At 45.5% G+C, this 72,089-nt stretch overlaps 2 long non-coding RNA genes across 2 annotated transcripts; both read left to right on the top strand.

The window, feature by feature from the left end:
• The first annotated feature begins 47,535 nt into the window (after positions 1 to 47,535).
• Positions 47,536 to 49,092, top strand: LOC147596066 (uncharacterized). Its single transcript, XR_015261633.1, has 3 exons — positions 47,536 to 47,635; positions 47,737 to 47,838; positions 48,953 to 49,092. It is a non-coding gene; the product is annotated as an uncharacterized LOC147596066 (long non-coding RNA).
• Positions 49,093 to 65,084: 15,992 nt separating this feature from the next.
• On the top strand, positions 65,085 to 66,641 carry LOC147596065 (uncharacterized). Its single transcript, XR_015261634.1, has 3 exons — positions 65,085 to 65,184; positions 65,286 to 65,387; positions 66,502 to 66,641. It is a non-coding gene; the product is annotated as an uncharacterized LOC147596065 (long non-coding RNA).
• The last annotated feature ends 5,448 nt before the right edge of the window (positions 66,642 to 72,089 follow it).

Genomic DNA, 72,089 nt, shown 5'->3' with positions numbered 1-72,089 from the left:
CATCACACCACTTACCACCAATCTCTTCTATGGCACTCTCCTCCTCAAAAGCGCCGCAGTGCTCTGCTCACCGGCTCCACTCATTGCCAAGAAGTCCGACGCTGCAACTGCCGCTCGTGGTGCTTCAGATGCTGAGAGACGCAAAGCTCAACTTACTTTTTCTGGGGTGTAGGTAGAAAAAAAATAGGTGTCATACCAAGCTAACTAGAAAAGTATGTCATTACATGCAATGACAACATTATCAAAAACCACCTGCTTTAGCTTCCTACAAGAAAACAAATGCTCCAGGCTTCATTTCTAGCAAGACCATGCATGCTATCTAACTTCTACCACAGCTACGTTCTGGACAGGGCTGAATGACAAATGTAGCAGAACGTGGTGGCTCGCACACGTGGCCGACAGAGGCACGGAGCTCCTGGCACTGCGTCCTGGTGTCTGCTCTGTCAGGGAGGGCTCAGATGGACCAGCCACTCCTTGCTGGAGGCACCTGCCTGTGATTCACTCCTCAGTCCCCTCCAGCAGCCATGCCCAGGCGGCCCCCTTTACAGCTGGAGGCCCCTCATACAGCAGGGCCAGGGCCAGGGCCAGGGCCACCCTCAGCCTCACTGGACCCATCTGGGGCTGCCCCACCTCCAGCCCCAGCTGGAGCCCATCAGGAGCAGGGGCCCTTGCCAAAGCCCCACAGCACATCACCCCCTTCCCTGTGCCTGTCCTCAGCCATCAGCTCTGCACCCAGGGGCTGCAAACACATCCAGGGGCACAGAGGACGTCACAGACAGTGAGATACAGAACAGAAAAAAAAAAACAGTGACAGTACGCAAGACAAAGAGATAGAGAAAGAAAGATAAGAAAAGAAAGAGAGAGATAGAAAGGCAGAGGCACAGGGCAGGCATGCAGAGGCGCAAAGAAAAGCAGGCCAGAAAACAGGCTGGAGAAATTAGGTGGGGGGAGAAGACGGATGCAGATCAGGACAAAGAGATGGAAAAGGCAAAAACAGCAATGGGCCGCAGGACAGAGACAGAGGACAAACAAAGGAAGGAAAGGGAGCAGAACAAAAGTGCAGGGATACAAAACAAAAGGAAGCGGTAGAACAAGAGATTTAAAGGGAGAGAGAAAGGGGGAAGAGCATACAAGAACAGACAGAAGAGGAGAGGTAGAAGGAAACAGTAACAACAACAACAAATCACAGCAGCTTGGGAAAGGTAGGGGTCACGGGAGCGGCAGGGAAGGACAGGGACGCACAAGAGAGGAGGCAGAGCCCCAGGGGCCGGGGACTCACCACAGCTCTCACTCCCGGCACTGCTGGGAGAATCTGACAGGTCAGATGCTGCTTTCTGCTTCTCTCCTCTTCTGTAACTCCGACCACTTGGCTGTCCTCCACCTAAGAGAATACGTGGGTGTCCTACAGCTCTTAGACAAAAAGCTTCCTAGACACGTAGCCACCCACCCACGCTCGCTCGCTCGCGCGCTATGTGGCCGTACCGTGCTTCAGGTTCCACATACAGACTGTGCAGTGCGCACTGGCGGTCTGGCCTGCTGAAGAGTACAAAGAGGGATCCTTCCTCACCCGGAGAGGCAGGCTAGGCTCTCTCTGGCCTGCAGCGGGAGGCAGCTGCTGGCTGGCTGGCCTTTGGTTTCTTCTTCTTCTTTACCTTTCTGTGGCCTCTCCAGCTTCAGCTGCAGCAGCTCCTCTCCACAGGCAGTAAGCGCTCTGTTACATGACATAAATGTTGAAAATTAAATATCAGTATGAGGTGATTCTTGCTAACTGTAGAACTGTAGTCACATAGGTTAAGTTTTATACGAAATCTATTTGTCCTTAGAGGGAGTGGGACCCTAGAGATATTATAATACGCATTTGTTAGAAGCTAGCCTAGCATATCTTTAATACAATGGTAAGTCCCAAACACCCCCAAACACCACCTGCAGAAATAGGCCCTGAGCCATCACTTTGGAGCCAGGAAAATCAAGCAGCACCGCGACCTGTTCTCAAGACCAGATATGGAGATTTCAAGGAGGAGTTTGACCAGCGAATTTGAGGAGGGGGCGTTTTGACGACCACCAAGACCACCAAAAGACCCTCAACTCAAAAGACTGGGCATGCGCGAGTGGGTAGGGAAATGATGTAATGGTTTCTCAGAAAATTTATGTTTATGCATATTATTTCTTGGAATTTAATGAATATGTATAATTAATGTGTATTTAACCCGTGCTGTTGATCAAATGGGTGCGCACGCTAGGTGGAGCGATCCCCCGTGCGCCCAGCGCTGCAATGAAGAAGTGCCTGCTTCTTAACTTCTCATTGCTGTTAAGGAGTTTTATTCCGGATTTCGGTAACAGTTTTGGCGACCCAGATGGGACCTTGCGAGTGAGACTGAACGAGATCGAGTGTTGATTGAACTCCAGCCGGCACCGAGGTATTCTCGTGGAGACCCATCGCTCTCGACTCACAAAGCTCCTCGCAACGTTCCCTGGAGAAAAGGGTAAGGCACTTCTTCTTTGAAATCTGTCTGGTCTGGATAGCCTGCCCATAAGGCGCGGCGAAAGCTTCGCAGGGTTGGGGCTTAGAGGGTACCCGTTTGGTTTGGAAGCCTAGGCGTCTGCCCGTAAGTCATAAGCGAAAGCTATTGCTGGGTTGGATATTTGTGTATTTGGGACAATTGTCATTTGCATTTGTTTGGTTTTTGTATTTGGGACAATTGTCATTTGCATTTATCTGGTATTTGGCATTTAATCTAAATTGTTTAAGAGTAAGAGTATGGGGAGTATTGGTAAGATTTGTACATAGCTTGGAAAGGGGCCCCAGGGTGTTTTAGAAGTGATTTACAAGCTGGTAATTGTTGCTTCAGTGCGTTTTTGTTTTGTTTTGTTTTGTTTTTTTTAAGGCTGTATGCATGTGTTGCAGTGTACGGGACTTGAATGATATACAGTATTGCATTTGGGGTTTTAAACTTTTCTTGGTGACGGGATTGACTTTGTTTGTAGAACAGTGTTATTGTCTTTTTGGTACCAAAAACTCCTTTGTAAAATATGGGAAAACACATATCTTCTATGTCTACCTCAATGGTAGGGGAAATATTAATGAAGTCTCCACTGGGATGTGTTCTTAAACATTGGGAGGATATAAGGGGAGACCCAGTAACTAGAAAAAAAAATTGATACAATATTTTACAGTTGATGTTATCTTGTAGAAGGGAAGGAAAGTGAGATGTGGTCCCCGATGTTGATTTGTTCTTTACTTTGGGAAATCATCCCAAGTGGCAGAAAGATTGCAGATACGTCCCCAAGGATCCGATGGTTTTGGCATAAAAAAAAAAAACAAAAAAAAAAAAAAAAAGGAAAAAGGTTGAAAAGATCCTGGCTTGTAGTACAGAAAGTGATGTTTAAAATGTGGAACTGAAGAGGAAAACATAGAATTCATGTGTTAAATTTCTGTATTATCTTTATGTGTGGTCTGGAAGTGTTGATGCAGGTTTAACAAATGAAACAGTAGAAAAAGGGGCCAGAACACCGAACCCCCGGTGGGAGCTGTAGAGTGGGACAGTTGAATTATGAGGGTTTCAGTCCTATTGCAGGGAGAACTGGAAGCTGACAAGACCAGATAGAACAAGGAGCGGCTCAAGCCTTGCCCCCCCTACCACTTTGACAAGCAGTAGGGGAACAAACCGGGGATGAGGTCGGGGTGTGGTAGAGGAATGGATAAAATAACTGCAATAGGAGAGAGATTGGGAATATCAGTGTGCAAAGTGTGAAGCATGGTGGCACTGGAAAAATGCGTGTCCTTATTCTGAAAAAGAAACAAAAAACTGGCAGCACAGCAGATGCCTTTGTCAGAGGTGCAAAGAGGACTGGGGGAGAATTCCCCAGCAGAACCCCTGGTTACAATCCAGCTGGGGACCCAAACCATGGATTTTCTATTTTGATACTGGAGCTATTCATTTTAAGTACTGGTAGAAGAAAATTGAGTAAAAAGCATGTAGACAAAATTGGTGCCACAGGGAAAGCTGAAAATAAATTTTTCATTCAATCCTTAACTTTAAGGTGGGTAAAAATGGGGAACTGGCCAATTTTTATATATACCAGAGTGTCCTGTTGCCTTAGTGGGGAGAGATTTATTGAGCAAATTGAAAGCACAAATTAATTTTTAAAACTGTGACATTCAATTAAATATACCCTAATCAAAAGCCAGAGAGGCAAGAATTTTTATGTTGCAGACAACTTCAGAGCCATATGAAATCCCTCAAGAAGTGGACAATGCAGTAACCCTTTGGTGTGGGCTGGCGAAGTTCCCGGACATTCAAAAGCAGCAGAACCGGTAAAGATTTTTCTAAAGGAGAGCACCAAACTGGTAAGACAAAAACAGTACCCTTTAAAATTAGAAGCTAGAAGAGGCCTTGAGAAAATGATTGAAAATTTCTTAAAAAAATATCGACTATTAGTCGAATGTGAATCAGAATTCAATACTCCCATTTTACCTGTGAAAAAGCCAGAAAGTGAGGAATATAGGTTAGTACAAGATTTTAATAGCAATAAATTTAATAGTTCAAGATATTCACCCCTTAGTGGCAAACCTGTATCCTTGTTGACAGCTTTAAAAGAAAATCACAAGTGGTTCACTGTATTGAACTTATAGGATGCCTTTTTCTGTATTCTTCTTGACAAAAATAGTCAGGCATATTTTGCCTTTGAACTGCAAAATCCCACAACTGGGCAGAAGACTCAGCTCACCTGGGCAGTGCTACCTCAAGGATTTAAAAATAGCCCAATGATCTTTGGAAATCAATTGGCTAAGGAATTAGAAACATGCAAAATAATTTATCCTGAAAGACTGGTGTTGCAATATGTAGATGATATTTTAATAGCCACAGAAACCAGAGAAGAATATTTCAACTTGACTACTAACCTGCTAAATTTCTTGGGCCAAAGTGATAACAGATTTTCCAAGAAGAAAGCACAGATTGGAAAAGAGACTGTCATGTATTTGGGATTTGAAATCACACAGGGACAAAGACAACTTGGAAATGAGAGAAAAGAGGCAATTTGCCAAATGCCGGAGCCAAAAGGAGCTAAGGAGCTGCAAACGTTTCTGGGAATGGCTGGCTGGTGTCACCTGTGGATTAAAGGAATTGAAGGAGGGACCCCTTGTGTGAGAATCTGAAGCTCGAAAGGCATTCCAGAATGTAAAGGTAGCTCTGATGTTCACTCCTGCTCTAGGGTTGCCCGATTTAACCAAACCCTTTGAACTGTTTGTTCATGAAAGACAACATTCGGCCCTCAGAAGAATCCTTTCTCAGAAAAATGGAGAATGAAGAAGACCGGTTGGTTATTTCTCCAAACAATTGGACAATGTTAGCTAAGGATGACCAGGTTGTCTATGGGCTGTAGCAGCAACTGTCCTCCTGACTTAAGAAGCTTGTAAGCTGACAACGGGACACCCAAGAACAGCTTATGTACCGCATATGGTACTTTCTGTTCTGGAACAGAAAGGAGGACACTGGTTATCCCCAAGCAGGATGCTCAAACATCACATTGTCCTGTTGGAACAAGATGATGTCAAATCAAAAACAACTACAACAATAAATCCTGCCATCTTTTTAAGTTCAATAGAAGAAGAAGTTCTAAGTCATGACTGTCTACAGACCATCAAACAAGTTTATTCCAGCAGAAGTAACAGAAGAGTGAACATACCTGACCCAGAATTCGAGATATGTACTGATGGAAGCAGCCTCGTGAGAAATGGAAGAAGATTGGCTGGATATGCAATAACAATAACAAACTCTGTTATTGATGCAAAGCCGCTCTCAGTGAACACCTCAGCACAAAAGGCGGAATTGATAACTAGTCCTCATAAAAGCCCTGAAATGGACAGAACATAAAAAGTGAATATATGGACTGATTTAAAGTATGCTTTTGGAGTAGTACATGCCCATGGAGCCACATGGAAAGAAAGAGGAATGCTGACAGCACAAGGAACATCCATGAAACACCAAGAAGAAATTCTGCAATTGCTCCAAGTGGTGCAGAAACCCAAAGAAGTTGCAATAATGCACTGCAAAGCCCACCAATTTGGGAATTTCCCAGTGAATACTGGAAATAAATTAGTCAATAAAAAGGCAAAGAAGAGAGCAGAAAAAGGCATCATGACAATAATACTAGTTAAAGAAGTGAAATTTGAGCAACAAACCCCAAATTACAGTAAGGTTGATTTGGAATTAGCTAAATCAATTCAAATAAATATGAAAAATGATCATTAGTCCTAAAAATCAAGTTGTGGTCTCACCACAATCAAAGCTAAAAGCATAGAAAAATTCATTGGGAAACAGAGGCAATGATCAGTGATTTAAGAAGACAGGTGATTAGTGTTAGGATGATAAAGCTAATAAAATCAGTAACAAAAAGTGTGAAACTTGTTTAAAGAATAACCCGAGAAATATTAAATAACCACCCCCAGGAACCATATATATGGGAAACTTGCCTGAAAATTATTGGCAGATTGATTTTTCAGAATTGCCACAACAAAATGGATATAGATATCTATTGGTATTAGTAAATATGGCCAAAAGATTTTCTTTTCCTGTCACACCAATAGGCAAGAGAAGTGGCTAAAAATATGTTAAAAGAAATAATATCATGGTTTGGAATCCCCAAAAGAATATAATCAAATAGAGGTCCTCATTTTGTGTCTGAAATTATTCAAATATTGAGGAAAATTCTGGGAATCAAATTGAATTTACACACTCCTTGAAGGCCACAATCTAATAGACAAGTAAAATTTGTCAGAAAATATCTTTAAAATGGCCTCATGCTCTTCCTTAAGCACTTCCGAGAACCAAGATTCAATCCAGATCTAAGACTAAAATTAGTCCATATGTTAATGTATGGAAAATCTTATCAGACTCTAACCCTTGTTCAAAATGTGACTGCTACTGGGGATAATGAAATGGAATTGTATTTGATATCCCTTGGAAGAACTCTGATATGGATATGGAACTGCCACAGAGCCTCTTTCTTTAGATTCCCCAGTTCATCATTTTAACCAGGAGATTACGTGTACCTGAAAATTTGGGAATCAGAAACTCTTCAATAAGAATGGAAAGAACCATATCAGGTGCTTCTAGCAATATATACAGCCCCTAAATTTGAAGATATTGATTCTTGGATTCATTATTTGAGAGTCAAGAAGCACAGCCTCCAAAACAGAAACAATGGATTTCTAAAGAAATATGTCATTTAAAGTTAACAGTCTCTCATTTTTAATGAATTAGACAAAATCATATCAAAATAATGAAATCTATCAAAGGAATTTTAGTAGTAATGCTAATAATACTTTTTGTTTTACTGATTATGGAGATTAGTTATAAGTAAATGAGACTTATTGAAAAAAATTAAATAAGTCTCAAAGGGGGGAAATGTTACATGACATAAATGTTGAAAATTAAATATCAGTATGAGGTGATTCTTGCTAACTGTAGAACTGTAGTCACATAGGTTAAGTTTTATACGAAATCTATTTGTCCTTAGAGGGAGTGGGACCCTAGAGATATTATAATACGCATTTGTTAGAAGCTAGCCTAGCATATCTTTAATACAATGGTAAGTCCCAAACACCCCCAAACACCACCTGCAGAAATAGGCCCTGAGCCATCACTTTGGAGCCAGGAAAATCAAGCAGCACCGCGACCTGTTCTCAAGACCAGATATGGAGATTTCAAGGAGGAGTTTGACCAGCGAATTTGAGGAGGGGGCGTTTTGACGACCACCAAGACCACCAAAAGACCCTCGACTCAAAAGACTGGGCATGCGCGAGTGGGTAGGGAAATGATGTAATGGTTTCTCAGAAAATTTATGTTTATGCATATTATTTCTTGGAATTTAATGAATATGTATAATTAATGTGTATTTAACCCGTGCTGTTGATCAAATGGGTGCGCACGCTAGGTGGAGCGATCCCCCGTGCGCCCAGCGCTGCAATGAAGAAGTGCCTGCTTCTTAACTTCTCATTGCTGTTAAGGAGTTTTATTCCGGATTTCGGTAACAGTTTTGGCGACCCAGATGGGACCTTGCGAGTGAGACTGAACGAGATCGAGTGTTGATTGAACTCCAGCCGGCACAGAGGTATTCTCGGGGAGACCCATCGCTCTCGACTCACAAAGCTCCTCGCAACGTTCCCTGGAGAAAAGGGTAAGGCACTTCTTCTTTGAAATCTGTCTGGTCTGGATAGCCTGCCCATAAGGCGCGGCGAAAGCTTCGCAGGGTTGGGGCTTAGAGGGTACCCGTTTGGTTTGGAAGCCTAGGCGTCTGCCCGTAAGTCATAAGCGAAAGCTATTGCTGGGTTGGACATTTGTGTATTTGGGACAATTGTCATTTGCATTTGTTTGGTTTTTGTATTTGGGACAATTGTCATTTGCATTTGTTTGGTTTTTGTATTTGGGACAATTGTCATTTGCATTTATCTGGTATTTGGCATTTAATCTAAATTGTTTAAGAGTAAGAGTATGGGGAGTATTGGTAAGATTTGTACATAGCTTGGAAAGGGGCCCCAGGGTGTTTTAGAAGTGATTTACAAGCTGGTAATTGTTGCTTCAGTGCGTTTTTGTTTTGTTTTGTTTTGGTTTTTTTAAGGCTGTATGCATGTGTTGCAGTGTACGGGACTTGAATGATATACAGTATTGCATTTGGGGTTTTAAACTTTTCTTGGTGACGGGATTGACTTTGTTTGTAGAACAGTGTTATTGTCTTTTTGGTACCAAAAACTCCTTTGTAAAATATGGGAAAACACATATCTTCTATGTCTACCTCAATGGTAGGGGAAATATTAATGAAGTCTCCACTGGGATGTGTTCTTAAACATTGGGAGGATATAAGGGGAGACCCAGTAACTAGAAAAAAAAATTGATCCAATATTTTACAGTTGATGTTATCTTGTAGAAGGGAAGGAAAGTGAGATGTGGTCCCCGATGTTGATTTGTTCTTTACTTTGGGAAATCATCCCAAGTGGCAGAAAGATTGCAGATACGTCCCCAAGGATCCGATGGTTTTGGCATAAAAAAAAAAAACAAAAAAAAAAAAAAAAGGAAAAAGGTTGAAAAGATCCTGGCTTGTAGTACAGAAAGTGATGTTTAAAATGTGGAACTGAAGAGGAAAACATAGAATTCATGTGTTAAATTTCTGTGTTAAATTTCTGTATTATCTTTATGTGTGGTCTGGAAGTGTTGATGCAGGTTTAACAAATGAAACAGTAGAAAAAGGGGCCAGAACACCGAACCCCCGGTGGGAGCTGTAGAGTGGGACAGTTGAATTATGAGGGTTTCAGTCCTATTGCAGGGAGAACTGGAAGCTGACAAGACCAGATAGAACAAGGAGCGGCTCAAGCCTTGCCCCCCCTACCACTTTGACAAGCAGTAGGGGAACAAACCGGGGATGAGGTCGGGGTGTGGTAGAGGAATGGATAAAATAACTGCAATAGGAGAGAGATTGGGAATATCAGTGTGCAAAGTGTGAAGCATGGTGGCACTGGAAAAATGCGTGTCCTTATTCTGAAAAAGAAACAAAAAACTGGCAGCACAGCAGATGCCTTTGTCAGAGGTGCAAAGAGGACTGGGGGAGAATTCCCCAGCAGAACCCCTGGTTACAATCCAGCTGGGGACCCAAACCATGGATTTTCTATTTTGATACTGGAGCTATTCATTTTAAGTACTGGTAGAAGAAAATTGAGTAAAAAGCATGTAGACAAAATTGGTGCCACAGGGAAAGCTGAAAATAAATTTTTCATTCAATCCTTAACTTTAAGGTGGGTAAAAATGGGGAACTGGCCAATTTTTATACATGCCAGAGTGTCCTGTTGCCTTAGTGGGGAGAGATTTATTGAGCAAATTGAAAGCACAAATTAATTTTTAAAACTGTGACATTCAATTAAATATACCCTAATCAAAAGCCAGAGAGGCAAGAATTTTTATGTTGCAGACAACTTCAGAGCCATATGAAATCCCTCAAGAAGTGGACAATGCAGTAACCCTTTGGTGTGGGCTGGCGAAGTTCCCGGACATTCAAAAGCAGCAGAACCGGTAAAGATTTTTCTAAAGGAGAGCACCAAACTGGTAAGACAAAAACAGTACCCTTTAAAATTAGAAGCTAGAAGAGGCCTTGAGAAAATGATTGAAAATTTCTTAAAAAAATATCGACTATTAGTCGAATGTGAATCAGAATTCAATACTCCCATTTTACCTGTGAAAAAGCCAGAAAGTGAGGAATATAGGTTAGTACAAGATTTTAATAGCAATAAATTTAATAGTTCAAGATATTCACCCCTTAGTGGCAAACCTGTATCCTTGTTGACAGCTTTAAAAGAAAATCACAAGTGGTTCACTGTATTGAACTTATAGGATGCCTTTTTCTGTATTCTTCTTGACAAAAATAGTCAGGCATATTTTGCCTTTGAACTGCAAAATCCCACAACTGGGCAGAAGACTCAGCTCACCTGGGCAGTGCTACCTCAAGGATTTAAAAATAGCCCAATGATCTTTGGAAATCAATTGGCTAAGGAATTAGAAACATGCAAAATAATTTATCCTGAAAGACTGGTGTTGCAATATGTAGATGATATTTTAATAGCCACAGAAACCAGAGAAGAATATTTCAACTTGACTACTAACCTGCTAAATTTCTTGGGCCAAAGTGATAACAGATTTTCCAAGAAGAAAGCACAGATTGGAAAAGAGACTGTCATGTATTTGGGATTTGAAATCACACAGGGACAAAGACAACTTGGAAATGAGAGAAAAGAGGCAATTTGCCAAATGCCGGAGCCAAAAGGAGCTAAGGAGCTGCAAACGTTTCTGGGAATGGCTGGCTGGTGTCACCTGTGGATTAAAGGAATTGAAGGAGGGACCCCTTGTGTGAGAATCTGAAGCTCGAAAGGCATTCCAGAATGTAAAGGTAGCTCTGATGTTCACTCCTGCTCTAGGGTTGCCCGATTTAACCAAACCCTTTGAACTGTTTGTTCATGAAAGACAACATTCGGCCCTCAGAAGAATCCTTTCTCAGAAAAATGGAGAATGAAGAAGACCGGTTGGTTATTTCTCCAAACAATTGGACAATGTTAGCTAAGGATGACCAGGTTGTCTATGGGCTGTAGCAGCAACTGTCCTCCTGACTTAAGAAGCTTGTAAGCTGACAACGGGACACCCAAGAACAGCTTATGTACCGCATATGGTACTTTCTGTTCTGGAACAGAAAGGAGGACACTGGTTATCCCCAAGCAGGATGCTCAAACATCACATTGTCCTGTTGGAACAAGATGATGTCAAATCAAAAACAACTACAACAATAAATCCTGCCATCTTTTTAAGTTCAATAGAAGAAGAAGTTCTAAGTCATGACTGTCTACAGACCATCAAACAAGTTTATTCCAGCAGAAGTAACAGAAGAGTGAACATACCTGACCCAGAATTCGAGATATGTACTGATGGAAGCAGCCTCGTGAGAAATGGAAGAAGATTGGCTGGATATGCAATAACAATAACAAACTCTGTTATTGATGCAAAGCCGCTCTCAGTGAACACCTCAGCACAAAAGGCGGAATTGATAACTAGCCCTCATAAAAGCCCTAAAATGGACAGAACATAAAAAGTGAATATATGGACTGATTTAAAGTATGCTTTTGGAGTAGTACATGCCCATGGAGCCACATGGAAAGAAAGAGGAATGCTGACAGCACAAGGAACATCCATGAAACACCAAGAAGAAATTCTGCAATTGCTCCAAGTGGTGCAGAAACCCAAAGAAGTTGCAATAATGCACTGCAAAGCCCACCAATTTGGGAATTTCCCAGTGAATACTGGAAATAAATTAGTCAATAAAAAGGCAAAGAAGAGAGCAGAAAAAGGCATCATGACAATAATACTAGTTAAAGAAGTGAAATTTGAGCAACAAACCCCAAATTACAGTAAGGTTGATTTGGAATTAGCTAAATCAATTCAAATAAATATGAAAAATGATCATTAGTCCTAAAAATCAAGTTGTGGTCTCACCACAATCAAAGCTAAAAGCATAGAAAAATTCATTGGGAAACAGAGGCAATGATCAGTGATTTAAGAAGACAGGTGATTAGTGTTAGGATGATAAAGCTAATAAAATCAGTAACAAAAAGTGTGAAACTTGTTTAAAGAATAACCCGAGAAATATTAAATAACCACCCCCAGGAACCATATATATGGGAAACTTGCCTGAAAATTATTGGCAGATTGATTTTTCAGAATTGCCACAACAAAATGGATATAGATATCTATTGGTATTAGTAAATATGGCCAAAAGATTTTCTTTTCCTGTCACACCAATAGGCAAGAGAAGTGGCTAAAAATATGTTAAAAGAAATAATATCATGGTTTGGAATCCCCAAAAGAATATAATCAAATAGAGGTCCTCATTTTGTGTCTGAAATTATTCAAATATTGAGGAAAATTCTGGGAATCAAATTGAATTTACACACTCCTTGAAGGCCACAATCTAATAGACAAGTAAAATTTGTCAGAAAATATCTTTAAAATGGCCTCATGCTCTTCCTTAAGCACTTCCGAGAATCAAGATTCAATCCAGATCTAAGACTAAAATTAGTCCATATGTTAATGTATGGAAAATCTTATCAGACTCTAACCCTTGTTCAAAATGTGACTGCTACTGGGGATAATGAAATGGAATTGTATTTGATATCCCTTGGAAGAACTCTGATATGGATATGGAACTGCCACAGAGCCTCTTTCTTTAGATTCCCCAGTTCATCATTTTAACCAGGAGATTACGTGTACCTGAAAATTTGGGAATCAGAAACTCTTCAATAAGAATGGAAAGAACCATATCAGGTGCTTCTAGCAATATATACAGCCCCTAAATTTGAAGATATTGATTCTTGGATTCATTATTTGAGAGTCAAGAAGCACAGCCTCCAAAACAGAAACAATGGATTTCTAAAGAAATATGTCATTTAAAGTTAACAGTCTCTCATTTTTAATGAATTAGACAAAATCATATCAAAATAATGAAATCTATCAAAGGAATTTTAGTAGTAATGCTAATAATACTTTTTGTTTTACTGATTATGGAGATTAGTTATAAGTAAATGAGACTTATTGAAAAAAATTAAATAAGTCTCAAAGGGGGGAAATGTTACATGACATAAATGTTGAAAATTAAATATCAGTATGAGGTGATTCTTGCTAACTGTAGAACTGTAGTCACATAGGTTAAGTTTTATACGAAATCTATTTGTCCTTAGAGGGAGTGGGACCCTAGAGATCTTATAATACGCATTTGTTAGAAGCTAGCCTAGCATATCTTTAATACAATGGTAAGTCCCAAACACCCCCAAACACCACCTGCAGAAATAGGCCCTGAGCCATCACTTTGGAGCCAGGAAAATCAAGCAGCACCGCGACCTGTTCTCAAGACCAGATATGGAGATTTCAAGGAGGAGTTTGACCAGCGAATTCGAGGAGGGGGCGTTTTGACGACCACCAAGACCACCAAAAGACCCTCGACTCAAAAGACTGGGCATGCGCGAGTGGGTAGGGAAATGATGTAATGGTTTCTCAGAAAATTTATGTTTATGCATATTATTTCTTGGAATTTAATGAATATGTATAATTAATGTGTATTTAACCCGTGCTGCTGATCAAATGGGTGCGCACGCTAGGTGGAGCGATCCCCCGTGCGCCCAGCGCTGCAATGAAGAAGTGCCTGCTTCTTAACTTCTCATTGCTGTTAAGGAGTTTTATTCCGGATTTCGGTAACAGCTCCATCCGTTCATTTTCGCTCCCGCACCGCCAGGAGAGCGCGGCCGGGCAGAGACAGCCCACACAAGCCTGAGGCGAGTGCAGTCAACAGCGTTCCCAGGGGAGGAACGGACAGCCACGGCCTCTGGGAGAGGGAAAGAAGAAGCAGCGACCGTTATTACCGCACGCGGCCCCTGGCCGGAGCGCCTGCTGCCGCAGGGGATTCTCCAGATACACTGAGGTCCCCCCTCGCAGCCTTCAAGGCAGGGCGTGGCCCGGTGCTACGGGACAGGCTTCAGGGGACGCGCCGGAGCGGCGGGCAGCTGCACGGGGCCGGGGGAGGCTCGGGGGGAGCTCTGGCGAGCTGGGGAGGTGCCCGGCGTCTCCGCCCGGGAGGGGGGGCCCCCTCCTGCCCCTCTTCCCTTCTCTCTGCTCTCGGGTCACTCCCCGGGGCTGCCCTCGCCCGGCTCGGCTCCGAGCGGGCGGCTTGAGGCTCCCCGGGCGGGCAGGAGACAGCGCTGCAGCCACGAAAGGGGCTCGCTCACCTCACGGGTGCCCTCGGTACTCACCCGTCACCGCCGCCGGGACCCGCCGGCCGCACACCGCCATGCTGCTCCCGGCCGCATGCGCAGTCCGAAGGCCGAACACAGTGCCTGCCGGGAGAAGGGCAGAGCACTGCGCACGCGCGACTCCCGAGCTGCAGTTCCCGCTTTCCGTCACCAGGTGGCAGCAGCCCCCCACCGCTCCGGGCCTGGGTGTTCAGCCGGACGAGCCACGGCCGGTTCCTCCTGACGTGCGGAAAACGGACTCCACAATCCGTAAGATTGTAAAGTAGGTATGCTTATTCAGCGCTGGGCAGCACAGGGGGGTAGTCCCACCAAAACCGTGCGCGCCTTACGTGGCAACTCACTTTAAATTTATACAACCAAATGTTACATATACATCAAGTTTCACAATACGCCTAGACATATGCATGACCTATCCCCGCTTCGTATTAAAATTAGTCCCAAGGGGTCATTTTCATAAACTCCTCCTGTCTGGGCTTGCGCAGTGCCTCCTGCTGGTGGTCGTCGGGGGTCGTGGGGATGAAGGCAGGTGACTCCTCTTCGTCACCGCTAGTAACCTTTTGTTCTTGCGCAAACTCAGTTATCCCTTGGCTTTCATTCAAGCTGCAGGGTCGGTTTTAGCTGGTTCTTGAAGCGACCCCCCTAGTCCTTACCGGGAACTGTCTTTCGTGAAGAATTGCAAGACTTTCTGCTTCAAATAGTTTGCACAATGGTTAGCAAATTATTAAGCAAGTAGTTAACAAAACATTAAGCACTATTTATCAACTTGATTCCTTAGGATGCACAGCAATAATTAATCAATGCCATATCTATTAAGATTTCTTTAACTCCTTCTCTCAGTCCCCCCTTTTCTAGAAAATTAGTAAATTCTTTTACTGCCAGCTATGTTCATCGTTTGTAGATTTACCAGGATTACACAAACCTTAATCCACATTCTACCTTCTCAGTTTAAGCTTTAGGGGTCCCTGAACTTCAGAAGTCCAGAGTTTTTGTGGTGCCTTTTTTACCCTAGTGTGGTGTATCCAGGCATTCTGCTCTCTGATCTTGATTGCTGTAAAGGAGGTGAGGAGTACCTGGTATGGTCCTTCCCACTGTGGTTCCAAGGTTTTTTCTGCAAGAGACTTTACATATACATCATCTCCAGGTTGTATATCATGCACAGGTTCATCTAGACCTCTTCCCCGGGTCCCAATTACATGCTTTCCAATTTTATTGAGCTGTTTGCCCAATGCCACCATGTAGGAAGTCATAATTTCATCCCCAGCTTGCGTAGACATTCCCCTCTGTATTCCATAGGGTCGTCCATACAAAATTTCAAAGGGACTCAGTCCTTCCTTTGCCCTTGGTCTCGTTCGTATACGCAGAAGGGCTAAAGGGAGTGACTGAGGCCACGTTAAGTTTGCTTCTTGTCCCAATTTCACAATTTGCTGTTTGATTAAGTGATTCATTTTCTCTACTTGGCCACTCGACTGAGGGCGATACGGGGTATGAAGTTGCCAATCTATACCTAAATGGTGGCTGATTTGTTGCACTATTTTTGAGACAAAATGTGGTCCTCTGTCTGAGGATATGGTTGCTGGAACCCCAAAACGTGGTATTCTCTCTTGTACCAACACTTTAGTTACCTCCCGAGCCTTGGCTGTCCTAGTTGGGAACGCTTCTGGCCAACCTGAAAAGGTATCAGTTAATACCAGCAAATAGCGATACCCCCCTTTTCTTGGAAGTTCTGTAAAATCAACCTGCCATTGTTGTCCAGGCCCATTGCCCTTCCCAATCTGGCCCATTTCTGGTTTGGGAGTATTTTTTGGATTAGTCTGGAGGCAAAGGTCACACTGTTGAGTCACCTGTCTCACTGTGGTATATAAGTTTCTAGCCACGATTTCCCTTATCAAATGTTTATACAGAGCCTCTGTTCCCCAATGCCTTTTTCTATGTTCCTCCCGTATCAAGTGCCACAGTAAACAAGAGGGAATAATTAGTCTTCCCTGTGGGGTATAAGCCCACCCCTCTTCATTATATGACCCTTCCAAGTCTGTGATAAGTTTCTGATCTTCCTTGGTATATTCTGGCTTACCTTCTAGAGAGATTTGCCTATCAGGAATTAGAGCCCCTTCTATTCTCACCTTCATTTTGGCCGCTTGTTTTGCCTCTCTGTCCGCCAGTTCATTCCCTTTCTCCAAATCGGAGCTCACTCTCTGCTGTGCCTTAATATGCATAATTGCCACTTTCTCAGGGAGCTGGACAGCTTCTAGTAGCTTCAAAATTTCTTCTGCATGTTTGATATTTTTTCCCTGGGAGTTCAATAGTCCTCTTTCTTTCCAGATTGCTCCATGTGCGTGCACAACTCCGAAGGCATATTTTGAGTCCGTGTCAATGTTCACAGTTTTGCCCTGGGCCAACTCCAGGGCTCGGGTTAGGGCAATTATTTCTGCCTTCTGTGCGGAGGTGTTCATGGGCAAAGGCCCTGACTCTATTACCTGCTGGCTGGTAGTGATGGCATATCCCGCGTGTCGATTGCCATTTAAGACATAACTGCTCCCGTCTGTGAACCAGTTTTCCCCATTTTCCATGGGGCTATCCTTCAGGTCTGGGCGGCTTGCATATGTTGCTTCGATGGTTTCCAAACAGTCATGGTGCACTGGTTCTCCTGTGTTCCCACTGAGAAAAGAAGCTGGGTTGACAATGTTAGTGACCACGATTTCCACATCGTCCTGTTCTACTAATACAGCTTGATATCTCAGGAACCTTTGTGGAGAGAGCCAGTGCCCACCCTTTGCTTCCAGTACTGCTGATACTGTATGAGACACCAAAACAGTCATTTTCTGGCCCAGGGTAAACTTTCGGGCTTCCTGTATGTTCAGTATCACAGCTGCAACCGCCCGTAGGCATCCAGGCCAACCCTTTGCAGTGGCGTCTAACTGCTTAGAGAGATAGGCAACTGCCCGTCGATATGGACCCAGATCTTGTGCTAATATTCCCAGGGCAATACCCTGTTTCTCATGGGAGAAAAGAAGAAACGGCTTACTCACATCTGGGAGTCCTAAGGCCGGGGCCGACATCAACGCCTTTTTCAGTAGCTCAAAGGCTCGTTCGGTCTCTTTGTTCCACTCAAGGTGCTTCTGCTCAGTAGCTGTCAGAGCATACAGTGGTTTAACAAGCAGTCCATAATTATAGATCCACAATCGGCACCACCCGGTCATTCCCAGAAAAGTCCGTAACTCCTTTACTGTCTGAGGTCTCCGAGTCTGGCATATTGCCTCTTTGCGGGCCTGTCCCAAAGTTCTCTGCCCCGCACTAATTTCATAGCCCAAATAATTCACTTTACGTTGCATTACCTGGGCTTTCTTCTTGGAGACACGGTATCCCTGGAGTCCCAAGAAATTCAACAGACTCACCGTCCATGCCATACAGTCTTCCTCTGTTTTCGTGGCAATCAGGATATCATCTACATACTGCAACAATTTTCCTTCCCCAGATGGGGTTTCCCAGGATTCTAAGTCTTTTGCAAGCTGATTCCCAAAAATGGTAGGACTATTTTTAAATCCTTGTGGCAACACCGTCCAAGTGAGCTGGATCTTCCGACCACTTTTAGGGTTTTCCCATTCGAACGCAAACAATTTTTGACTGGCTTCATGGAGAGGGAGGCAAAAGAAAGCATCCTTCAAATCTAAAACAGTAAACCAAATTAGTTCAGGTGTCAACACAGTCAGCAGGGTATATGGATTGGCCACTACTGGGTAGAGGTCCTCAGTTATCTTATTCACCGCCCGTAAGTCTTGGACCACCCTATATGACCCATCGGGTTTCCGAACAGGTAATATAGGGGTATTGAATTCTGACTCACACTCCTTTAATAGTCCTAACTGTAGAAATTTTTCTATCACCGGCCGGATTCCTTCTCTGTCTTCCTTCTTTAGGGGACATTGTTTAATTCTTACCGGTCGTCGGCCTTCCTTAACCTTAACTTCAACAGGTGGAGCACTTTTCGCCCTTCCAGGTACATCAGTAGCCCATACCCCCGGGTACACTTGGTTTAGGATTTCCTCATTCATTTTTCCTTCTGAGGGGAGACTGGTTAAGGTGAGACTCAATATCTGAATATATTGCTGATCTTTTACCTCCAGAGTAATTTCTCCTTTTTCAAATATAATTTTTGCTCCCAATTGTTCCAATAGATCTCTCCCCAAAAGTGCTTTCGGGGAGTTGGGCATATATAAAAATTTGTGGATACCCCATTGTTTTCCCAATTTGTATTTTAGAGGCTTACAAAAATATGCCTTTTCACTTTGGCCAGTCGCTCCTTTTACCATGACATAATCATTTCCCAGGGGCAGCAAAGCTTGATTCAGAACCGAATATGTTGCCCCTGTATCTACTAAGAATTCTACTTGTTGTTGTTTTTCCCCTAGCTTAATTATAACCAGTGGATCCGCTAGGGTAGACTCCCCAGGTTCCCGTCAGTCTTCTATCACATTAGCTATCCTCACATTCGCCGGGATCCTCCGGCCTTCTTTCTTGTTCCTTGGGCATTCCTTTTTCCAGTGGCCAAAGCCCTTGCACATTGCACACTGATCCTTTTCCAACCCCAACCGAGGCTGATTTCGCCTACCTCTCCACTCCCCATCTCCCCGAACGACAGCCACCAACCTTCTTTGTCCCTGCCGACACCCTTCTTCTCTATTACTGAACACTCTCCAAGCCTCATCCAGCAAGATCTCTAAATTCCTGCTTTCCGCAGGACCCAACTTTTGAAGCTTTCGTCTTATGTCCCCCGTAGACTGACCCAGGAACAGAGCAGAGAAACTAGTTGCTGTATCCCTACCTCAGACCCCGGGTCCAGCGGCGTGCTACGACGCATCACATCCCTCAGTCGATCCGGGAATTCAGATGGAGACTCGGAAGGACCTTGTTTAATTGCATATAAGGCTGACCAATTTATAGTCTTAGGGATTGCCCGTTCCATCCCCTTCGAAATCCACTCCTGATATTCCTGCAATCTTTCCATATGTACTGACCTGTTTACCTCCCATTTCGGGTCCTGGAGGGGGAAGTGTTCCTTAACATCTCCCCCGGTAACTTTATAATAATCCTCGGCTAGATTTCCTGCCGTTTTTAAAATCAACTGCTTCTCCGTTTCAGTCATGTATTCTAATAGCAGCTGTATGTCTTTCCAGTCCGGATTATGTTGTTTTACAATGAACTGGAAATGTTTAGCCACACTTACCGGATCGCTTCTGTAATCTTTAGCAATTTTTCTCCACTCTCCCAAGTCAGCGGTGGAGAAGGGTACTTTAATTAACATTGTTCCGCCATCCGGCCCCACCGCCTCCCGGAGGGGTGCTTGTAAGATTGTCGGAGCAGATTTCTGTCTAGTACGGGAAGATACAGGGCTATCAGGGGGATTCGATGTCCCTTCCGAGTCTGCGTCCTGGTCCTGTGATCGGGGGGGAGGTTTAAACAAATCACTTAAATCTTGTTCTGGAACCTGGCGTACTTTATCTGCTTTCGTACACCTCTGCCCAATGCTGCATGATGAACAGCACCTTTTTAACCTGCCCCCACCCCCCTTGTTCTCCCGTTCGAGTGCGAGTACCATAGGGTCCTGCGGGGATATCATCCCACAGTCCCTTTGCCACTCCGGGTGATTTCGTAGGGTAAAAAACATATCTGCATACGACACCTCGTCCCATTTCCCTTCTCTTCTAAGAAACAACATAAGCTGCAACAAAGTATTGTAATCCAACGTTCCATTGAACGGCCACTTGACTTCACCCTCTAACTTATACAATGGCCACCACTGATTGCAATATTTAATAAGAGTCTTTTTACTTTCCGTACCTCCACCCCCGGCAATATCTTTCCAGTGGGCGAGTATGCAGCCCAGGGGGCTTTTCCTTAATATTCCCCCTTGAGTGTTGCCCATTTTATATTTCCTCTGTGAGAGGGTCTCAATGAATGATTCAAATTTAGACTAACTATTTCACTCCTCCACACCACACTTACAATCAATCACTCAACCACACTCTCTTAACCATACAGCACAGGGATCCCTCATTCATACCAGCCTTTTAAAGCAGCTGCAAAATGGTTGCAAGAACAAACTCACCTACTGATGTTAAACTATCTCCAAATCCGGGTTAAAGAGGCCCGCTTACCCTTCTCCTGCTTCTCATGTACCGATCATCAGCAGGTCCATCCTGGCTCCCAGCAATGGGATGCAGCGGTTACCTCGGACTCGCTCGATCTACCCCCAAGATCGCTAGCGGCCGCTCTATCGGTCAGCGAGTCCCCTTTGATGCTCCAAACTAACCTGGGTACCCAACCAACGGGGACTATGCTGCACGCCAGACGTCTCTGCGCGATTTACCAGCTGCCCCAGCCACGCGTACGACTTACAGGCCCCTACCATTAAACATACCGTTTGGTCCGCGGCTTCAGGAGGTCGTTGTCTGCTCCTGCGGTGAGCGGCTGGCAGCGGAGGCTCCTCCGAGGAAAGTGCTCGGGGCGCGCCTAGGGGCGTCCGCTCCGCAGTCGATCCCGCAGCCAAGCAGAGATCCTCCTGGCTGGCTCGCCAAACTGACGTGCGGAAAACGGACTCCACAATCTGTAAGACTGTAAAGTAGGTATGTTTATTCAGCGCTGGGCAGCACAGGGGGGTAGTCCCACCAAAACCGTGCGCGCCTTACGTGGCAACTCACGTTGGGGGTGGGGGGCACTGGGCAAGTTGGGGAACACAGGCAGCGCCCCCAGGATCCCAAGACAGAGGGGTCATGGGGAGGCAGCGCCAAAAAGGGGGGCGTCGAACAGGGACACAAAACAAGAGTGCAGGGCACGCAACGGGCAAAACACAGGGGAAAAAAAACTCACAAGGGAGGAAAACCTCACACGGTGGGGGGGTGTTTTAGTGAAAAGCATTTGCAAGTGATACAGGGAATTAACGGTCTGCTAAATATTGCTTGATTTAGAAGACTGACTGTCTGCATACTGCTTGATTTAGGAGACTAACTGTCTGCTAGACAATGCCTAACAATCCTCTTGGCCTTGAAACTCACTTAAGCTTATCAGGGACTGGTACTTGTCAAGAAACTGGTATTCAGTCAAGGACTAATATGTCAAGCAAAGGACATGATAACAGGAGTCGTTCAGAAACTGCTGAAATCCCCAAGTGAAAGGAGAGCATGGGTGAATGACTGAAGTTCATCTAGAGGAAGATCAGACCCCTGAAGAAGTAAACGACCACCAGAGACAGATCTGAAATGCTAACGCAAGTGGTTTTTTAATAACCCCGCCTCGCTTATGCACATGTATGTCTGTATTGTGCAATCCTAGGAATGTGTGTACCTGCACCGGATACATTTTTGGTAAAATGTGCTGTCAGCGTGCGTGCTTTTGGAGAAGCAATCCCCCACGCACCCGGTGCCAAATAAACATGCCTGCTTTATAACTCTCTCCGAGTTGTAGAGTTTGATCCACGCGTCAGGAGGGCTGAGAAACACAGAGCGGGACAGTGGGGACGGATACGAGGGAGAGACGGACACGCAAGGACAAGGGGTACGTGTGGGAAGAAAGGTGCGTAAGGATGACCTATAGCAGGGAGTCCACGCAGGACAATCCACAGCACGTAACTCACCCGGCATAACCTGCACGAGATGACCCACACCGGACAATGGACCCACACTGCGTAATCCCCAGCGAGAACCCCTCCGTCTCCCACTGGGTCACACCAACTATCCCCAAATTGAGTGGCTTTTTTTTTTTTCCTTGTCCAGAATATTTTTTTTCCCATGGCCAGACTATGCTCCAGACCACACCTCATTTGATTTTTCCTGTGTCTGAATATTTAGTTAAAAGACTACAGAAGGAAAATCGCCACATTCTTAACATTCACTTTAAAATCCATGCGGCAAGTCCCTTAGGAAAAATGCAGTCACGCATCATAGACGTACCTTGTACCTGCAGACCGCTACGGCTCCTTTCCATCCATCTCGTACTTTCATGGCCAAGGAAAGGGCGACCACGGTGAAACGCTGGCAGCAGACATTCAGTAGAGAGAGGGAAAAACCCCTTAGTTTGAAGCTAGGCAGGAATCTAACTCTTCCTTTTGGGGCGAGGTTTCTCAGGACTAAAACCACGTGAAGGACAGAGTATCTTGCAGCACCTTTGGTACAGCTGCTGATACCGGCCTTTAAAGCTTTTGCATTTTTCAGACACCCGGGCCTTTTTTTGACTCATTGGCAGCTTTAGTTTCACTCGAACCGCTGTCCTACATACAGGCAGGGGACAGACACAGATGCCTACATACATTTTCTCAACCCTAAGTACAGCCGAGATCTCCTCACCCTCTATGTGCCAAGTTGAATATTTGTTTGTTAAGGAGCACAGCAACACTTCTGTCCTCGTGAACTGCCTCCGAGCAGAGGAGGGCTCTGGGATTTCCTGGACGCCAGTGCTCCCGCTTTCACTGTCAACTCCGCACGGCCACCCACCGGAAAAAAGGCCTCAAAATAACGGACGTCAGACGATTGCTGCCACACCAAAAGTGCCAGCACTGAAAGCTCGTGCTGCTCCTCGCCGGCCCTTGCCAGCGCCTCTACAGGCCCACAAACGTTATCCAGCCTAGAGACTGCATAAAAGGCAGACCGCCCCAGGCTGCAACACTCTTGCCCAGCGTACACTGACCAGTAACGTCTCCCCCTTCACCTTCCCGAGAGAGACTGTTCCCAGGGAGCCCTCTTCCTCCCATCAATTTACTACACCCTCCCTGCAGTTTTCAACCTTCTTCCCTCCTCGGCTGTGGTCCCTCAACTTAGCTCTCAAATGGCCAGAAATCAGATTCCATCCTCAAAAGAACAACCCCATGCTAACTAAGATGGCGCTTCCTCGCCCAGCTCCTCATCACCATCTGCAAAAAAAAACAACCCAAAAATAAAACCTACCAAACAGCACCGCCCTTCAACATCACACCACTTACCACCAATCTCTTCTATGGCACTCTCCTCCTCAAAAGCGCCGCAGTGCTCTGCTCACCGGCTCCACTCATTGCCAAGAAGTCCGACGCCGCAACTGCCGCTCGTGGTGCTTCAGATGCTGAGAGACGCAAAGCTCAACTTACTTTTTCTGGGGTGTAGGTAGAAAAAAAATAGGTGTCATACCAAGCTAACTAGAAAAGTATGTCATTACATGCAATGACAACATCCGGAATAAAACTCCTTAACAGCAATGAGAAGTTAAGAAGCAGGCACTTCTTCATTGCAGCGCTGGGCACACGGGGGATCGCTCCACCTAGCGTGCGCACCCATTTGATCAGCAGCACGGGTTAAATACACATTAATTATACATATTCATTAAATTCCAAGAAATAATATGCATAAACATAAATTTTCTGAGAAACCATTACATCATTTCCCTACCCACTCGCGCATGCCCAGTCTTTTGAGTCGAGGGTCTTTTGGTGGTCTTGGTGGTCGTCAAAACGCCCCCTCCTCAAATTCGCTGGTCAAACTCCTCCTTGAAATCTCCATATCTGGTCTTGAGAACAGGTCGCGGTGCTGCTTGATTTTCCTGGCTCCAAAGTGATGGCTCAGGGCCTATTTCTGCAGGTGGTGTTTGGGGGTGTTTGGGACTTACCATTGTATTAAAGATATGCTAGGCTAGCTTCTAACAAATGCGTATTATAAGATCTCTAGGGTCCCACTCCCTCTAAGGACAAATAGATTTCGTATAAAACTTAACCTATGTGACTACAGTTCTACAGTTAGCAAGAATCACCTCATACTGATATTTAATTTTCAACATTTATGTCATGTAACATTTCCCCCCTTTGAGACTTATTTAATTTTTTTCAATAAGTCTCATTTACTTATAACTAATCTCCATAATCAGTAAAACAAAAAGTATTATTAGCATTACTACTAAAATTCCTTTGATAGATTTCATTATTTTGATATGATTTTGTCTAATTCATTAAAAATGAGAGACTGTTAACTTTAAATGACATATTTCTTTAGAAATCCATTGTTTCTGTTTTGGAGGCTGTGCTTCTTGACTCTCAAATAATGAATCCAAGAATCAATATCTTCAAATTTAGGGGCTGTATATATTGCTAGAAGCACCTGATATGGTTCTTTCCATTCTTATTGAAGAGTTTCTGATTCCCAAATTTTCAGGTACACATAATCTCCTGGTTAAAATGATGAACTGGGGAATCTAAAGAAAGAGGCTCTGTGGCAGTTCCATATCCATATCAGAGTTCTTCCAAGGGATATCAAATACAATTCCATTTCATTATCCCCAGTAGCAGTCACATTTTGAACAAGGGTTAGAGTCTGATAAGATTTTCCATACATTAACATATGGACTAATTTTAGTCTTAGATCTGGATTGAATCTTGATTCTCGGAAGTGCTTAAGGAAGAGCATGAGGCCATTTTAAAGATATTTTCTGACAAATTTTACTTGTCTATTAGATTGTGGCCTTCAAGGAGTGTGTAAATTCAATTTGATTCCCAGAATTTTCCTCAATATTTGAATAATTTCAGACACAAAATGAGGACCTCTATTTGATTATATTCTTTTGGGGATTCCAAACCATGATATTATTTCTTTTAACATATTTTTAGCCACTTCTCTTGCCTATTGGTGTGACAGGAAAAGAAAATCTTTTGGCCATATTTACTAATACCAATAGATATCTATATCCATTTTGTTGTGGCAATTCTGAAAAATCAATCTGCCAATAATTTTCAGGCAAGTTTCCCATATATATGGTTCCTGGGGGTGGTTATTTAATATTTCTCGGGTTATTCTTTAAACAAGTTTCACACTTTTTGTTACTGATTTTATTAGCTTTATCATCCTAACACTAATCACCTGTCTTCTTAAATCACTGATCATTGCCTCTGTTTCCCAATGAATTTTTCTATGCTTTTAGCTTTGATTGTGGTGAGACCACAACTTGATTTTTAGGACTAATGATCATTTTTCATATTTATTTGAATTGATTTAGCTAATTCCAAATCAACCTTACTGTAATTTGGGGTTTGTTGCTCAAATTTCACTTCTTTAACTAGTATTATTGTCATGATGCCTTTTTCTGCTCTCTTCTTTGCCTTTTTATTGACTAATTTATTTCCAGTATTCACTGGGAAATTCCCAAATTGGTGGGCTTTGCAGTGCATTATTGCAACTTCTTTGGGTTTCTGCACCACTTGGAGCAATTGCAGAATTTCTTCTTGGTGTTTCATGGATGTTCCTTGTGCTGTCAGCATTCCTCTTTCTTTCCATGTGGCTCCATGGGCATGTACTACTCCAAAAGCATACTTTAAATCAGTCCATATATTCACTTTTTATGTTCTGTCCATTTTAGGGCTTTTATGAGGGCTAGTTATCAATTCCGCCTTTTGTGCTGAGGTGTTCACTGAGAGCGGCTTTGCATCAATAACAGAGTTTGTTATTGTTATTGCATATCCAGCCAATCTTCTTCCATTTCTCACGAGGCTGCTTCCATCAGTACATATCTCGAATTCTGGGTCAGGTATGTTCACTCTTCTGTTACTTCTGCTGGAATAAACTTGTTTGATGGTCTGTAGACAGTCATGACTTAGAACTTCTTCTTCTATTGAACTTAAAAAGATGGCAGGATTTATTGTTGTAGTTGTTTTCGATTTGACATCATCTTGTTCCAACAGGACAATGTGATGTTTGAGCATCCTGCTTGGGGATAACCAGTGTCCTCCTTTCTGTTCCAGAACAGAAAGTACCATATGCGGTACATAAGCTGTTCTTGGGTGTCCCGTTGTCAGCTTACAAGCTTCTTAAGTCAGGAGGACAGTTGCTGCTACAGCCCATAGACAACCTGGTCATCCTTAGCTAACATTGTCCAATTGTTTGGAGAAATAACCAACCGGTCTTCTTCATTCTCCATTTTTCTGAGAAAGGATTCTTCTGAGGGCCGAATGTTGTCTTTCATGAACAAACAGTTCAAAGGGTTTGGTTAAATCGGGCAACCCTAGAGCAGGAGTGAACATCAGAGCTACCTTTACATTCTGGAATGCCTTTCGAGCTTCAGATTCTCACACAAGGGGTCCCTCCTTCAATTCCTTTAATCCACAGGTGACACCAGCCAGCCATTCCCAGAAACGTTTGCAGCTCCTTAGCTCCTTTTGGCTCCGGCATTTGGCAAATTGCCTCTTTTCTCTCATTTCCAAGTTGTCTTTGTCCCTGTGTGATTTCAAATCCCAAATACATGACAGTCTCTTTTCCAATCTGTGCTTTCTTCTTGGAAAATCTGTTATCACTTTGGCCCAAGAAATTTAGCAGGTTAGTAGTCAAGTTGAAATATTCTTCTCTGGTTTCTGTGGCTATTAAAATATCATCTACATATTGCAACACCAGTCTTTCAGGATAAATTATTTTGCATGTTTCTAATTCCTTAGCCAATTGATTTCCAAAGATCATTGGGCTATTTTTAAATCCCTGAGGTAGCACTGCCCAGCTGAGCTGAGTCTTCTGCCCAGTTGTGGGATTTTGCAGTTCAAAGGCAAAATATGCCTGACTATTTTTGTCAAGAAGAATACAGAAAAAGGCATCCTATAAGTTCAATACAGTGAACCACTTGTGATTTTCTTTTAAAGCTGTCAACAAGGATACAGGTTTGCCACTAAGGGGTGAATATCTTGAACTATTAAATTTATTGCTATTAAAATCTTGTACTAACCTATATTCCTCACTTTCTGGCTTTTTCACAGGTAAAATGGGAGTATTGAATTCTGATTCACATTCGACTAATAGTCGATATTTTTTTAAAAAATTTTCAATCATTTTCTCAAGGCCTCTTCTAGCTTCTAATTTTAAAGGGTACTGTTTTTGTCTTACCAGTTTGGTGCTCTCCTTTAGAAAAATCTTTACCGGTTCTGCTGCTTTTGAATGTCCGGGAACTTCGCCAGCCCACACCAAAGGGTTACTGCATTGTCCACTTCTTGAGGGATTTCATATGGCTCTGAAGTTGTCTGCAACATAAAAATTCTTGCCTCTCTGGCTTTTGATTAGGGTATATTTAATTGAATGTCACAGTTTTAAAAATTAATTTGTGCTTTCAATTTGCTCAATAAATCTCTCCCCACTAAGGCAACAGGACACTCTGGCATGTATAAAAATTGGCCAGTTCCCCATTTTTACCCACCTTAAAGTTAAGGATTGAATGAAAAATTTATTTTCAGCTTTCCCTGTGGCACCAATTTTGTCTACATGCTTTTTAATCAATTTTCTTCTACCAGTACTTAAAATGAATAGCTCCAGTATCAAAATAGAAAATCCATGGTTTGGGTCCCCAGCTGGATTGTAACCAGGGGTTCTGCTGGGGAATTCTCCCCCAGTCCTCTTTGCACCTCTGACAAAGGCATCTGCTGTGCTGCCAGTTTTTTGTTTCTTTTTCAGAATAAGGACACGCATTTTTCCAGTGCCACCATGCTTCACACTTTGCACACTGATATTCCCAATCTCTCTCCTATTGCAGTTATTTTATCCATTCCTCTACCACACCCCGATCTCATCCCCGGTTTGTTCCCCTACTGCTTGTCAAAGTGGTAGGGGGGGCAAGGCTTGAGCCGCTCCTTGTTCTATCTGGTCTTGTCAGCTTCCAGTTCTCCCTGCAATAGGACTGAAACCCTCATAATTCAACTGTCCCACTCTACAGCTCCCACCGGGGGTTCGGTGTTCTGGCCCCTTTTTCTACTGTTTCATTTGTTAAACCTGCATCAACACTTCCAGACCACACATAAAGATAATACAGAAATTTAACACAGAAATTTAACACATGAATTCTATGTTTTCCTCTTCAGTTCCACATTTTAAACATCACTTTCTGTACTACAAGCCAGGATCTTTTCAACCTTTTTCCTTTTTTTTTTTTTTTTGTTTTTTTTTTTTATGCCAAAACCATCGGATCCTTGGGGACGTATCTGCAATCTTTCTGCCACTTGGGATGATTTCCCAAAGTAAAGAACAAATCAACATCGGGGACCACATCTCACTTTCCTTCCCTTCTACAAGATAACATCAACTGTAAAATATTGTATCAATTTTTTTTTCTAGTTACTGGGTCTCCCCTTATATCCTCCCAATGTTTAAGAACACATCCCAGTGGAGACTTCATTAATATTTCCCCTACCATTGAGGTAGACATAGAAGATATGTGTTTTCCCATATTTTACAAAGGAGTTTTTGGTACCAAAAAGACAATAACACTGTTCTACAAACAAAGTCAATCCCGTCACCAAGAAAAGTTTAAAACCCCAAATGCAATACTGTATATCATTCAAGTCCCGTACACTGCAACACATGCATACAGCCTTAAAAAAAACAAAACAAAACAAAACAAAAACGCACTGAAGCAACAATTAGCAGCTTGTAAATCACTTCTAAAACACCCTGGGGCCCCTTTCCAAGCTATGTACAAATCTTACCAATACTCCCCATACTCTTACTCTTAAACAATTTAGATTAAATGCCAAATACCAGATAAATGCAAATGACAATTGTCCCAAATACAAAAACCAAACAAATGCAAATGACAATTGTCCCAAATACACAAATATCCAACCCAGCAATAGCTTTCGCTTATGACTTACGGGCAGACGCCTAGGCTTCCAAACCAAACGGGTACCCTCTAAGCCCCAACCCTGCGAAGCTTTCGCCGCGCCTTATGGGCAGGCTATCCAGACCAGACAGATTTCAAAGAAGAAGTGCCTTACCCTTTTCTCCAGGGAACGTTGCGAGGAGCTTTGTGAGTCGAGAGCGATGGGTCTCCCCGAGAATACCTCTGTGCCGGCTGGAGTTCAATCAACACTCGATCTCGTTCAGTCTCACTCGCAAGGTCCCATCTGGGTCGCCAAAACTGTTACCGAAATCCGGAATAAAACTCCTTAACAGCAATGAGAAGTTAAGAAGCAGGCACTTCTTCATTGCAGCGCTGGGCGCACGGGGGATCGCTCCACCTAGCGTGCGCACCCATTTGATCAACAGCACGGGTTAAATACACATTAATTATACATATTCATTAAATTCCAAGAAATAATATGCATAAACATAAATTTTCTGAGAAACCATTACATCATTTCCCTACCCACTCGCGCATGCCCAGTCTTTTGAGTCGAGGGTCTTTTGGTGGTCTTGGTGGTCGTCAAAACGCCCCCTCCTCAAATTCGCTGGTCAAACTCCTCCTTGAAATCTCCATATCTGGTCTTGAGAACAGGTCGCGGTGCTGCTTGATTTTCCTGGCTCCAAAGTGATGGCTCAGGGCCTATTTCTGCAGGTGGTGTTTGGGGGTGTTTGGGACTTACCATTGTATTAAAGATATGCTAGGCTAGCTTCTAACAAATGCGTATTATAAGATCTCTAGGGTCCCACTCCCTCTAAGGACAAATAGATTTCGTATAAAACTTAACCTATGTGACTACAGTTCTACAGTTAGCAAGAATCACCTCATACTGATATTTAATTTTCAACATTTATGTCATGTAACAGAGCGCTTACTGCCTGTGGAGAGGAGCTGCTGCAGCTGAAGCTGGAGAGGCCACAGAAAGGTAAAGAAGAAGAAGAAACCAAAGGCCAGCCAGCCAGCAGCTGCCTCCCGCTGCAGGCCAGAGAGAGCCTAGCCTGCCTCTCCGGGTGAGGAAGGATCCCTCTTTGTACTCTTCAGCAGGCCAGACCGCCAGTGCGCACTGCACAGTCTGTATGTGGAACCTGAAGCACGGTACGGCCACATAGCGCGCGAGCGAGCGAGCGTGGGTGGGTGGCTACGTGTCTAGGAAGCTTTTTGTCTAAGAGCTGTAGGACACCCACGTATTCTCTTAGGTGGAGGACAGCCAAGTGGTCGGAGTTACAGAAGAGGAGAGAAGCAGAAAGCAGCATCTGACCTGTCAGATTCTCCCAGCAGTGCCGGGAGTGAGAGCTGTGGTGAGTCCCCGGCCCCTGGGGCTCTGCCTCCTCTCTTGTGCGTCCCTGTCCTTCCCTGCCGCTCCCGTGACCCCTACCTTTCCCAAGCTGCTGTGATTTGTTGTTGTTGTTACTGTTTCCTTCTACCTCTCCTCTTCTGTCTGTTCTTGTATGCTCTTCCCCCTTTCTCTCTCCCTTTAAATCTCTTGTTCTACCGCTTCCTTTTGTTTTGTATCCCTGCACTTTTGTTCTGCTCCCTTTCCTTCCTTTGTTTGTCCTCTGTCTCTGTCCTGCGGCCCATTGCTGTTTTTGCCTTTTCCATCTCTTTGTCCTGATCTGCATCCGTCTTCTCCCCCCACCTAATTTCTCCAGCCTGTTTTCTGGCCTGCTTTTCTTTGCGCCTCTGCATGCCTGCCCTGTGCCTCTGCCTTTCTATCTCTCTCTTTCTTTTCTTATCTTTCTTTCTCTATCTCTTTGTCTTGCGTACTGTCACTGTTTTTTTTTTTCTGTTCTGTATCTCACTGTCTGTGACGTCCTCTGTGCCCCTGGATGTGTTTGCAGCCCCTGGGTGCAGAGCTGATGGCTGAGGACAGGCACAGGGAAGGGGGTGATGTGCTGTGGGGCTTTGGCAAGGGCCCCTGCTCCTGATGGGCTCCAGCTGGGGCTGGAGGTGGGGCAGCCCCAGATGGGTCCAGTGAGGCTGAGGGTGGCCCTGGCCCTGGCCCTGGCCCTGCTGTATGAGGGGCCTCCAGCTGTAAAGGGGGCCGCCTGGGCATGGCTGCTGGAGGGGACTGAGGAGTGAATCACAGGCAGGTGCCTCCAGCAAGGAGTGGCTGGTCCATCTGAGCCCTCCCTGACAGAGCAGACACCAGGACGCAGTGCCAGGAGCTCCGTGCCTCTGTCGGCCACGTGTGCGAGCCACCACGTTCTGCTACATTTGTCATTCAGCCCTGTCCAGAACGTAGCTGTGGTAGAAGTTAGATAGCATGCATGGTCTTGCTAGAAATGAAGCCTGGAGCATTTGTTTTCTTGTAGGAAGCTAAAGCAGGTGGTTTTTGATAATGTTGTCATTGCATGTAATGACATACTTTTCTAGTTAGCTTGGTATGACACCTATTTTTTTTCTACCTACACCCCAGAAAAAGTAAGTTGAGCTTTGCGTCTCTCAGCATCTGAAGCACCACGAGCGGCAGTTGCAGCGTCGGACTTCTTGGCAATGAGTGGAGCCGGTGAGCAGAGCACTGCGGCGCTTTTGAGGAGGAGAGTGCCATAGAAGAGATTGGTGGTAAGTGGTGTGATGTTGAAGGGCGGTGCTGTTTGGTAGGTTTTATTTTTGGGTTTTTTTTTTTTGCAGTGGTGATGAGGAGCTGGGCGAGGAAGCGCCATCTTAGTTAGCATGGGGTTGTTCTTTTGAGGATGGAATCTGATTTCTGGCCATTTGAGAGCTAAGTTGAGGGACCACAGCCGAGGAGGGAAGAAGGTTGAAAACTGCAGGGAGGGTGTAGTAAATTGATGGGAGGAAGAGGGCTCCCTGGGAACAGTCTCTCTCGGGAAGGTGAAGGGGGAGACGTTACTGGTCAGTGTACGCTGGGCAAGAGTGTTGCAGCCTGGGGCGGTCTGCCTTTTATGCAGTCTCTAGGCTGGATAACGTTTGTGGGCCTGTAGAGGCGCTGGCAAGGGCCGGCGAGGAGCAGCACGAGCTTTCAGTGCTGGCACTTTTGGTGTGGCAGCAATCGTCTGACGTCCGTTATTTTGAGGCCTTTTTTCCGGTGGGTGGCCGTGCGGAGTTGACAGTGAAAGCGGGAGCACTGGCGTCCAGGAAATCCCAGAGCCCTCCTCTGCTCGGAGGCAGTTCACGAGGACAGAAGTGTTGCTGTGCTCCTTAACAAACAAATATTCAACTTGGCACATAGAGGGTGAGGAGATCTCGGCTGTACTTAGGGTTGAGAAAATGTATGTAGGCATCTGTGTCTGTCCCCTGCCTGTATGTAGGACAGCGGTTCGAGTGAAACTAAAGCTGCCAATGAGTCAAAAAAAGGCCCGGGTGTCTGAAAAATGCAAAAGCTTTAAAGGCCGGTATCAGCAGCTGTACCAAAGGTGCTGCAAGATACTCTGTCCTTCACGTGGTTTTAGTCCTGAGAAACCTCGCCCCAAAAGGAAGAGTTAGATTCCTGCCTAGCTTCAAACTAAGGGGTTTTTCCCTCTCTCTGCTGAATGTCTGCTGCCAGCGTTTCACCGTGGTCGCCCTTTCCTTGGCCATGAAAGTACGAGATGGATGGAAAGGAGCCGTAGCGGTCTGCAGGTACAAGGTACGTCTATGATGCGTGACTGCATTTTTCCTAAGGGACTTGCCGCATGGATTTTAAAGTGAATGTTAAGAATGTGGCGATTTTCCTTCTGTAGTCTTTTAACTAAATATTCAGACACAGGAAAAATCAAATGAGGTGTGGTCTGGAGCATAGTCTGGCCATGGGAAAAAAAAATATTCTGGACAAGGAAAAAAAAAAAAGCCACTCAATTTGGGGATAGTTGGTGTGACCCAGTGGGAGACGGAGGGGTTCTCGCTGGGGATTACGCAGTGTGGGTCCATTGTCCGGTGTGGGTCATCTCGTGCAGGTTATGCCGGGTGAGTTACGTGCTGTGGATTGTCCTGCGTGGACTCCCTGCTATAGGTCATCCTTACGCACCTTTCTTCCCACACGTACCCCTTGTCCTTGCGTGTCCGTCTCTCCCTCGTATCCGTCCCCACTGTCCCGCTCTGTGTTTCTCAGCCCTCCTGACGCGTGGATCAAACTCTACAACTCGGAGAGAGTTATAAAGCAGGCATGTTTATTTGGCACCGGGTGCGTGGGGGATTGCTTCTCCAAAAGCATGCACGCTGACAGCACATTTTACCAAAAATGTATCCGGTGCAGGTACACACATTCCTAGGATTGCACAATACAGACATACATGTGCATAAGCGAGGCGGGGTTATTAAAAAACCACTTGCGTTAGCATTTCAGATCTGTCTCTGGTGGTCGTTTACTTCTTCAGGGGTCTGATCTTCCTCTAGATGAACTTCAGTCATTCACCCATGCTCTCCTTTCACTTGGGGATTTCAGCAGTTTCTGAACGACTCCTGTTATCATGTCCTTTGCTTGACATATTAGTCCTTGACTGAATACCAGTTTCTTGACAAGTACCAGTCCCTGATAAGCTTAAGTGAGTTTCAAGGCCAAGAGGATTGTTAGGCATTGTCTAGCAGACAGTTAGTCTCCTAAATCAAGCAGTATGCAGACAGTCAGTCTTCTAAATCAAGCAATATTTAGCAGACCGTTAATTCCCTGTATCACTTGCAAATGCTTTTCACTAAAACACCCCCCCACCGTGTGAGGTTTTCCTCCCTTGTGAGTTTTTTTTCCCCTGTGTTTTGCCCGTTGCGTGCCCTGCACTCTTGTTTTGTGTCCCTGTTCGACGCCCCCCTTTTTGGCGCTGCCTCCCCATGACCCCTCTGTCTTGGGATCCTGGGGGCGCTGCCTGTGTTCCCCAACTTGCCCAGTGCCCCCCACCCCCAACGTGAGTTGCCACGTAAGGCGCGCACGGTTTTGGTGGGACTACCCCCCTGTGCTGCCCAGCGCTGAATAAACATACCTACTTTACAATCTTACAGATTGTGGAGTCCGTTTTCCGCACGTCAGTTTGGCGAGCCAGCCAGGAGGATCTCTGCTTGGCTGCGGGATCGACTGCGGAGCGGACGCCCCTAGGCGCGCCCCGAGCACTTTCCTCGGAGGAGCCTCCGCTGCCAGCCGCTCACCGCAGGAGCAGACAACGACCTCCTGAAGCCGCGGACCAAACGGTATGTTTAATGGTAGGGGCCTGTAAGTCGTACGCGTGGCTGGGGCAGCTGGTAAATCGCGCAGAGACGTCTGGCGTGCAGCATAGTCCCCGTTGGTTGGGTACCCAGGTTAGTTTGGAGCATCAAAGGGGACTCGCTGACCGATAGAGCGGCCGCTAGCGATCTTGGGGGTAGATCGAGCGAGTCCGAGGTAACCGCTGCATCCCATTGCTGGGAGCCAGGATGGACCTGCTGATGATCGGTACATGAGAAGCAGGAGAAGGGTAAGCGGGCCTCTTTAACCCGGATTTGGAGATAGTTTAACATCAGTAGGTGAGTTTGTTCTTGCAACCATTTTGCAGCTGCTTTAAAAGGCTGGTATGAATGAGGGATCCCTGTGCTGTATGGTTAAGAGAGTGTGGTTGAGTGATTGATTGTAAGTGTGGTGTGGAGGAGTGAAATAGTTAGTCTAAATTTGAATCATTCATTGAGACCCTCTCACAGAGGAAATATAAAATGGGCAACACTCAAGGGGGAATATTAAGGAAAAGCCCCCTGGGCTGCATACTCGCCCACTGGAAAGATATTGCCGGGGGTGGAGGTACGGAAAGTAAAAAGACTCTTATTAAATATTGCAATCAGTGGTGGCCATTGTATAAGTTAGAGGGTGAAGTCAAGTGGCCGTTCAATGGAACGTTGGATTACAATACTTTGTTGCAGCTTATGTTGTTTCTTAGAAGAGAAGGGAAATGGGACGAGGTGTCATATGCAGATATGTTTTTTACCCTACGAAATCACCCAGAGTGGCAAAGGGACTGTGGGATGATATCCCCGCAGGACCCTATGGTACTCGCACTCGAACGGGAGAACAAGGGGGGTGGGGGCAGGTTAAAAAGGTGCTGTTCATCATGCAGCATTGGGCAGAGGTGTACGAAAGCAGATAAAGTACGCCAGGTTCCAGAACAAGATTTAAGTGATTTGTTTAAACCTCCCCCCCGATCACAGGACCAGGACGCAGACTCGGAAGGGACATCGAATCCCCCTGATAGCCCTGTATCTTCCCGTACTAGACAGAAATCTGCTCCGACAATCTTACAAGCACCCCTCCGGGAGGCGGTGGGGCCGGATGGCGGAACAATGTTAATTAAAGTACCCTTCTCCACCGCTGACTTGGGAGAGTGGAGAAAAATTGCTAAAGATTACAGAAGCGATCCGGTAAGTGTGGCTAAACATTTCCAGTTCATTGTAAAACAACATAATCCGGACTGGAAAGACATACAGCTGCTATTAGAATACATGACTGAAACGGAGAAGCAGTTGATTTTAAAAACGGCAGGAAATCTAGCCGAGGATTATTATAAAGTTACCGGGGGAGATGTTAAGGAACACTTCCCCCTCCAGGACCCGAAATGGGAGGTAAACAGGTCAGTACATATGGAAAGATTGCAGGAATATCAGGAGTGGATTTCGAAGGGGATGGAACGGGCAATCCCTAAGACTATAAATTGGTCAGCCTTATATGCAATTAAACAAGGTCCTTCCGAGTCTCCATCTGAATTCCCGGATCGACTGAGGGATGTGATGCGTCGTAGCACGCCGCTGGACCCGGGGTCTGAGGTAGGGATACAGCAACTAGTTTCTCTGCTCTGTTCCTGGGTCAGTCTACGGGGGACATAAGACGAAAGCTTCAAAAGTTGCTTTTTCCTGCGGAAAGCAGGAATTTAGAGATATTGCTGGATGAGGCTTGGAGAGTGTTCAGTAATAGAGAAGAAGGGTATCGGCAGGGACAAAGAAGGTTGGTGGCTGTCGTTCGGGGAGATGGGGAGTGGAGAGGTAGGCGAAATCAGCCTCGGTTGGGGTTGGAAAAGGATCAGTGTGCAATGTGCAAGGGCTTTGGCCACTGGAAAAAGGAATGCCCAAGGAACAAGAAAGAAGGCCGGAGGATCCCGGCGAATGTGAGGATAGCTAATGTGATAGAAGACTGACGGGAACCTGGGGAGTCTACCCTAGCGGATCCACTGGTTATAATTAAGCTAGGGGAAAAACAACAACAAGTAGAATTCTTAGTAGATACAGGGGCAACATATTCGGTTCTGAATCAAGCTTTGCTGCCCCTGGGAAATGATTATGTCATGGTAAAAGGAGCGACTGGCCAAAGTGAAAAGGCATATTTTTGTAAGCCTCTAAAATACAAATTGGGAAAACAATGGGGTATCCACAAATTTTTATATATGCCCAACTCCCCGAAAGCACTTTTGGGGAGAGATCTATTGGAACAATTGGGAGCAAAAATTATATTTGAAAAAGGAGAAATTACTCTGGAGGTAAAAGATCAGCAATATATTCAGATATTGAGTCTCACCTTAACCAGTCTCCCCTCAGAAGGAAAAATGAATGAGGAAATCCTAAACCAAGTGTACCCGGGGGTATGGGCTACTGATGTACCTGGAAGGGCGAAAAGTGCTCCACCTGTTGAAGTTAAGGTTAAGGAAGGCCGACGACCGGTAAGAATTAAACAATGTCCCCTAAAGAAGGAAGACAGAGAAGGAATCCGGCCGGTGATAGAAAAATTTCTACAGTTAGGACTATTAAAGGAGTGTGAGTCAGAATTCAATACCCCTATATTACCTGTTCGGAAACCCGATGGGTCATATAGGGTGGTCCAAGACTTACGGGCGGTGAATAAGATAACTGAGGACCTCTACCCAGTAGTGGCCAATCCATATACCCTGCTGACTGTGTTGACACCTGAACTAATTTGGTTTACTGTTTTAGATTTGAAGGATGCTTTCTTTTGCCTCCCTCTCCATGAAGCCAGTCAAAAATTGTTTGCGTTCGAATGGGAAAACCCTAAAAGTGGTCGGAAGATCCAGCTCACTTGGACGGCGTTGCCACAAGGATTTAAAAATAGTCCTACCATTTTTGGGAATCAGCTTGCAAAAGACTTAGAATCCTGGGAAACCCCATCTGGGGAAGGAAAATTGTTGCAGTATGTAGATGATATCCTGATTGCCACGAAAACAGAGGAAGACTGTATGGCATGGACGGTGAGTCTGTTGAATTTCTTGGGACTCCAGGGATACCGTGTCTCCAAGAAGAAAGCCCAGGTAATGCAACGTAAAGTGAATTATTTGGGCTATGAAATTAGTGCGGGGCAGAGAACTTTGGGACAGGCCCGCAAAGAGGCAATATGCCAGACTCGGAGACCTCAGACAGTAAAGGAGTTACGGACTTTTCTGGGAATGACCGGGTGGTGCCGATTGTGGATCTATAATTATGGACTGCTTGTTAAACCACTGTATGCTCTGACAGCTACTGAGCAGAAGCACCTTGAGTGGAACAAAGAGACCGAACGAGCCTTTGAGCTACTGAAAAAGGCGTTGATGTCGGCCCCGGCCTTAGGACTCCCAGATGTGAGTAAGCCGTTTCTTCTTTTCTCCCATGAGAAACAGGGTATTGCCCTGGGAATATTAGCACAAGATCTGGGTCCATATCGACGGGCAGTTGCCTATCTCTCTAAGCAGTTAGACGCCACTGCAAAGGGTTGGCCTGGATGCCTACGGGCGGTTGCAGCTGTGATACTGAACATACAGGAAGCCCGAAAGTTTACCCTGGGCCAGAAAATGACTGTTTTGGTGTCTCATACAGTATCAGCAGTACTGGAAGCAAAGGGTGGGCACTGGCTCTCTCCACAAAGGTTCCTGAGATATCAAGCTGTATTAGTAGAACAGGACGATGTGGAAATCGTGGTCACTAACATTGTCAACCCAGCTTCTTTTCTCAGTGGGAACACAGGAGAACCAGTGCACCATGACTGTTTGGAAACCATCGAAGCAACATATGCAAGCCGCCCAGACCTGAAGGATAGCCCCATGGAAAATGGGGAAAACTGGTTCACAGACGGGAGCAGTTATGTCTTAAATGGCAATCGACACGCGGGATATGCCATCACTACCAGCCAGCAGGTAATAGAGTCAGGGCCTTTGCCCATGAACACCTCCGCACAGAAGGCAGAAATAATTGCCCTAACCCGAGCCCTGGAGTTGGCCCAGGGCAAAACTGTGAACATTGACACGGACTCAAAATATGCCTTCGGAGTTGTGCACGCACATGGAGCAATCTGGAAAGAAAGAGGACTATTGAACTCCCAGGGAAAAAATATCAAACATGCAGAAGAAATTTTGAAGCTACTAGAAGCTGTCCAGCTCCCTGAGAAAGTGGCAATTATGCATATTAAGGCACAGCAGAGAGTGAGCTCCGATTTGGAGAAAGGGAATGAACTGGCGGACAGAGAGGCAAAACAAGCGGCCAAAATGAAGGTGAGAATAGAAGGGGCTCTAATTCCTGATAGGCAAATCTCTCTAGAAGGTAAGCCAGAATATACCAAGGAAGATCAGAAACTTATCACAGACTTGGAAGGGTCATATAATGAAGAGGGGTGGGCTTATACCCCACAGGGAAGACTAATTATTCCCTCTTGTTTACTGTGGCACTTGATACGGGAGGAACATAGAAAAAGGCATTGGGGAACAGAGGCTCTGTATAAACATTTGATAAGGGAAATCGTGGCTAGAAACTTATATACCACAGTGAGACAGGTGACTCAACAGTGTGACCTTTGCCTCCAGACTAATCCAAAAAATACTCCCAAACCAGAAATGGGCCAGATTGGGAAGGGCAATGGGCCTGGACAACAATGGCAGGTTGATTTTACAGAACTTCCAAGAAAAGGGGGGTATCGCTATTTGCTGGTATTAACTGATACCTTTTCAGGTTGGCCAGAAGCGTTCCCAACTAGGACAGCCAAGGCTCGGGAGGTAACTAAAGTGTTGGTACAAGAGAGAATACCACGTTTTGGGGTTCCAGCAACCATATCCTCAGACAGAGGACCACATTTTGTCTCAAAAATAGTGCAACAAATCAGCCACCATTTAGGTATAGATTGGCAACTTCATACCCCGTATCGCCCTCAGTCGAGTGGCCAAGTAGAGAAAATGAATCACTTAATCAAACAGCAAATTGTGAAATTGGGACAAGAAGCAAACTTAACGTGGCCTCAGTCACTCCCTTTAGCCCTTCTGCGTATACGAACGAGACCAAGGGCAAAGGAAGGACTGAGTCCCTTTGAAATTTTGTATGGACGACCCTATGGAATACAGAGGGGAATGTCTACGCAAGCTGGGGATGAAATTATGACTTCCTACATGGTGGCATTGGGCAAACAGCTCAATAAAATTGGAAAGCATGTAATTGGGACCCGGGGAAGAGGTCTAGATGAACCTGTGCATGATATACAACCTGGAGATGATGTATATGTAAAGTCTCTTGCAGAAAAAACCTTGGAACCACAGTGGGAAGGACCATACCAGGTACTCCTCACCTCCTTTACAGCAATCAAGATCAGAGAGCAGAATGCCTGGATACACCACACTAGGGTAAAAAAGGCACCACAAAAACTCTGGACTTCTGAAGTTCAGGGACCCCTAAAGCTTAAACTGAGAAGGTAGAATGTGGATTAAGGTTTGTGTAATCCTGGTAAATCTACAAACGATGAACATAGCTGGCAGTAAAAGAATTTACTAATTTTCTAGAAAAGGGGGGACTGAGAGAAGGAGTTAAAGAAATCTTAATAGATATGGCATTGATTAATTATTGCTGTGCATCCTAAGGAATCAAGTTGATAAATAGTGCTTAATGTTTTGTTAACTACTTGCTTAATAATTTGCTAACCATTGTGCAAACTATTTGAAGCAGAAAGTCTTGCAATTCTTCACGAAAGACAGTTCCCGGTAAGGACTAGGGGGGTCGCTTCAAGAACCAGCTAAAACCGACCCTGCAGCTTGAATGAAAGCCAAGGGATAACTGAGTTTGCGCAAGAACAAAAGGTTACTAGCGGTGACGAAGAGGAGTCACCTGCCTTCATCCCCACGACCCCCGACGACCACCAGCAGGAGGCACTGCGCAAGCCCAGACAGGAGGAGTTTATGAAAATGACCCCTTGGGACTAATTTTAATACGAAGCGGGGATAGGTCATGCATATGTCTAGGCGTATTGTGAAACTTGATGTATATGTAACATTTGGTTGTATAAATTTAAAGTGAGTTGCCACGTAAGGCGCGCACGGTTTTGGTGGGACTACCCCCCTGTGCTGCCCAGCGCTGAATAAGCATACCTACTTTACAATCTTACGGATTGTGGAGTCCGTTTTCCGCACGTCAGGAGGAAGCGGCCGTGGCTCGTCCGGCTGAACACCCAGGCCCGGAGCGGTGGGGGGCTGCTGCCACCTGGTGACGGAAAGCGGGAACTGCAGCTCGGGAGTCGCGCGTGCGCAGTGCTCTGCCCTTCTCCCGGCAGGCACTGTGTTCGGCCTTCGGACTGCGCATGCGGCCGGGAGCAGCATGGCGGTGTGCGGCCGGCGGGTCCCGGCGGCGGTGACGGGTGAGTACCGAGGGCACCCGTGAGGTGAGCGAGCCCCTTTCGTGGCTGCAGCGCTGTCTCCTGCCCGCCCGGGGAGCCTCAAGCCGCCCGCTCGGAGCCGAGCCGGGCGAGGGCAGCCCCGGGGAGTGACCCGAGAGCAGAGAGAAGGGAAGAGGGGCAGGAGGGGGCCCCCCCTCCCGGGCGGAGACGCCGGGCACCTCCCCAGCTCGCCAGAGCTCCCCCCGAGCCTCCCCCGGCCCCGTGCAGCTGCCCGCCGCTCCGGCGCGTCCCCTGAAGCCTGTCCCGTAGCACCGGGCCACGCCCTGCCCTGAAGGCTGCGAGGGGGGACCTCAGTGTATCTGGAGAATCCCCTGCGGCAGCAGGCGCTCCGGCCAGGGGCCGCGTGCGGTAATAACGGTCGCTGCTTCTTCTTTCCCTCTCCCAGAGGCCGTGGCTGTCCGTTCCTCCCCTGGGAACGCTGTTGACTGCACTCGCCTCAGGCTTGTGTGGGCTGTCTCTGCCCGGCCGCGCTCTCCTGGCGGTGCGGGAGCAAAAATGAACGGATGGAGCTGTTACCGAAATCCGGAATAAAACTCCTTAACAGCAATGAGAAGTTAAGAAGCAGGCACTTCTTCATTGCAGCGCTGGGCGCACGGGGGATCGCTCCACCTAGCGTGCGCACCCATTTGATCAACAGCACGGGTTAAATACACATTAATTATACATATTCATTAAATTCCAAGAAATAATATGCATAAACATAAATTTTCTGAGAAACCATTACATCATTTCCCTACCCACTCGCGCATGCCCAGTCTTTTGAGTCGAGGGTCTTTTGGTGGTCTTGGTGGTCGTCAAAACGCCCCCTCCTCGAATTCGCTGGTCAAACTCCTCCTTGAAATCTCCATATCTGGTCTTGAGAACAGGTCGCGGTGCTGCTTGATTTTCCTGGCTCCAAAGTGATGGCTCAGGGCCTATTTCTGCAGGTGGTGTTTGGGGGTGTTTGGGACTTACCATTGTATTAAAGATATGCTAGGCTAGCTTCTAACAAATGCGTATTATAAGATCTCTAGGGTCCCACTCCCTCTAAGGACAAATAGATTTCGTATAAAACTTAACCTATGTGACTACAGTTCTACAGTTAGCAAGAATCACCTCATACTGATATTTAATTTTCAACATTTATGTCATGTAACATTTCCCCCCTTTGAGACTTATTTAATTTTTTTCAATAAGTCTCATTTACTTATAACTAATCTCCATAATCAGTAAAACAAAAAGTATTATTAGCATTACTACTAAAATTCCTTTGATAGATTTCATTATTTTGATATGATTTTGTCTAATTCATTAAAAATGAGAGACTGTTAACTTTAAATGACATATTTCTTTAGAAATCCATTGTTTCTGTTTTGGAGGCTGTGCTTCTTGACTCTCAAATAATGAATCCAAGAATCAATATCTTCAAATTTAGGGGCTGTATATATTGCTAGAAGCACCTGATATGGTTCTTTCCATTCTTATTGAAGAGTTTCTGATTCCCAAATTTTCAGGTACACGTAATCTCCTGGTTAAAATGATGAACTGGGGAATCTAAAGAAAGAGGCTCTGTGGCAGTTCCATATCCATATCAGAGTTCTTCCAAGGGATATCAAATACAATTCCATTTCATTATCCCCAGTAGCAGTCACATTTTGAACAAGGGTTAGAGTCTGATAAGATTTTCCATACATTAACATATGGACTAATTTTAGTCTTAGATCTGGATTGAATCTTGATTCTCGGAAGTGCTTAAGGAAGAGCATGAGGCCATTTTAAAGATATTTTCTGACAAATTTTACTTGTCTATTAGATTGTGGCCTTCAAGGAGTGTGTAAATTCAATTTGATTCCCAGAATTTTCCTCAATATTTGAATAATTTCAGACACAAAATGAGGACCTCTATTTGATTATATTCTTTTGGGGATTCCAAACCATGATATTATTTCTTTTAACATATTTTTAGCCACTTCTCTTGCCTATTGGTGTGACAGGAAAAGAAAATCTTTTGGCCATATTTACTAATACCAATAGATATCTATATCCATTTTGTTGTGGCAATTCTGAAAAATCAATCTGCCAATAATTTTCAGGCAAGTTTCCCATATATATGGTTCCTGGGGGTGGTTATTTAATATTTCTCGGGTTATTCTTTAAACAAGTTTCACACTTTTTGTTACTGATTTTATTAGCTTTATCATCCTAACACTAATCACCTGTCTTCTTAAATCACTGATCATTGCCTCTGTTTCCCAATGAATTTTTCTATGCTTTTAGCTTTGATTGTGGTGAGACCACAACTTGATTTTTAGGACTAATGATCATTTTTCATATTTATTTGAATTGATTTAGCTAATTCCAAATCAACCTTACTGTAATTTGGGGTTTGTTGCTCAAATTTCACTTCTTTAACTAGTATTATTGTCATGATGCCTTTTTCTGCTCTCTTCTTTGCCTTTTTATTGACTAATTTATTTCCAGTATTCACTGGGAAATTCCCAAATTGGTGGGCTTTGCAGTGCATTATTGCAACTTCTTTGGGTTTCTGCACCACTTGGAGCAATTGCAGAATTTCTTCTTGGTGTTTCATGGATGTTCCTTGTGCTGTCAGCATTCCTCTTTCTTTCCATGTGGCTCCATGGGCATGTACTACTCCAAGAGCATACTTTAAATCAGTCCATATATTCACTTTTTATGTTCTGTCCATTTTAGGGCTTTTATGAGGGCTAGTTATCAATTCCGCCTTTTGTGCTGAGGTGTTCACTGAGAGCGGCTTTGCATCAATAACAGAGTTTGTTATTGTTATTGCATATCCAGCCAATCTTCTTCCATTTCTCACGAGGCTGCTTCCATCAGTACATATCTCGAATTCTGGGTCAGGTATGTTCACTCTTCTGTTACTTCTGCTGGAATAAACTTGTTTGATGGTCTGTAGACAGTCATGACTTAGAACTTCTTCTTCTATTGAACTTAAAAAGATGGCAGGATTTATTGTTGTAGTTGTTTTTGATTTGACATCATCTTGTTCCAACAGGACAATGTGATGTTTGAGCATCCTGCTTGGGGATAACCAGTGTCCTCCTTTCTGTTCCAGAACAGAAAGTACCATATGCGGTACATAAGCTGTTCTTGGGTGTCCCGTTGTCAGCTTACAAGCTTCTTAAGTCAGGAGGACAGTTGCTGCTACAGCCCATAGACAACCTGGTCATCCTTAGCTAACATTGTCCAATTGTTTGGAGAAATAACCAACCGGTCTTCTTCATTCTCCATTTTTCTGAGAAAGGATTCTTCTGAGGGCCGAATGTTGTCTTTCATGAACAAACAGTTCAAAGGGTTTGGTTAAATCGGGCAACCCTAGAGCAGGAGTGAACATCAGAGCTACCTTTACATTCTGGAATGCCTTTCGAGCTTCAGATTCTCACACAAGGGGTCCCTCCTTCAATTCCTTTAATCCACAGGTGACACCAGCCAGCCATTCCCAGAAACGTTTGCAGCTCCTTAGCTCCTTTTGGCTCCGGCATTTGGCAAATTGCCTCTTTTCTCTCATTTCCAAGTTGTCTTTGTCCCTGTGTGATTTCAAATCCCAAATACATGACAGTCTCTTTTCCAATCTGTGCTTTCTTCTTGGAAAATCTGTTATCACTTTGGCCCAAGAAATTTAGCAGGTTAGTAGTCAAGTTGAAATATTCTTCTCTGGTTTCTGTGGCTATTAAAATATCATCTACATATTGCAACACCAGTCTTTCAGGATAAATTATTTTGCATGTTTCTAATTCCTTAGCCAATTGATTTCCAAAGATCATTGGGCTATTTTTAAATCCTTGAGGTAGCACTGCCCAGGTGAGCTGAGTCTTCTGCCCAGTTGTGGGATTTTGCAGTTCAAAGGCAAAATATGCCTGACTATTTTTGTCAAGAAGAATACAGAAAAAGGCATCCTATAAGTTCAATACAGTGAACCACTTGTGATTTTCTTTTAAAGCTGTCAACAAGGATACAGGTTTGCCACTAAGGGGTGAATATCTTGAACTATTAAATTTATTGCTATTAAAATCTTGTACTAACCTATATTCCTCACTTTCTGGCTTTTTCACAGGTAAAATGGGAGTATTGAATTCTGATTCACATTCGACTAATAGTTGATATTTTTTTAAGAAATTTTCAATCATTTTCTCAAGGCCTCTTCTAGCTTCTAATTTTAAAGGGTACTGTTTTTGTCTTACCAGTTTGGTGCTCTCCTTTAGAAAAATCTTTACCGGTTCTGCTGCTTTTGAATGTCCGGGAACTTCGCCAGCCCACACCAAAGGGTTACTGCATTGTCCACTTCTTGAGGGATTTCATATGGCTCTGAAGTTGTCTGCAACATAAAAATTCTTGCCTCTCTGGCTTTTGATTAGGGTATATTTAATTGAATGTCACAGTTTTAAAAATTAATTTGTGCTTTCAATTTGCTCAATAAATCTCTCCCCACTAAGGCAACAGGACACTCTGGCATGTATAAAAATTGGCCAGTTCCCCATTTTTACCCACCTTAAAGTTAAGGATTGAATGAAAAATTTATTTTCAGCTTTCCCTGTGGCACCAATTTTGTCTACATGCTTTTTACTCAATTTTCTTCTACCAGTACTTAAAATGAATAGCTCCAGTATCAAAATAGAAAATCCATGGTTTGGGTCCCCAGCTGGATTGTAACCAGGGGTTCTGCTGGGGAATTCTCCCCCAGTCCTCTTTGCACCTCTGACAAAGGCATCTGCTGTGCTGCCAGTTTTTTGTTTCTTTTTCAGAATAAGGACACGCATTTTTCCAGTGCCACCATGCTTCACACTTTGCACACTGATATTCCCAATCTCTCTCCTATTGCAGTTATTTTATCCATTCCTCTACCACACCCCGATCTCATCCCCGGTTTGTTCCCCTACTGCTTGTCAAAGTGGTAGGGGGGGCAAGGCTTGAGCCGCTCCTTGTTCTGTCTGGTCTTGTCAGCTTCCAGTTCTCCCTGCAATAGGACTGAAACCCTCATAATTCAACTGTCCCACTCTACAGCTCCCACCGGGGGTTCGGTGTTCTGGCCCCTTTTTCTACTGTTTCATTTGTTAAACCTGCATCAACACTTCCAGACCACACATAAAGATAATACAGAAATTTAACACAGAAATTTAACACATGAATTCTATGTTTTCCTCTTCAGTTCCACATTTTAAACATCACTTTCTGTACTACAAGCCAGGATCTTTTCAACCTTTTTCCTTTTTTTTTTTTTTTTTGTTTTTTTTTTTTATGCCAAAACCATCGGATCCTTGGGGACGTATCTGCAATCTTTCTGCCACTTGGGATGATTTCCCAAAGTAAAGAACAAATCAACATCGGGGACCACATCTCACTTTCCTTCCCTTCTACAAGATAACATCAACTGTAAAATATTGTATCAATTTTTTTTTCTAGTTACTGGGTCTCCCCTTATATCCTCCCAATGTTTAAGAACACATCCCAGTGGAGACTTCATTAATATTTCCCCTACCATTGAGGTAGACATAGAAGATATGTGTTTTCCCATATTTTACAAAGGAGTTTTTGGTACCAAAAAGACAATAACACTGTTCTACAAACAAAGTCAATCCCGTCACCAAGAAAAGTTTAAAACCCCAAATGCAATACTGTATATCATTCAAGTCCCTACACTGCAACACATGCATACAGCCTTAAAAAAAACAAAACAAAACAAAAAAAAACGCACTGAAGCAACAATTACCAGCTTGTAAATCACTTCTAAAACACCCTGGGGCCCCTTTCCAAGCTATGTACAAATCTTACCAATACTCCCCATACTCTTACTCTTAAACAATTTAGATTAAATGCCAAATACCAGATAAATGCAAATGACAATTGTCCCAAATACAAAAACCAAACAAATGCAAATGACAATTGTCCCAAATACACAAATATCCAACCCAGCAATAGCTTTCGCTTATGACTTACGGGCAGACGCCTAGGCTTCCAAACCAAACGGGTACCCTCTAAGCCCCAACCCTGCGAAGCTTTCGCCGTGCCTTACGGGCAGGCTATCCAGAGCAGACAGATTTCAAAGAAGAAGTGCCTTACCCTTTTCTCCAGGGAACGTTGCGAGGAGCTTTGTGAGTCGAGAGCGATGGGTCTCCCCGAGAATACCTCTGTGCCGGCTGGAGTTCAATCAACACTCGATCTCGTTCAGTCTCACTCGCAAGGTCCCATCTGGGTCGCCAAAACTGTTACCGAAATCCGGAATAAAACTCCTTAACAGCAATGAGAAGTTAAGAAGCAGGCACTTCTTCATTGCAGCGCTGGGCGCACGGGGGATCGCTCCACCTAGCGTGCGCACCCATTTGATCAACAGCACGGGTTAAATACACATTAATTATACATATTCATTAAATTCCAAGAAATAATATGCATAAACATAAATTTTCTGAGAAACCATTACATCATTTCCCTACCCACTCGCGCATGCCCAGTCTTTTGAGTCGAGGGTCTTTTGGTGGTCTTGGTGGTCGTCAAAACGCCCCCTCCTCGAATTCGCTGGTCAAACTCCTCCTTGAAATCTCCATATCTGGTCTTGAGAACAGGTCGCGGTGCTGCTTGATTTTCCTGGCTCCAAAGTGATGGCTCAGGGCCTATTTCTGCAGGTGGTGTTTGGGGGTGTTTGGGACTTACCATTGTATTAAAGATATGCTAGGCTAGCTTCTAACAAATGCGTATTATAAGATCTCTAGGGTCCCACTCCCTCTAAGGACAAATAGATTTCGTATAAAACTTAACCTATGTGACTACAGTTCTACAGTTAGCAAGAATCACCTCATACTGATATTTAATTTTCAACATTTATGTCATGTAACAGAGCGCTTACTGCCTGTGGAGAGGAGCTGCTGCAGCTGAAGCTGGAGAGGCCACAGAAAGGTAAAGAAGAAGAAGAAACCAAAGGCCAGCCAGCCAGCAGCTGCCTCCCGCTGCAGGCCAGAGAGAGCCTAGCCTGCCTCTCCGGGTGAGGAAGGATCCCTCTTTGTACTCTTCAGCAGGCCAGACCGCCAGTGCGCACTGCACAGTCTGTATGTGGAACCTGAAGCACGGTACGGCCACATAGCGCGCGAGCGAGCGAGCGTGGGTGGGTGGCTACGTGTCTAGGAAGCTTTTTGTCTAAGAGCTGTAAGACACCCACGTATTCTCTTAGGTGGAGGACAGCCAAGTGGTCGGAGTTACAGAAGAGGAGAGAAGCAGAAAGCAGCATCTGACCTGTCAGATTCTCCCAGCAGTGCCGGGAGTGAGAGCTGTGGTGAGTCCCCGGCCCCTGGGGCTCTGCCTCCTCTCTTGTGCGTCCCTGTCCTTCCCTGCCGCTCCCGTGACCCCTACCTTTCCCAAGCTGCTGTGATTTGTTGTTGTTGTTATTGTTTCCTTCTACCTCTCCTCTTCTGTCTGTTCTTGTATGCTCTTCCCCCTTTCTCTCTCCCTTTAAATCTCTTGTTCTACCGCTTCCTTTTGTTTTGTATCCCTGCACTTTTGTTCTGCTCCCTTTCCTTCCTTTGTCCTCTGTCTCTGTCCTGCGGCCCATTGCTGTTTTTGCCTTTTCCATCTCTTTGTCCTGATCTGCATCCGTCTTCTCCCCCCACCTAATTTCTCCAGCCTGTTTTCTGGCCTGCTTTTCTTTGCGCCTCTGCATGCCTGCCCTGTGCCTCTGCCTTTCTATCTCTCTCTTTCTTTTCTTATCTTTCTTTCTCTATCTCTTTGTCTTGCGTACTGTCACTGTTTTTTTTTTTCTGTTCTGTATCTCACTGTCTGTGACGTCCTCTGTGCCCCTGGATGTGTTTGCAGCCCCTGGGTGCAGAGCTGATGGCTGAGGACAGGCACAGGGAAGGGGGTGATGTGCTGTGGGGCTTTGGCAAGGGCCCCTGCTCCTGATGGGCTCCAGCTGGGGCTGGAGGTGGGGCAGCCCCAGATGGGTCCAGTGAGGCTGAGGGTGGCCCTGGCCCTGGCCCTGGCCCTGCTGTATGAGGGGCCTCCAGCTGTAAAGGGGGCCGCCTGGGCATGGCTGCTGGAGGGGACTGAGGAGTGAATCACAGGCAGGTGCCTCCAGCAAGGAGTGGCTGGTCCATCTGAGCCCTCCCTGACAGAGCAGACACCAGGACGCAGTGCCAGGAGCTCCGTGCCTCTGTCGGCCACGTGTGCGAGCCACCACGTTCTGCTACGTTTGTCATTCAGCCCTGTCCAGAACGTAGCTGTGGTAGAAGTTAGATAGCATGCATGGTCTTGCTAGAAATGAAGCCTGGAGCATTTGTTTTCTTGTAGGAAGCTAAAGCAGGTGGTTTTTGATAATGTTGTCATTGCATGTAATGACATACTTTTCTAGTTAGCTTGGTATGACACCTATTTTTTTTCTACCTACACCCCAGAAAAAGTAAGTTGAGCTTTGCGTCTCTCAGCATCTGAAGCACCACGAGCGGCAGTTGCAGCGTCGGACTTCTTGGCAATGAGTGGAGCCGGTGAGCAGAGCACTGCGGCGCTTTTGAGGAGGAGAGTGCCATAGAAGAGATTGGTGGTAAGTGGTGTGATGTTGAAGGGCGGTGCTGTTTGGTAGGTTTTATTTTTGGGTTTTTTTTTTTTGCAGATGGTGATGAGGAGCTGGGCGAGGAAGCACCATCTTAGTTAGCATGGGGTTGTTCTTTTGAGGATGGAATCTGATTTCTGGCCATTTGAGAGCTAAGTTGAGGGACCACAGCCGAGGAGGGAAGAAGGTTGAAAACTGCAGGGAGGGTGTAGTAAATTGATGGGAGGAAGAGGGCTCCCTGGGAACAGTCTCTCTCGGGAAGGTGAAGGGGGAGACGTTACTGGTCAGTGTACGCTGGGCAAGAGTGTTGCAGCCTGGGGCGGTCTGCCTTTTATGCAGTCTCTAGGCTGGATAACGTTTGTGGGCCTGTAGAGGCGCTGGCAAGGGCCGGCGAGGAGCAGCACGAGCTTTCAGTGCTGGCACTTTTGGTGTGGCAGCAATCGTCTGACGTCCGTTATTTTGAGGCCTTTTTTCCGGTGGGTGGCCGTGCGGAGTTGACAGTGAAAGCGGGAGCACTGGCGTCCAGGAAATCCCAGAGCCCTCCTCTGCTCGGAGGCAGTTCACGAGGACAGAAGTGTTGCTGTGCTCCTTAACAAACAAATATTCAACTTGGCACATAGAGGGTGAGGAGATCTCGGCTGTACTTAGGGTTGAGAAAATGTATGTAGGCATCTGTGTCTGTCCCCTGCCTGTATGTAGGACAGCGGTTCGAGTGAAACTAAAGCTGCCAATGAGTCAAAAAAAGGCCCGGGTGTCTGAAAAATGCAAAAGCTTTAAAGGCCGGTATCAGCAGCTGTACCAAAGGTGCTGCAAGATACTCTGTCCTTCACGTGGTTTTAGTCCTGAGAAACCTCGCCCCAAAAGGAAGAGTTAGATTCCTGCCTAGCTTCAAACTAAGGGGTTTTTCCCTCTCTCTGCTGAATGTCTGCTGCCAGCGTTTCACCGTGGTCGCCCTTTCCTTGGCCATGAAAGTACGAGATGGATGGAAAGGAGCCGTAGCGGTCTGCAGGTACAAGGTACGTCTATGATGCGTGACTGCATTTTTCCTAAGGGACTTGCCGCATGGATTTTAAAGTGAATGTTAAGAATGTGGCGATTTTCCTTCTGTAGTCTTTTAACTAAATATTCAGACACAGGAAAAATCAAATGAGGTGTGGTCTGGAGCATAGTCTGGCCATGGGAAAAAAAATATTCTGGACAAGGAAAAAAAAAAAAGCCACTCAATTTGGGGATAGTTGGTGTGACCCAGTGGGAGACGGAGGGGTTCTCGCTGGGGATTACGCAGTGTGGGTCCATTGTCCGGTGTGGGTCATCTCGTGCAGGTTATGCCGGGTGAGTTACGTGCTGTGGATTGTCCTGCGTGGACTCCCTGCTATAGGTCATCCTTACGCACCTTTCTTCCCACACGTACCCCTTGTCCTTGCGTGTCCGTCTCTCCCTCGTATCCGTCCCCACTGTCCCGCTCTGTGTTTCTCAGCCCTCCTGACGCGTGGATCAAACTCTACAACTCGGAGAGAGTTATAAAGCAGGCATGTTTATTTGGCACCGGGTGCGTGGGGGATTGCTTCTCCAAAAGCATGCACGCTGACAGCACATTTTACCAAAAATGTATCCGGTGCAGGTACACACATTCCTAGGATTGCACAATACAGACATACATGTGCATAAGCGAGGCGGGGTTATTAAAAAACCACTTGCGTTAGCATTTCAGATCTGTCTCTGGTGGTCGTTTACTTCTTCAGGGGTCTGATCTTCCTCTAGATGAACTTCAGTCATTCACCCATGCTCTCCTTTCACTTGGGGATTTCAGCAGTTTCTGAACGACTCCTGTTATCATGTCCTTTGCTTGACATATTAGTCCTTGACTGAATACCAGTTTCTTGACAAGTACCAGTCCCTGATAAGCTTAAGTGAGTTTCAAGGCCAAGAGGATTGTTAGGCATTGTCTAGCAGACAGTTAGTCTCCTAAATCAAGCAGTATGCAGACAGTCAGTCTTCTAAATCAAGCAATATTTAGCAGACCGTTAATTCCCTGTATCACTTGCAAATGCTTTTCACTAAAACACCCCCCCACCGTGTGAGGTTTTCCTCCCTTGTGAGTTTTTTTTCCCCTGTGTTTTGCCCGTTGCGTGCCCTGCACTCTTGTTTTGTGTCCCTGTTCGACGCCCCCCTTTTTGGCGCTGCCTCCCCATGACCCCTCTGTCTTGGGATCCTGGGGGCGCTGCCTGTGTTCCCCAACTTGCCCAGTGCCCCCCACCCCCAACGTGAGTTGCCACGTAAGGCGCGCACGGTTTTGGTGGGACTACCCCCCTGTGCTGCCCAGCGCTGAATAAACATACCTACTTTACAATCTTACAGATTGTGGAGTCCGTTTTCCGCACGTCAGTTTGGCGAGCCAGCCAGGAGGATCTCTGCTTGGCTGCGGGATCGACTGCGGAGCGGACGCCCCTAGGCGCGCCCCGAGCACTTTCCTCGGAGGAGCCTCCGCTGCCAGCCGCTCACCGCAGGAGCAGACAACGACCTCCTGAAGCCGCGGACCAAACGGTATGTTTAATGGTAGGGGCCTGTAAGTCGTACGCGTGGCTGGGGCAGCTGGTAAATCGCGCAGAGACGTCTGGCGTGCAGCATAGTCCCCGTTGGTTGGGTACCCAGGTTAGTTTGGAGCATCAAAGGGGACTCGCTGACCGATAGAGCGGCCGCTAGCGATCTTGGGGGTAGATCGAGCGAGTCCGAGGTAACCGCTGCATCCCATTGCTGGGAGCCAGGATGGACCTGCTGATGATCGGTACATGAGAAGCAGGAGAAGGGTAAGCGGGCCTCTTTAACCCGGATTTGGAGATAGTTTAACATCAGTAGGTGAGTTTGTTCTTGCAACCATTTTGCAGCTGCTTTAAAAGGCTGGTATGAATGAGGGATCCCTGTGCTGTATGGTTAAGAGAGTGTGGTTGAGTGATTGATTGTAAGTGTGGTGTGGAGGAGTGAAATAGTTAGTCTAAATTTGAATCATTCATTGAGACCCTCTCACAGAGGAAATATAAAATGGGCAACACTCAAGGGGGAATATTAAGGAAAAGCCCCCTGGGCTGCATACTCGCCCACTGGAAAGATATTGCCGGGGGTGGAGGTACGGAAAGTAAAAAGACTCTTATTAAATATTGCAATCAGTGGTGGCCATTGTATAAGTTAGAGGGTGAAGTCAAGTGGCCGTTCAATGGAACGTTGGATTACAATACTTTGTTGCAGCTTATGTTGTTTCTTAGAAGAGAAGGGAAATGGGACGAGGTGTCATATGCAGATATGTTTTTTACCCTACGAAATCACCCAGAGTGGCAAAGGGACTGTGGGATGATATCCCCGCAGGACCCTATGGTACTCGCACTCGAACGGGAGAACAAGGGGGGTGGGGGCAGGTTAAAAAGGTGCTGTTCATCATGCAGCATTGGGCAGAGGTGTACGAAAGCAGATAAAGTACGCCAGGTTCCAGAACAAGATTTAAGTGATTTGTTTAAACCTCCCCCCCGATCACAGGACCAGGACGCAGACTCGGAAGGGACATCGAATCCCCCTGATAGCCCTGTATCTTCCCGTACTAGACAGAAATCTGCTCCGACAATCTTACAAGCACCCCTCCGGGAGGCGGTGGGGCCGGATGGCGGAACAATGTTAATTAAAGTACCCTTCTCCACCGCTGACTTGGGAGAGTGGAGAAAAATTGCTAAAGATTACAGAAGCGATCCGGTAAGTGTGGCTAAACATTTCCAGTTCATTGTAAAACAACATAATCCGGACTGGAAAGACATACAGCTGCTATTAGAATACATGACTGAAACGGAGAAGCAGTTGATTTTAAAAACGGCAGGAAATCTAGCCGAGGATTATTATAAAGTTACCGGGGGAGATGTTAAGGAACACTTCCCCCTCCAGGACCCGAAATGGGAGGTAAACAGGTCAGTACATATGGAAAGATTGCAGGAATATCAGGAGTGGATTTCGAAGGGGATGGAACGGGCAATCCCTAAGACTATAAATTGGTCAGCCTTATATGCAATTAAACAAGGTCCTTCCGAGTCTCCATCTGAATTCCCGGATCGACTGAGGGATGTGATGCGTCGTAGCACGCCGCTGGACCCGGGGTCTGAGGTAGGGATACAGCAACTAGTTTCTCTGCTCTGTTCCTGGGTCAGTCTACGGGGGACATAAGACGAAAGCTTCAAAAGTTGCTTTTTCCTGCGGAAAGCAGGAATTTAGAGATATTGCTGGATGAGGCTTGGAGAGTGTTCAGTAATAGAGAAGAAGGGTATCGGCAGGGACAAAGAAGGTTGGTGGCTGTCGTTCGGGGAGATGGGGAGTGGAGAGGTAGGCGAAATCAGCCTCGGTTGGGGTTGGAAAAGGATCAGTGTGCAATGTGCAAGGGCTTTGGCCACTGGAAAAAGGAATGCCCAAGGAACAAGAAAGAAGGCCGGAGGATCCCGGCGAATGTGAGGATAGCTAATGTGATAGAAGACTGACGGGAACCTGGGGAGTCTACCCTAGCGGATCCACTGGTTATAATTAAGCTAGGGGAAAAACAACAACAAGTAGAATTCTTAGTAGATACAGGGGCAACATATTCGGTTCTGAATCAAGCTTTGCTGCCCCTGGGAAATGATTATGTCATGGTAAAAGGAGCGACTGGCCAAAGTGAAAAGGCATATTTTTGTAAGCCTCTAAAATACAAATTGGGAAAACAATGGGGTATCCACAAATTTTTATATATGCCCAACTCCCCGAAAGCACTTTTGGGGAGAGATCTATTGGAACAATTGGGAGCAAAAATTATATTTGAAAAAGGAGAAATTACTCTGGAGGTAAAAGATCAGCAATATATTCAGATATTGAGTCTCACCTTAACCAGTCTCCCCTCAGAAGGAAAAATGAATGAGGAAATCCTAAACCAAGTGTACCCGGGGGTATGGGCTACTGATGTACCTGGAAGGGCGAAAAGTGCTCCACCTGTTGAAGTTAAGGTTAAGGAAGGCCGACGACCGGTAAGAATTAAACAATGTCCCCTAAAGAAGGAAGACAGAGAAGGAATCCGGCCGGTGATAGAAAAATTTCTACAGTTAGGACTATTAAAGGAGTGTGAGTCAGAATTCAATACCCCTATATTACCTGTTCGGAAACCCGATGGGTCATATAGGGTGGTCCAAGACTTACGGGCGGTGAATAAGATAACTGAGGACCTCTACCCAGTAGTGGCCAATCCATATACCCTGCTGACTGTGTTGACACCTGAACTAATTTGGTTTACTGTTTTAGATTTGAAGGATGCTTTCTTTTGCCTCCCTCTCCATGAAGCCAGTCAAAAATTGTTTGCGTTCGAATGGGAAAACCCTAAAAGTGGTCGGAAGATCCAGCTCACTTGGACGGCGTTGCCACAAGGATTTAAAAATAGTCCTACCATTTTTGGGAATCAGCTTGCAAAAGACTTAGAATCCTGGGAAACCCCATCTGGGGAAGGAAAATTGTTGCAGTATGTAGATGATATCCTGATTGCCACGAAAACAGAGGAAGACTGTATGGCATGGACGGTGAGTCTGTTGAATTTCTTGGGACTCCAGGGATACCGTGTCTCCAAGAAGAAAGCCCAGGTAATGCAACGTAAAGTGAATTATTTGGGCTATGAAATTAGTGCGGGGCAGAGAACTTTGGGACAGGCCCGCAAAGAGGCAATATGCCAGACTCGGAGACCTCAGACAGTAAAGGAGTTACGGACTTTTCTGGGAATGACCGGGTGGTGCCGATTGTGGATCTATAATTATGGACTGCTTGTTAAACCACTGTATGCTCTGACAGCTACTGAGCAGAAGCACCTTGAGTGGAACAAAGAGACCGAACGAGCCTTTGAGCTACTGAAAAAGGCGTTGATGTCGGCCCCGGCCTTAGGACTCCCAGATGTGAGTAAGCCGTTTCTTCTTTTCTCCCATGAGAAACAGGGTATTGCCCTGGGAATATTAGCACAAGATCTGGGTCCATATCGACGGGCAGTTGCCTATCTCTCTAAGCAGTTAGACGCCACTGCAAAGGGTTGGCCTGGATGCCTACGGGCGGTTGCAGCTGTGATACTGAACATACAGGAAGCCCGAAAGTTTACCCTGGGCCAGAAAATGACTGTTTTGGTGTCTCATACAGTATCAGCAGTACTGGAAGCAAAGGGTGGGCACTGGCTCTCTCCACAAAGGTTCCTGAGATATCAAGCTGTATTAGTAGAACAGGACGATGTGGAAATCGTGGTCACTAACATTGTCAACCCAGCTTCTTTTCTCAGTGGGAACACAGGAGAACCAGTGCACCATGACTGTTTGGAAACCATCGAAGCAACATATGCAAGCCGCCCAGACCTGAAGGATAGCCCCATGGAAAATGGGGAAAACTGGTTCACAGACGGGAGCAGTTATGTCTTAAATGGCAATCGACACGCGGGATATGCCATCACTACCAGCCAGCAGGTAATAGAGTCAGGGCCTTTGCCCATGAACACCTCCGCACAGAAGGCAGAAATAATTGCCCTAACCCGAGCCCTGGAGTTGGCCCAGGGCAAAACTGTGAACATTGACACGGACTCAAAATATGCCTTCGGAGTTGTGCACGCACATGGAGCAATCTGGAAAGAAAGAGGACTATTGAACTCCCAGGGAAAAAATATCAAACATGCAGAAGAAATTTTGAAGCTACTAGAAGCTGTCCAGCTCCCTGAGAAAGTGGCAATTATGCATATTAAGGCACAGCAGAGAGTGAGCTCCGATTTGGAGAAAGGGAATGAACTGGCGGACAGAGAGGCAAAACAAGCGGCCAAAATGAAGGTGAGAATAGAAGGGGCTCTAATTCCTGATAGGCAAATCTCTCTAGAAGGTAAGCCAGAATATACCAAGGAAGATCAGAAACTTATCACAGACTTGGAAGGGTCATATAATGAAGAGGGGTGGGCTTATACCCCACAGGGAAGACTAATTATTCCCTCTTGTTTACTGTGGCACTTGATACGGGAGGAACATAGAAAAAGGCATTGGGGAACAGAGGCTCTGTATAAACATTTGATAAGGGAAATCGTGGCTAGAAACTTATATACCACAGTGAGACAGGTGACTCAACAGTGTGACCTTTGCCTCCAGACTAATCCAAAAAATACTCCCAAACCAGAAATGGGCCAGATTGGGAAGGGCAATGGGCCTGGACAACAATGGCAGGTTGATTTTACAGAACTTCCAAGAAAAGGGGGGTATCGCTATTTGCTGGTATTAACTGATACCTTTTCAGGTTGGCCAGAAGCGTTCCCAACTAGGACAGCCAAGGCTCGGGAGGTAACTAAAGTGTTGGTACAAGAGAGAATACCACGTTTTGGGGTTCCAGCAACCATATCCTCAGACAGAGGACCACATTTTGTCTCAAAAATAGTGCAACAAATCAGCCACCATTTAGGTATAGATTGGCAACTTCATACCCCGTATCGCCCTCAGTCGAGTGGCCAAGTAGAGAAAATGAATCACTTAATCAAACAGCAAATTGTGAAATTGGGACAAGAAGCAAACTTAACGTGGCCTCAGTCACTCCCTTTAGCCCTTCTGCGTATACGAACGAGACCAAGGGCAAAGGAAGGACTGAGTCCCTTTGAAATTTTGTATGGACGACCCTATGGAATACAGAGGGGAATGTCTACGCAAGCTGGGGATGAAATTATGACTTCCTACATGGTGGCATTGGGCAAACAGCTCAATAAAATTGGAAAGCATGTAATTGGGACCCGGGGAAGAGGTCTAGATGAACCTGTGCATGATATACAACCTGGAGATGATGTATATGTAAAGTCTCTTGCAGAAAAAACCTTGGAACCACAGTGGGAAGGACCATACCAGGTACTCCTCACCTCCTTTACAGCAATCAAGATCAGAGAGCAGAATGCCTGGATACACCACACTAGGGTAAAAAAGGCACCACAAAAACTCTGGACTTCTGAAGTTCAGGGACCCCTAAAGCTTAAACTGAGAAGGTAGAATGTGGATTAAGGTTTGTGTAATCCTGGTAAATCTACAAACGATGAACATAGCTGGCAGTAAAAGAATTTACTAATTTTCTAGAAAAGGGGGGACTGAGAGAAGGAGTTAAAGAAATCTTAATAGATATGGCATTGATTAATTATTGCTGTGCATCCTAAGGAATCAAGTTGATAAATAGTGCTTAATGTTTTGTTAACTACTTGCTTAATAATTTGCTAACCATTGTGCAAACTATTTGAAGCAGAAAGTCTTGCAATTCTTCACGAAAGACAGTTCCCGGTAAGGACTAGGGGGGTCGCTTCAAGAACCAGCTAAAACCGACCCTGCAGCTTGAATGAAAGCCAAGGGATAACTGAGTTTGCGCAAGAACAAAAGGTTACTAGCGGTGACGAAGAGGAGTCACCTGCCTTCATCCCCACGACCCCCGACGACCACCAGCAGGAGGCACTGCGCAAGCCCAGACAGGAGGAGTTTATGAAAATGACCCCTTGGGACTAATTTTAATACGAAGCGGGGATAGGTCATGCATATGTCTAGGCGTATTGTGAAACTTGATGTATATGTAACATTTGGTTGTATAAATTTAAAGTGAGTTGCCACGTAAGGCGCGCACGGTTTTGGTGGGACTACCCCCCTGTGCTGCCCAGCGCTGAATAAGCATACCTACTTTACAATCTTACAGATTGTGGAGTCCGTTTTCCGCACGTCAGGAGGAAGCGGCCGTGGCTCGTCCGGCTGAACACCCAGGACCGGAGCGGTGGGGGGCTGCTGCCACCTGGTGACGGAAAGCGGGAACTGCAGCTCGGGAGTCGCGCGTGCGCAGTGCTCTGCCCTTCTCCCGGCAGGCACTGTGTTCGGCCTTCGGACTGCGCATGCGGCCGGGAGCAGCATGGCGGTGTGCGGCCGGCGGGTCCCGGCGGCGGTGACGGGTGAGTACCGAGGGCACCCGTGAGGTGAGCGAGCCCCTTTCGTGGCTGCAGCGCTGTCTCCTGCCCGCCCGGGGAGCCTCAAGCCGCCCGCTCGGAGCCGAGCCGGGCGAGGGCAGCCCCGGGGAGTGACCCGAGAGCAGAGAGAAGGGAAGAGGGGCAGGAGGGGGCCCCCCCTCCCGGGCGGAGACGCCGGGCACCTCCCCAGCTCGCCAGAGCTCCCCCCGAGCCTCCCCCGGCCCCGTGCAGCTGCCCGCCGCTCCGGCGCGTCCCCTGAAGCCTGTCCCGTAGCACCGGGCCACGCCCTGCCCTGAAGGCTGCGAGGGGGGACCTCAGTGTATCTGGAGAATCCCCTGCGGCAGCAGGCGCTCCGGCCAGGGGCCGCGTGCGGTAATAACGGTCGCTGCTTCTTCTTTCCCTCTCCCAGAGGCCGTGGCTGTCCGTTCCTCCCCTGGGAACGCTGTTGACTGCACTCGCCTCAGGCTTGTGTGGGCTGTCTCTGCCCGGCCGCGCTCTCCTGGCGGTGCGGGAGCAAAAATGAACGGATGGAGCTGTTACCGAAATCCGGAATAAAACTCCTTAACAGCAATGAGAAGTTAAGAAGCAGGCACTTCTTTATTGCAGCGCTGGGCGCACGGGGGATCGCTCCACCTAGCGTGCGCACCCATTTGATCAACAGCACGGGTTAAATACACATTAATTATACATATTCATTAAATTCCAAGAAATAATATGCATAAACATAAATTTTCTGAGAAACCATTACATCATTTCCCTACCCACTCGCGCATGCCCAGTCTTTTGAGTCGAGGGTCTTTTGGTGGTCTTGGTGGTCGTCAAAACGCCCCCTCCTCGAATTCGCTGGTCAAACTCCTCCTTGAAATCTCCATATCTGGTCTTGAGAACAGGTCGCGGTGCTGCTTGATTTTCCTGGCTCCAAAGTGATGGCTCAGGGCCTATTTCTGCAGGTGGTGTTTGGGGGTGTTTGGGACTTACCATTGTATTAAAGATATGCTAGGCTAGCTTCTAACAAATGCGTATTATAAGATCTCTAGGGTCCCACTCCCTCTAAGGACAAATAGATTTCGTATAAAACTTAACCTATGTGACTACAGTTCTACAGTTAGCAAGAATCACCTCATACTGATATTTAATTTTCAACATTTATGTCATGTAACATTTCCCCCCTTTGAGACTTATTTAATTTTTTTCAATAAGTCTCATTTACTTATAACTAATCTCCATAATCAGTAAAACAAAAAGTATTATTAGCATTACTACTAAAATTCCTTTGATAGATTTCATTATTTTGATATGATTTTGTCTAATTCATTAAAAATGAGAGACTGTTAACTTTAAATGACATATTTCTTTAGAAATCCATTGTTTCTGTTTTGGAGGCTGTGCTTCTTGACTCTCAAATAATGAATCCAAGAATCAATATCTTCAAATTTAGGGGCTGTATATATTGCTAGAAGCACCTGATATGGTTCTTTCCATTCTTATTGAAGAGTTTCTGATTCCCAAATTTTCAGGTACACGTAATCTCCTGGTTAAAATGATGAACTGGGGAATCTAAAGAAAGAGGCTCTGTGGCAGTTCCATATCCATATCAGAGTTCTTCCAAGGGATATCAAATACAATTCCATTTCATTATCCCCAGTAGCAGTCACATTTTGAACAAGGGTTAGAGTCTGATAAGATTTTCCATACATTAACATATGGACTAATTTTAGTCTTAGATCTGGATTGAATCTTGATTCTCGGAAGTGCTTAAGGAAGAGCATGAGGCCATTTTAAAGATATTTTCTGACAAATTTTACTTGTCTATTAGATTGTGGCCTTCAAGGAGTGTGTAAATTCAATTTGATTCCCAGAATTTTCCTCAATATTTGAATAATTTCAGACACAAAATGAGGACCTCTATTTGATTATATTCTTTTGGGGATTCCAAACCATGATATTATTTCTTTTAACATATTTTTAGCCACTTCTCTTGCCTATTGGTGTGACAGGAAAAGAAAATCTTTTGGCCATATTTACTAATACCAATAGATATCTATATCCATTTTGTTGTGGCAATTCTGAAAAATCAATCTGCCAATAATTTTCAGGCAAGTTTCCCATATATATGGTTCCTGGGGGTGGTTATTTAATATTTCTCGGGTTATTCTTTAAACAAGTTTCACACTTTTTGTTACTGATTTTATTAGCTTTATCATCCTAACACTAATCACCTGTCTTCTTAAATCACTGATCATTGCCTCTGTTTCCCAATGAATTTTTCTATGCTTTTAGCTTTGATTGTGGTGAGACCACAACTTGATTTTTAGGACTAATGATCATTTTTCATATTTATTTGAATTGATTTAGCTAATTCCAAATCAACCTTACTGTAATTTGGGGTTTGTTGCTCAAATTTCACTTCTTTAACTAGTATTATTGTCATGATGCCTTTTTCTGCTCTCTTCTTTGCCTTTTTATTGACTAATTTATTTCCAGTATTCACTGGGAAATTCCCAAATTGGTGGGCTTTGCAGTGCATTATTGCAACTTCTTTGGGTTTCTGCACCACTTGGAGCAATTGCAGAATTTCTTCTTGGTGTTTCATGGATGTTCCTTGTGCTGTCAGCATTCCTCTTTCTTTCCATGTGGCTCCATGGGCATGTACTACTCCAAGAGCATACTTTAAATCAGTCCATATATTCACTTTTTATGTTCTGTCCATTTTAGGGCTTTTATGAGGGCTAGTTATCAATTCCGCCTTTTGTGCTGAGGTGTTCACTGAGAGCGGCTTTGCATCAATAACAGAGTTTGTTATTGTTATTGCATATCCAGCCAATCTTCTTCCATTTCTCACGAGGCTGCTTCCATCAGTACATATCTCGAATTCTGGGTCAGGTATGTTCACTCTTCTGTTACTTCTGCTGGAATAAACTTGTTTGATGGTCTGTAGACAGTCATGACTTAGAACTTCTTCTTCTATTGAACTTAAAAAGATGGCAGGATTTATTGTTGTAGTTGTTTTCGATTTGACATCATCTTGTTCCAACAGGACAATGTGATGTTTGAGCATCCTGCTTGGGGATAACCAGTGTCCTCCTTTCTGTTCCAGAACAGAAAGTACCATATGCGGTACATAAGCTGTTCTTGGGTGTCCCGTTGTCAGCTTACAAGCTTCTTAAGTCAGGAGGACAGTTGCTGCTACAGCCCATAGACAACCTGGTCATCCTTAGCTAACATTGTCCAATTGTTTGGAGAAATAACCAACCGGTCTTCTTCATTCTCCATTTTTCTGAGAAAGGATTCTTCTGAGGGCCGAATGTTGTCTTTCATGAACAAACAGTTCAAAGGGTTTGGTTAAATCGGGCAACCCTAGAGCAGGAGTGAACATCAGAGCTACCTTTACATTCTGGAATGCCTTTCGAGCTTCAGATTCTCACACAAGGGGTCCCTCCTTCAATTCCTTTAATCCACAGGTGACACCAGCCAGCCATTCCCAGAAACGTTTGCAGCTCCTTAGCTCCTTTTGGCTCCGGCATTTGGCAAATTGCCTCTTTTCTCTCATTTCCAAGTTGTCTTTGTCCCTGTGTGATTTCAAATCCCAAATACATGACAGTCTCTTTTCCAATCTGTGCTTTCTTCTTGGAAAATCTGTTATCACTTTGGCCCAAGAAATTTAGCAGGTTAGTAGTCAAGTTGAAATATTCTTCTCTGGTTTCTGTGGCTATTAAAATATCATCTACATATTGCAACACCAGTCTTTCAGGATAAATTATTTTGCATGTTTCTAATTCCTTAGCCAATTGATTTCCAAAGATCATTGGGCTATTTTTAAATCCTTGAGGTAGCACTGCCCAGGTGAGCTGAGTCTTCTGCCCAGTTGTGGGATTTTGCAGTTCAAAGGCAAAATATGCCTGACTATTTTTGTCAAGAAGAATACAGAAAAAGGCATCCTATAAGTTCAATACAGTGAACCACTTGTGATTTTCTTTTAAAGCTGTCAACAAGGATACAGGTTTGCCACTAAGGGGTGAATATCTTGAACTATTAAATTTATTGCTATTAAAATCTTGTACTAACCTATATTCCTCACTTTCTGGCTTTTTCACAGGTAAAATGGGAGTATTGAATTCTGATTCACATTCGACTAATAGTTGATATTTTTTTAAGAAATTTTCAATCATTTTCTCAAGGCCTCTTCTAGCTTCTAATTTTAAAGGGTACTGTTTTTGTCTTACCAGTTTGGTGCTCTCCTTTAGAAAAATCTTTACCGGTTCTGCTGCTTTTGAATGTCCGGGAACTTCGCCAGCCCACACCAAAGGGTTACTGCATTGTCCACTTCTTGAGGGATTTCATATGGCTCTGAAGTTGTCTGCAACATAAAAATTCTTGCCTCTCTGGCTTTTGATTAGGGTATATTTAATTGAATGTCACAGTTTTAAAAATTAATTTGTGCTTTCAATTTGCTCAATAAATCTCTCCCCACTAAGGCAACAGGACACTCTGGCATGTATAAAAATTGGCCAGTTCCCCATTTTTACCCACCTTAAAGTTAAGGATTGAATGAAAAATTTATTTTCAGCTTTCCCTGTGGCACCAATTTTGTCTACATGCTTTTTACTCAATTTTCTTCTACCAGTACTTAAAATGAATAGCTCCAGTATCAAAATAGAAAATCCATGGTTTGGGTCCCCAGCTGGATTGTAACCAGGGGTTCTGCTGGGGAATTCTCCCCCAGTCCTCTTTGCACCTCTGACAAAGGCATCTGCTGTGCTGCCAGTTTTTTGTTTCTTTTTCAGAATAAGGACACGCATTTTTCCAGTGCCACCATGCTTCACACTTTGCACACTGATATTCCCAATCTCTCTCCTATTGCAGTTATTTTATCCATTCCTCTACCACACCCCGATCTCATCCCCGGTTTGTTCCCCTACTGCTTGTCAAAGTGGTAGGGGGGGCAAGGCTTGAGCCGCTCCTTGTTCTGTCTGGTCTTGTCAGCTTCCAGTTCTCCCTGCAATAGGACTGAAACCCTCATAATTCAACTGTCCCACTCTACAGCTCCCACCGGGGGTTCGGTGTTCTGGCCCCTTTTTCTACTGTTTCATTTGTTAAACCTGCATCAACACTTCCAGACCACACATAAAGATAATACAGAAATTTAACACAGAAATTTAACACATGAATTCTATGTTTTCCTCTTCAGTTCCACATTTTAAACATCACTTTCTGTACTACAAGCCAGGATCTTTTCAACCTTTTTCCTTTTTTTTTTTTTTTTTGTTTTTTTTTTTTATGCCAAAACCATCGGATCCTTGGGGACGTATCTGCAATCTTTCTGCCACTTGGGATGATTTCCCAAAGTAAAGAACAAATCAACATCGGGGACCACATCTCACTTTCCTTCCCTTCTACAAGATAACATCAACTGTAAAATATTGTATCAATTTTTTTTTCTAGTTACTGGGTCTCCCCTTATATCCTCCCAATGTTTAAGAACACATCCCAGTGGAGACTTCATTAATATTTCCCCTACCATTGAGGTAGACATAGAAGATATGTGTTTTCCCATATTTTACAAAGGAGTTTTTGGTACCAAAAAGACAATAACACTGTTCTACAAACAAAGTCAATCCCGTCACCAAGAAAAGTTTAAAACCCCAAATGCAATACTGTATATCATTCAAGTCCCTACACTGCAACACATGCATACAGCCTTAAAAAAAACAAAACAAAACAAAAAAAAACGCACTGAAGCAACAATTACCAGCTTGTAAATCACTTCTAAAACACCCTGGGGCCCCTTTCCAAGCTATGTACAAATCTTACCAATACTCCCCATACTCTTACTCTTAAACAATTTAGATTAAATGCCAAATACCAGATAAATGCAAATGACAATTGTCCCAAATACAAAAACCAAACAAATGCAAATGACAATTGTCCCAAATACACAAATATCCAACCCAGCAATAGCTTTCGCTTATGACTTACGGGCAGACGCCTAGGCTTCCAAACCAAACGGGTACCCTCTAAGCCCCAACCCTGCGAAGCTTTCGCCGTGCCTTACGGGCAGGCTATCCAGAGCAGACAGATTTCAAAGAAGAAGTGCCTTACCCTTTTCTCCAGGGAACGTTGCGAGGAGCTTTGTGAGTCGAGAGCGATGGGTCTCCCCGAGAATACCTCTGTGCCGGCTGGAGTTCAATCAACACTCGATCTCGTTCAGTCTCACTCGCAAGGTCCCATCTGGGTCGCCAAAACTGTTACCGAAATCCGGAATAAAACTCCTTAACAGCAATGAGAAGTTAAGAAGCAGGCACTTCTTCATTGCAGCGCTGGGCGCACGGGGGATCGCTCCACCTAGCGTGCGCACCCATTTGATCAACAGCACGGGTTAAATACACATTAATTATACATATTCATTAAATTCCAAGAAATAATATGCATAAACATAAATTTTCTGAGAAACCATTACATCATTTCCCTACCCACTCGCGCATGCCCAGTCTTTTGAGTCGAGGGTCTTTTGGTGGTCTTGGTGGTCGTCAAAACGCCCCCTCCTCGAATTCGCTGGTCAAACTCCTCCTTGAAATCTCCATATCTGGTCTTGAGAACAGGTCGCGGTGCTGCTTGATTTTCCTGGCTCCAAAGTGATGGCTCAGGGCCTATTTCTGCAGGTGGTGTTTGGGGGTGTTTGGGACTTACCATTGTATTAAAGATATGCTAGGCTAGCTTCTAACAAATGCGTATTATAAGATCTCTAGGGTCCCACTCCCTCTAAGGACAAATAGATTTCGTATAAAACTTAACCTATGTGACTACAGTTCTACAGTTAGCAAGAATCACCTCATACTGATATTTAATTTTCAACATTTATGTCATGTAACAGAGCGCTTACTGCCTGTGGAGAGGAGCTGCTGCAGCTGAAGCTGGAGAGGCCACAGAAAGGTAAAGAAGAAGAAGAAACCAAAGGCCAGCCAGCCAGCAGCTGCCTCCCGCTGCAGGCCAGAGAGAGCCTAGCCTGCCTCTCCGGGTGAGGAAGGATCCCTCTTTGTACTCTTCAGCAGGCCAGACCGCCAGTGCGCACTGCACAGTCTGTATGTGGAACCTGAAGCACGGTACGGCCACATAGCGCGCGAGCGAGCGAGCGTGGGTGGGTGGCTACGTGTCTAGGAAGCTTTTTGTCTAAGAGCTGTAAGACACCCACGTATTCTCTTAGGTGGAGGACAGCCAAGTGGTCGGAGTTACAGAAGAGGAGAGAAGCAGAAAGCAGCATCTGACCTGTCAGATTCTCCCAGCAGTGCCGGGAGTGAGAGCTGTGGTGAGTCCCCGGCCCCTGGGGCTCTGCCTCCTCTCTTGTGCGTCCCTGTCCTTCCCTGCCGCTCCCGTGACCCCTACCTTTCCCAAGCTGCTGTGATTTGTTGTTGTTGTTATTGTTTCCTTCTACCTCTCCTCTTCTGTCTGTTCTTGTATGCTCTTCCCCCTTTCTCTCTCCCTTTAAATCTCTTGTTCTACCGCTTCCTTTTGTTTTGTATCCCTGCACTTTTGTTCTGCTCCCTTTCCTTCCTTTGTCCTCTGTCTCTGTCCTGCGGCCCATTGCTGTTTTTGCCTTTTCCATCTCTTTGTCCTGATCTGCATCCGTCTTCTCCCCCCACCTAATTTCTCCAGCCTGTTTTCTGGCCTGCTTTTCTTTGCGCCTCTGCATGCCTGCCCTGTGCCTCTGCCTTTCTATCTCTCTCTTTCTTTTCTTATCTTTCTTTCTCTATCTCTTTGTCTTGCGTACTGTCACTGTTTTTTTTTTTCTGTTCTGTATCTCACTGTCTGTGACGTCCTCTGTGCCCCTGGATGTGTTTGCAGCCCCTGGGTGCAGAGCTGATGGCTGAGGACAGGCACAGGGAAGGGGGTGATGTGCTGTGGGGCTTTGGCAAGGGCCCCTGCTCCTGATGGGCTCCAGCTGGGGCTGGAGGTGGGGCAGCCCCAGATGGGTCCAGTGAGGCTGAGGGTGGCCCTGGCCCTGGCCCTGGCCCTGCTGTATGAGGGGCCTCCAGCTGTAAAGGGGGCCGCCTGGGCATGGCTGCTGGAGGGGACTGAGGAGTGAATCACAGGCAGGTGCCTCCAGCAAGGAGTGGCTGGTCCATCTGAGCCCTCCCTGACAGAGCAGACACCAGGACGCAGTGCCAGGAGCTCCGTGCCTCTGTCGGCCACGTGTGCGAGCCACCACGTTCTGCTACGTTTGTCATTCAGCCCTGTCCAGAACGTAGCTGTGGTAGAAGTTAGATAGCATGCATGGTCTTGCTAGAAATGAAGCCTGGAGCATTTGTTTTCTTGTAGGAAGCTAAAGCAGGTGGTTTTTGATAATGTTGTCATTGCATGTAATGACATACTTTTCTAGTTAGCTTGGTATGACACCTATTTTTTTTCTACCTACACCCCAGAAAAAGTAAGTTGAGCTTTGCGTCTCTCAGCATCTGAAGCACCACGAGCGGCAGTTGCAGCGTCGGACTTCTTGGCAATGAGTGGAGCCGGTGAGCAGAGCACTGCGGCGCTTTTGAGGAGGAGAGTGCCATAGAAGAGATTGGTGGTAAGTGGTGTGATGTTGAAGGGCGGTGCTGTTTGGTAGGTTTTATTTTTGGGTTTTTTTTTTTTGCAGATGGTGATGAGGAGCTGGGCGAGGAAGCACCATCTTAGTTAGCATGGGGTTGTTCTTTTGAGGATGGAATCTGATTTCTGGCCATTTGAGAGCTAAGTTGAGGGACCACAGCCGAGGAGGGAAGAAGGTTGAAAACTGCAGGGAGGGTGTAGTAAATTGATGGGAGGAAGAGGGCTCCCTGGGAACAGTCTCTCTCGGGAAGGTGAAGGGGGAGACGTTACTGGTCAGTGTACGCTGGGCAAGAGTGTTGCAGCCTGGGGCGGTCTGCCTTTTATGCAGTCTCTAGGCTGGATAATGTTTGTGGGCCTGTAGAGGCGCTGGCAAGGGCCGGCGAGGAGCAGCACGAGCTTTCAGTGCTGGCACTTTTGGTGTGGCAGCAATCGTCTGACGTCCGTTATTTTGAGGCCTTTTTTCCGGTGGGTGGCCGTGCAGAGTTGACAGTGAAAGCGGGAGCACTGGCGTCCAGGAAATCCCAGAGCCCTCCTCTGCTCGGAGGCAGTTCACGAGGACAGAAGTGTTGCTGTGCTCCTTAACAAACAAATATTCAACTTGGCACATAGAGGGTGAGGAGATCTCGGCTGTACTTAGGGTTGAGAAAATGTATGTAGGCATCTGTGTCTGTCCCCTGCCTGTATGTAGGACAGCGGTTCGAGTGAAACTAAAGCTGCCAATGAGTCAAAAAAAGGCCCGGGTGTCTGAAAAATGCAAAAGCTTTAAAGGCCGGTATCAGCAGCTGTACCAAAGGTGCTGCAAGATACTCTGTCCTTCACGTGGTTTTAGTCCTGAGAAACCTCGCCCCAAAAGGAAGAGTTAGATTCCTGCCTAGCTTCAAACTAAGGGGTTTTTCCCTCTCTCTACTGAATGTCTGCTGCCAGCATTTCACCGTGGTCGCCCTTTCCTTGGCCATGAAAGTACGAGATGGATGGAAAGGAGCCGTAGCGGTCTGCAGGTACAAGGTACGTCTATGATGCGTGACTGCATTTTTCCTAAGGGACTTGCCGCATGGATTTTAGAGTGAATGTTAAGAATGTGGCGATTTTCCTTCTGTAGTCTTTTAACTAAATATTCAGACACAGGAAAAATCAAATGAGGTGTGGTCTGGAGCATAGTCTGGCCATGGGAAAAAAAATATTCTGGACAAGGAAAAAAAAAAAAGCCACTCAATTTGGGGATAGTTGGTGTGACCCAGTGGGAGACGGAGGGGTTCTCGCTGGGGATTACGCAGTGTGGGTCCATTGTCCGGTGTGGGTCATCTCGTGCAGGTTATGCCGGGTGAGTTACGTGCTGTGGATTGTCCTGCGTGGACTCCCTGCTATAGGTCATCCTTACGCACCTTTCTTCCCACACGTACCCCTTGTCCTTGCGTGTCCGTCTCTCCCTCGTATCCGCCCCCACTGTCCCGCTCTGTGTTTCTCAGCCCTCCTGACGCGTGGATCAAACTCTACAACTCGGAGAGAGTTATAAAGCAGGCATGTTTATTTGGCACCGGGTGCGTGGGGGTTTGCTTCTCCAAAAGCACGCACGCTGACAGCACATTTTACCAAAAATGTATCCGGTGCAGGTACACACATTCCTAGGATTGCACAATACAGACATACATGTGCATAAGCGAGGCGGGGTTATTAAAAAACCACTTGCGTTAGCATTTCAGATCTGTCTCTGGTGGTCGTTTACTTCTTCAGGGGTCTGATCTTCCTCTAGATGAACTTCAGTCATTCACCCATGCTCTCCTTTCACTTGGGGATTTCAGCAGTTTCTGAACGACTCCTGTTATCATGTCCTTTGCTTGACATATTAGTCCTTGACTGAATACCAGTTTCTTGACAAGTACCAGTCCCTGATAAGCTTAAGTGAGTTTCAAGGCCAAGAGGATTGTTAGGCATTGTCTAGCAGACAGTTAGTCTCCTAAATCAAGCAGTATGCAGACAGTCAGTCTTCTAAATCAAGCAATATTTAGCAGACCGTTAATTCCCTGTATCACTTGCAAATGCTTTTCACTAAAACACCCCCCCACCGTGTGAGGTTTTCCTCCCTTGTGAGTTTTTTTTCCCCTGTGTTTTGCCCGTTGCGTGCCCTGCACTCTTGTTTTGTGTCCCTGTTCGACGCCCCCCTTTTTGGCGCTGCCTCCCCATGACCCCTCTGTCTTGGGATCCTGGGGGCGCTGCCTGTGTTCCCCAACTTGCCCAGTGCCCCCCACCCCCAACGTGAGTTGCCACGTAAGGCGCGCACGGTTTTGGTGGGACTACCCCCCTGTGCTGCCCAGCGCTGAATAAACATACCTACTTTACAATCTTACAGATTGTGGAGTCCGTTTTCCGCACGTCAGTTTGGCGAGCCAGCCAGGAGGATCTCTGCTTGGCTGCGGGATCGACTGCGGAGCGGACGCCCCTAGGCGCGCCCCGAGCACTTTCCTCGGAGGAGCCTCCGCTGCCAGCCGCTCACCGCAGGAGCAGACAACGACCTCCTGAAGCCACGGACCAAACGGTATGTTTAATGGTAGGGGCCTGTAAGTCGTACGCGTGGCTGGGGCAGCTGGTAAATCGCGCAGAGACGTCTGGCGTGCAGCATAGTCCCCGTTGGTTGGGTACCCAGGTTAGTTTGGAGCATCAAAGGGGACTCGCTGACCGATAGAGCGGCCGCTAGCGATCTTGGGGGTAGATCGAGCGAGTCCGAGGTAACCGCTGCATCCCATTGCTGGGAGCCAGGATGGACCTGCTGATGATCGGTACATGAGAAGCAGGAGAAGGGTAAGCGGGCCTCTTTAACCCGGATTTGGAGATAGTTTAACATCAGTAGGTGAGTTTGTTCTTGCAACCATTTTGCAGCTGCTTTAAAAGGCTGGTATGAATGAGGGATCCCTGTGCTGTATGGTTAAGAGAGTGTGGTTGAGTGATTGATTGTAAGTGTGGTGTGGAGGAGTGAAATAGTTAGTCTAAATTTGAATCATTCATTGAGACCCTCTCACAGAGGAAATATAAAATGGGCAACACTCAAGGGGGAATATTAAGGAAAAGCCCCCTGGGCTGCATACTCGCCCACTGGAAAGATATTGCCGGGGGTGGAGGTACGGAAAGTAAAAAGACTCTTATTAAATATTGCAATCAGTGGTGGCCATTGTATAAGTTAGAGGGTGAAGTCAAGTGGCCGTTCAATGGAACGTTGGATTACAATACTTTGTTGCAGCTTATGTTGTTTCTTAGAAGAGAAGGGAAATGGGACGAGGTGTCGTATGCAGATATGTTTTTTACCCTACGAAATCACCCGGAGTGGCAAAGGGACTGTGGGATGATATCCCCGCAGGACCCTATGGTACTCGCACTCGAACGGGAGAACAAGGGGGGTGGGGGCAGGTTAAAAAGGTGCTGTTCATCATGCAGCATTGGGCAGAGGTGTACGAAAGCAGATAAAGTACGCCAGGTTCCAGAACAAGATTTAGGTGATTTGTTTAAACCTCCCCCCCGATCACAGGACCAGGACGCAGACTCGGAAGGGACATCGAATCCCCCTGATAGCCCTGTATCTTCCCGTACTAGACAGAAATCTGCTCCGACAATCTTACAAGCACCCCTCCGGGAGGCGGTGGGGCCGGATGGCGGAACAATGTTAATTAAAGTACCCTTCTCCACCGCTGACTTGGGAGAGTGGAGAAAAATTGCTAAAGATTACAGAAGCGATCCGGTAAGTGTGGCTAAACATTTCCAGTTCATTGTAAAACAACATAATCCGGACTGGAAAGACATACAGCTGCTATTAGAATACATGACTGAAACGGAGAAGCAGTTGATTTTAAAAACGGCAGGAAATCTAGCCGAGGATTATTATAAAGTTACCGGGGGAGATGTTAAGGAACACTTCCCCCTCCAGGACCCGAAATGGGAGGTAAACAGGTCAGTACATATGGAAAGATTGCAGGAATATCAGGAGTGGATTTCGAAGGGGATGGAACGGGCAATCCCTAAGACTATAAATTGGTCAGCCTTATATGCAATTAAACAAGGTCCTTCCGAGTCTCCATCTGAATTCCCGGATCGACTGAGGGATGTGATGCGTCGTAGCACGCCGCTGGACCCGGGGTCTGAGGTAGGGATACAGCAACTAGTTTCTCTGCTCTGTTCCTGGGTCAGTCTACGGGGGACATAAGACGAAAGCTTCAAAAGTTGCTTTTTCCTGCGGAAAGCAGGAATTTAGAGATATTGCTGGATGAGGCTTGGAGAGTGTTCAGTAATAGAGAAGAAGGGTATCGGCAGGGACAAAGAAGGTTGGTGGCTGTCGTTCGGGGAGATGGGGAGTGGAGAGGTAGGCGAAATCAGCCTCGGTTGGGGTTGGAAAAGGATCAGTGTGCAATGTGCAAGGGCTTTGGCCACTGGAAAAAGGAATGCCCAAGGAACAAGAAAGAAGGCCGGAGGATCCCGGCGAATGTGAGGATAGCTAATGTGATAGAAGACTGACGGGAACCTGGGGAGTCTACCCTAGCGGATCCACTGGTTATAATTAAGCTAGGGGAAAAACAACAACAAGTAGAATTCTTAGTAGATACAGGGGCAACATATTCAGTTCTGAATCAAGCTTTGCTGCCCCTGGGAAATGATTATGTCATGGTAAAAGGAGCGACTGGCCAAAGTGAAAAGGCATATTTTTGTAAGCCTCTAAAATACAAATTGGGAAAACAATGGGGTATCCACAAATTTTTATATATGCCCAACTCCCCGAAAGCACTTTTGGGGAGAGATCTATTGGAACAATTGGGAGCAAAAATTATATTTGAAAAAGGAGAAATTACTCTGGAGGTAAAAGATCAGCAATATATTCAGATATTGAGTCTCACCTTAACCAGTCTCCCCTCAGAAGGAAAAATGAATGAGGAAATCCTAAACCAAGTGTACCCGGGGGTATGGGCTACTGATGTACCTGGAAGGGCGAAAAGTGCTCCACCTGTTGAAGTTAAGGTTAAGGAAGGCCGACGACCGGTAAGAATTAAACAATGTCCCCTAAAGAAGGAAGACAGAGAAGGAATCCGGCCGGTGATAGAAAAATTTCTACAGTTAGGACTATTAAAGGAGTGTGAGTCAGAATTCAATACCCCTATATTACCTGTTCGGAAACCCGATGGGTCATATAGGGTGGTCCAAGACTTACGGGCGGTGAATAAGATAACTGAGGACCTCTACCCAGTAGTGGCCAATCCATATACCCTGCTGACTGTGTTGACACCTGAACTAATTTGGTTTACTGTTTTAGATTTGAAGGATGCTTTCTTTTGCCTCCCTCTCCATGAAGCCAGTCAAAAATTGTTTGCGTTCGAATGGGAAAACCCTAAAAGTGGTCGGAAGACCCAGCTCACTTGGACGGCGTTGCCACAAGGATTTAAAAATA

This window comes from Chlamydotis macqueenii, unplaced genomic scaffold, assembly GCF_036417535.1.
Source record: "Chlamydotis macqueenii isolate bChlMac1 unplaced genomic scaffold, bChlMac1.mat HAP1_SCAFFOLD_202, whole genome shotgun sequence".
Lineage (NCBI taxonomy): Eukaryota > Metazoa > Chordata > Aves > Otidiformes > Otididae > Chlamydotis > Chlamydotis macqueenii.
This window is presented reverse-complemented; position numbering and strand designations above follow the sequence as displayed.